This window comes from Calliphora vicina, chromosome 1 (genome assembly GCF_958450345.1).
Source record: "Calliphora vicina chromosome 1, idCalVici1.1, whole genome shotgun sequence".
NCBI classification, from domain to species: Eukaryota; Metazoa; Arthropoda; class Insecta; order Diptera; family Calliphoridae; genus Calliphora; species Calliphora vicina.
Genome location: NC_088780.1, coordinates 168,249,063 through 168,321,151, shown reverse-complemented (window position 1 = coordinate 168,321,151; position 72,089 = coordinate 168,249,063). Strand labels below are relative to the sequence as shown.

The 72,089-nt window shown below is 29.7% G+C and overlaps 1 protein-coding gene across 1 annotated transcript; it reads left to right on the top strand.

Moving 5' to 3' along the window:
- The first annotated feature begins 27,427 nt into the window (after positions 1–27,427).
- Dop1R2 (dopamine receptor 2) lies at positions 27,428–60,478 on the top strand. Its single transcript, XM_065504152.1, has 4 exons — positions 27,428–29,091; positions 38,576–38,684; positions 44,858–44,941; positions 59,588–60,478. Exons 1-4 carry the CDS (start codon positions 27,473–27,475, stop codon positions 60,476–60,478), a joined length of 2,703 nt encoding a protein of 900 aa, XP_065360224.1. The 5' UTR covers positions 27,428–27,472.
- Positions 60,479–72,089: the final 11,611 nt, after the last annotated feature.

Sequence of the window (72,089 nt, the reverse complement as noted above, 5' to 3'; positions counted from 1 at the left end):
TCAATGCCACAATAGCACCACCATACCATAGAATACAACATAGATAAATATATCATCATCTTACCTGTGTTGAGGACAACAGCAAGAATAAAATATTTTTGAAAAATTCCAAACATATTTCATGTTGGTGAATGTGAAAGTGGTTGTGGAGGTAAATGTGGTACTACTATTCCCAAATGTTGATGAGAGTTCTGTTAATAATAGCGATGATGACGGTGATAATGATGCTGTTGATTATAGATGATGATCACGTTATGTTATTGCTGTAGGGATAATATTGTCTACACAATATTCATACAAAATATTTTGTGTATAAATGTTTGTAGTTTGTGTTTTTGTAATTCCTTTGCATTAATTTACTATTTTAATTATGTCAACAAGCTTAATCTTGAGCTAAGATGGAATATATACAACAGCATTATCGCATCTAAATTACAACCAAGAACAACAGCAACAACAACAAAGTCGTAAACAACGGCAACAACGACCACAACTAGTTAAGGTGTAATAGAGTCATGTGAAGCATCTCATTACGGTTGATATTACAGAAATGGAATATTTAAATGAATGTATGTAACAATACCAACAAATATATACAATTTCGTATCGTCAACATCACTACAACAACAATGGCAACGACAACTAGTTAGTAAAGACAACAACAACATAAATAGTCATAAGATGGGTAATGACGACGTCTACGAAGGAGTTTTTTTATGATGATGATACTGCTGTTGCTGAGTTGTTTATGGGGTTTTAAATATTGCAAATAGGTTTACGTCCCACTAAACATTTTTTGCCGACAGTCTGTACAAGTTACCGATTTCATATCCGATGTCGGTACGCTAAAATTGTACCAAAATTCGTAAGAGTGTTTGACAAGAAATCGTAACTCTTTGTCTGGATTTTGTCAAACTTGTCAGACAGAATTCTGTACGAGTTCTGAGGTAATTTCTTAAGCAAATTCTAAAGTAATTTTAGACATATCTGATTGATATCCAACAATAGTCAGATAAAACTTCATATTCTTACGACATTTCTAATTGAATTTTGAAGAAACATCAGAAAATGGTCCAAATTAAATTCTGTTTTTTGCGTCATATGCGGGAAATTTAGCTTTACTTCTTTAATTTAACCAAAAAAGTGGCGCTAAACATTGTGGGGAAAGTGATTCATAGGTTTCAACGTGCGAGAGATAGTTTGTGCGCTTCAGACATGAAATACAACGATTGCTACTCAATTGCAAAACGTTAGCGAGCAGCAGGATTCATCCAAACACTTTCATACAAAAGCATGGAAAATGTAACATAAATTTTATTTTATTTCCAAAACACAACCCCCCCCCCAAATGGTTGACCTGGTTCCGTGCCCGCGCTAAGGTAATGCTCTGTATTTGGTGGGACCTAAAGGGTCCTTTTTATTATGAGTTGGTCAGACCATCACAGGGCCCTGTACCATCGCCTGATTCATTTAAAGCGAGCATTGGCCGAAAAACACCCAGAATATGCGGCCATACAAGACAAAACTCGGCCACATTATGTAATACATGTTAAAAAGTATTTAGAAAGAAGTGGTTGGGCAGTTCTGCCTCACCCGCCTTATAGTCCAGACCTTGCCCCGTCTGACTACTCTTTGTTTCGATCGATGCAGAACGCTCTCTCTGGGATACGCTTCACTTGGGAACAGAGTATCCAAAAATGGATTGATTCGTTCTTGGCCTCAAAAGTTGAGCAGTTCATTTGGTTCGGAATCCATATGTTGACAGAAAGATGGACAATAATTTTAATAAATTTATATTGTACCAGGGCACACTTAGAAAGGTGACTGCGATGAAACAGCTGATTATTTTTTTTATTCAGTTTGAATTGTCAATTCACTTGTGGTTGCTGTGGTGAAAAATACAACAAACCTAAAAGCAAAACCAACAACAGGCAACTTTGACAGTTCACCTATTTTTTAACAAAAACAAAGTACCTGTTGTTTTTGTATTGTTGTAGTGATGCAGTCTCCTTTCTAAGTGTGCCCTGTATTGTACAAATGTTTCAAAATTATAGCTGAAAATTTGAAAAAATTCCGAATTTTAAACTTATACACCCAATATATTCCAGAAAATTTCCATATAAAGTCTGATACAAAATTTGCTGGCTAATACGTCAAGGGTAAGAAGTCGTTAAATTTTCAGATACATTTTCAAGATTTAGTTCAGAAAACTCTGACATCAGATACATCGGCAAATAATGTTTACTGGGATGTGTGTTTCATAAATGTTTGTACGTGTGTGTATGAGAGAGTAAATGAGTTTTTTTTAATAATTATTGTGTTATTAAGGTGTATTTAATTTATGACAATTAAATTAAATACAAAAACAAACAAAAAACAAAAAACATAAATATTTAATAATACGTGTTCTTATTACACATACCAACATACAGCTTAATTAAGGATTCTTTATTGTTGTTGTTGCTGTTTTTTGTTGTTGTTTATTTGAAGGCAACATAATTTAACAACAACCACAACAGCATTGAGCTAAAAATGTGTTCATACAAATTCATAAACAATCAAGTTAATCTGTCATAATCTTTTTACGCCCAAAATGACATTTAAAAATTTATATAAAAAAGGGTTTTATTTTTACACGAAATGTCAAGTTAATTAAGGGAAATTTCATTTAAAATTTAAACAATTAGATGTTTAATTTATTCATGAATTCACGTTTATAAAATTGTGCTGAAAGTATCTTAAATATGTATTTAGTACGTATATTTCTCAGTTAAATCAGGCGGCTTCTAAACAAAGGCATTGATATCATTTTGTATTATGTCGCACAGTGCTTTGTTTTCATATAGGCAATGGACAAAAATAGAAGGAGTTATTGGAGACGAATAAAAATTAGTGGAATATTACCTTTTGGTAAGATTAAGAAAAAATATAATTCTTGAAAAAATCCGTGGAAGGACACGGGTACCTCCCATATATCCTGAACATATAATTTTGAATAAAATTCACAGTTATACTCCTAACATTTTAAAATTTGGTTATAGTCATTTTAATAAAGTTATTGTTGTTTGTGAACATTTTTATTACAATCGCAGCAAGGATTCGGATGTCTGCCATACATCCTTTTCCTTAAAAAACCTATAAACCTGTATAAAATTATTAATTTTCAGAAATTAGTTTTCTCTTATAATATTAGATGCAAAGTTATGAAAATTTTATCGGAAGGATATTCATAATTCCAAGACATCAAGATTTCAATATCCTGTATAACATCTAATTTTTTTTTTAAAAAATTCGTAAAAATCGTTTCTTATTTTGGAACCAATTTGGTTATAATCATTTTAATAAAGTTATTGTTGTTTGTGAAAATTTTTATTACAATGGCAGCAAGGATTCGGGTGGCTGCCATACATCCTTTTCCTTAAAAAACCTATGAACCTGAATAAAATTATTCATTTTCAGAAATTATTGTTCTCTTATAATATCAGATTAATTTAGTTATTAACATTTCAATTCTAGCAAGGATTTACATAACTGCCATATATCCTTTTTTAAAAAAAATACTGAAATATTTTATATATTTTCTAAATTCGGAAGGACGGATGGACGGACATTTTCAAATATTGATAGCCTTATGGTTCAGCTGTAATATTAGAAACTGGATGTTGGATTATACTTTAAGTGTTCATAATATCAGCAAAGCTCATATTAATATCTCAATCTAAGGATATGTAGGTTATATTCAATTATTGAGTTACTTACATTTACGGTAAAAATGTATTATTTATGGGTGCCATCAAAAACAAATTATTTTTAAAGTTCTAGTCAAAACGGACAAATAATGATTTCACAGTATAATAAATAAGAGATAGGCATTAGATAAAATTAAAGAAAAATTAAAATTGATTAACATGTTTTTTTTCAAAATTAAATCAAACTTTGGAATTTTTTGTTGATTTCAGCAAAAAAACATACAACATCAAGAACCAAATAAAGACCTATTAATACACTTTATGCCAATAAACTACTTTTGTTAAATAATGCAATATTTCTTAGTTATTTAAAAGAAAAAACGGTATTATTTTATAAAAAACCAAAAATCTGGAGCTATTTCCCCAAACCATCAAATTGAAAATTTACGAAATGGTAATTTATACATTTAAACAAAAACAAAATTTTAATAGTTTTCATACGAAAGGACAACTAATGATTACATTTTCTTATAGATAATACCTATGGCTATTCTATAGTAAAACATAATCAAAATAGATTAACACGTATTTTACTAATATTCCAACAAAGTTTTAGAATTTCAGGCTTACAATAAAAAAAATGTTAATTATTAAAAATTGCGCAGATTAAACTGTTAAACCTTTTTTGACAAAAACAGTAATTTTCCATAATTCCACATTCATATTCTTTCATTTGCAGCCAATCGCGAGTTTATATCTTTTAAAACGAACTTTTAACAATGATTTTAGTTAACCATAAAAAAAATATATTTTTCTCCATAAAATTTATGTTGAAAATGTACTAACTTTAGCGACCTCTAGTGACGACAAAAATAGATATTTATAAAAAAGTCTTTTTTACACGCATGAGTTATTTAGTTGTCTATTGAAAAATATAAATTTCATTAACATCAAAGACATGATCTTGTTTTTGATTTTTGTCCATTGAACAAAGCACTGTGTGTCGTCCCCTTTAAATTGTAATATTAGTCCCCTGTGACATTGTTTTACTAATAGAATACAAGATTTTTTAAATATACCGTAGAGAATGTTTTACAAAAGTACACACAGAAAACAGATTCGTGATAGCAACCGAATTTGTTGCCAATCGAATGATTCGGTTGTACACATAGAATTTTTCGGTTCTATCAACAGAAAGTCAGTTGATAAAGAAGAATTTCAGTTGAAGAAACCAAACTTTTGTTACTCCTTCTAAAATTTTGTAGCCACAACTGTAAAATTCGGTAACTAAGGCAGTAGAAAACTACTCTCAAAAAAGTTGTTTAAATATTATGTTATCTATAGGAAACTGAATCGAAATGTGTTCTTAGACAAACATTTTCTATAAAAAACTGGTCTATCAATTTTTTGTGAAATCAAGGATTAAACTCGAATTTGAACATCTTTAGTTTCAATGATAATCAGAATTGAATTTATTTTCTTTGCTAATTAATCTAGCAACATTGCTTGTACTGTTTTTAATGAGTAGCTGCTTAAGTGTCTGTGCATTTATGCAAATCAGCATCACATATATATTTTTTTTCCTCAATTTTTAATTTTTTTACAACATACTCGTACATGTGTATTAGAGTGACAGCCGAATTTTTTTTTTTAGATTTCAAAGAGTGCCGGGTGGAATATTGTGACACTAGGCCTAAATGTTAAGTGCTGAAAATTTGAGCCAAATCGGGCAACGATTTCTGGACGCGCATCGAGGTCAAAGTTCAGATATATGCAAAATTGTACTGTTAATATGGAATAAATAGGTGAAACTCGTTAGCTTTCTGCATTGTTTTCTAGAAATATGTAGATTTATTTATATTAATGAATATTACATTAAAAAAAAAGTTTTGGAAATTAACCCTGTATCTCCTTTGGTTCAAAATGACCCAAAAACTGTATTATCGCCAAAATTAGAGAAAAATGCAAATTTTTCAGTTTTTGAAAAAAATTTGCTACTAAATAAATACTTTTGCAATTGAATGCAAAAGAATCGAAATATGTACGTAATTATCGTTGTAATGAGATATAAATGACAAAATTTTATTAAAAAATGTTAAAGTTATTACAAATTCGCCAGACGATTACCGTGTTTCAGACCACTTGAACAAAAAATTTAGAAACAAAATTTAGATATTTCGAGAAAAATTAAAATAAAAGCTCATTTTTACTTAAAATATGTCCATATTTACTTGTATATGAGTTTTTGTCTTGTAGGATACCGTTAACCTATTCGCAGGTATGGCCAAAAAAAATAATTTTATTTAACGGCTGTTTCAAAACTCCATTTTCAAATTTTTAAAAATTTTGTTAAACAAATTTCAGTTTTTTTCGATCATCACATTGGGGTTTATTGAGATCAAAATAGGGAATAAAAATATGAAAAAATTATGTCAATACCTCTTACAGTTTTTCCGTACCTGCGATTGAAATTTTGCGTTTTTCAAGAAAAACTAATTTTTTGTCCATATTTAGGCGAATGAGTCCAATTTCCTTACTGTTATAAATTTTAAGTAAAACCTATTCATAATATTATAGTCCTTGTAATTTTAAATATGTTCTGAAAGTTTTACTAAAATCGGAAAACGATAACCTTTGAATCGTGAAGGTCAAATGCCAAATTTTTCAATATTTGGAATTTCTAATGAAAAGATAGCGAAATGTTACATATTTTTGGGCCGATTTTCATGAAACTTGAGGAAAATATAACATAAAGTCCAGAATTTAAAATAACAGCACAAAAATGGAAATTAACCCTTAGCAGCACTTGGGGTCCAAATTATTCTCAACTTTTAAAATCAAGAAAAACACAACCATTTTGACCCCAAGTCCTCTTAAAGGTTAAAATTCATTTTTGCACTGTTGTTGTAAATGCTAGACCCCAATATATATTTTCCTCAAGTTTCATGAAAATCGGCCCAAAAATATGTAACATTTCGCTATCTTTTCATTAGAAATTCCAAATATTGAAAAAATTGGCATTTGACCTTCACGATTCAAAGGTTATCGTTTTCCGATTTTAGTAAAACTTTCAGAACATATTTAAAATTACAAGGACTATAATATTATGAATAGGTTTTACTTAAAATTTATAACAGTAAGGAAATTGGACTCATTCGCCTAAATATGGACAAAAAATTAGTTTTTCTTGAAAAACGCAAAATTTCAATCGCAGGTACGGAAAAACTGTAAGAGGTATTGACATAATTTTTTCATATTTTTATTCCCTATTTTGATCTCAATAAACCCTAATGTGATGATCGAAAAAAGCTGAAATTTGTTTAACAAAATTTTTAAAAATTTGAAAATGGAGTTTTGAAACAGCCGTTAAAAAAAATTATTTTTTTTGGCCATACCTGCGAATAGGTTAACGGTATCCTACGAAGACAAAAACTCATATACAAGTAAATATGGACATATTTTAAGTAAAAATGAGCTTTTATTTTAATTTTTCTCGAAATATCTAAATTTTGTTTCTAAATTTTTTGTTCAAGTGGTCTGAAACACGGTAATGGTCTGGCGAATTTGTAATAACTTTAACATTTTTTAATAAAACTTTGTCATTTATATCTCATTACAACGATAATTACGTACATATTTCGATTCTTTTGCATTCAATTGCAAAAGTATTTATTTAGTAGCAAATTTTTTTCAAAAACTGAAAAATTTGCATTTTTCTCTAATTTTGGCGATAATACAGTTTTTGGGTCATTTTGAACCAAAGGAGATACAGGGTTAATTTCCAAAACTTTTTTTTAATGTAATATTCATTAATATAAATAAATCTACATATTTCTAGAAAACAATGCAGAAAGTTAACGAGTTTCACCTATTTATTCCATATTAACAGTAAAATTTTGCATATGTCTGAAATTTGACCTCGATGCGCGTCCAGAAATCGTTGCCCGATTTGGCTCAAATTTTCAGCACTTAACATTTAGGCCTAGTGTCACAATATTCCACCCGGCACTCTTCAAAATTTTAACAAAAATTTTTTTCCATACAACTGATTGTCACTCTAATGTGTATATATCAAAATACAGAACAATGAAAAACAAGTAAAAATATGGTCGGTCAATCTCGACCATAAATACTGAGTAAAAGAGCAAAAAAATGTTTCTTTTAAATTTCAATAATTTATTTGAGGGTGATTTTCGGAAGTGTCCATTAAAGTCATATTGGGATCGATCTTCATAAGATAAGGTGACATGACTTCTTTATATAAAAAAAAATTATTTTGAGGGAAATTTGTGTAGATACGTATACAAACTATGTAGGTCATTTATATGGGGTTAGGTGAAATAATGGACTGATTTCAGCCAGTTTCAATAGGCTTCGTTTTTGGGCCGAAAAAATAGATGTACCAAATTTTATCGAAATATCTTTAAGACTTGTACTTTTCGCATAAGGCCAGCCATCCGAACATCGTTTAATCGACTCATAAAGTGATTCTGAGTCGATCGGTATACTTTCAAGTTAGTGTTAGTGTATATTTTTGGGCGTCAGCGCAAACGCCTAATAACTTCCACACTATGGTGATGTAGGGTATAAATATGTAGACTTGTTTTTAATGCCATATCAAAATGCACAAGTAAAATGTCACGCACATTTCTAGGAACATTAATCAAAAAAAAAAAAAAACGTCCATTTACAATAATTAAACATACATACCTACATACTTACTAGAGAAAACATATATAACATTTTAAAAATAAAATTAAAATTTTATTGATAAAATTTAATCTCTTTATTGCAACATTTGCCTCATAAATAAAAATAAATTCCTACAGTTCGTGTGAGCAATAAAAAATAATAAAATTGTTAAATTCAAAAAGAAAATAAAAACAATTTGATCAATTTGATAACCGAAAACAATTGCATTGAAATCTACTTTGTAAATATTTATAAATTTATTTATGTATATTGGTTTGAATTGTTTGATTTTATATTTTTAAAATAAAACAATAATGGCTTTGGTTCTTTTATTAAACACTCTGATATGCTGGTGTTTTCAATTGTTTGTTATTTTAATTAAAAACCTAATAGATTTAAAATTTTCACAATATTTAAAGAGTACTTTCAATTATAGCTTATTTTTACATGTAAAACAAAAACCTAAATATACATTTACAATGGCCTCTAATAAATGTATATTTAGGTTTTTTTTTAAATTCTTGAATTTCACAATTTTTATTTTAACAAATTAACTTTAAAAATCTGCTAAATTAATTTATTGATATCAATTTGTCTCAATAAATTCTGGTTTTTCATTTGTATTAGAAATAAATAAAACATTTTGTAATGAAACCAATGATGTATTGGGTAGTTTTATAAACTGTCACTCAGATATGTTAATATGCCTCCAATAGACACACCCAGCCACACACAAAATTTAGCTAAAATAATGTAATTTTTTTTTTTCAAAATTCATTTTGTACAACATACACAATTGTTATATTGCAAACAGATATTTCAGCTGTGGAGACAAATTACATAAAGAAAACAGTCCATATCTCTCCAACCATCAAATGAAAAAGAAAATAGTAAAACATTTGTATGCTTGAGAAAAAAATATTACGCGTAAATAAAATGCTTCAGAATATCAGTTTATCAAATTGTTTATATTTTTTTTGGCCATACACTTCTGTGGGTAGTGATAGTTTGTCATGATGATTGTAGGATTTAAAATATTGTTACGTTTTAACCTTTTCAAAACGTTTAAAGGAAATAAACCGGATACTTTTGATTGCAAATAAAAGGCGTTTAGTAGTTTAACAATTGTAACAACTCTTTATTTATTTAAAATGTACAACAACAGAATTAAGTAGTCACTCAATGTTTTTTATACACGTTTATAAATTCGCAGAAATACAGACACACTTTATAATGTACACGAATTCACTTTTAAATACAGCACACTTTAAGGCACCCAGTTGATGTTTATTCGAATAGCGTCTCTGATAAACTCACTAACTACTGCAACCTCTGCCACTATTTATAACACTGTCATCTTCACTCAAGATTGCTCTTTAACTGTCAAAGCTCTTATATTCTAGAGCTTTCTAATACATACGCCATCTGTGCTGTACTTTAACTGAATATTCGAATTCGAATATACGGTCGCAGCAAACAGCGTTGCCATACTTACGATCAATGGTCAACTGAAAGCTTTTATTCAATGTTAATAATGCCCATAGATATGTTACAGTTTGCTATTACAGCACTGTTATTTGAAAGCATTATGCTACTTTTAAATCAGCCGTTAAAATCGTTATATTTGAATTCAAGTAAAATTTCGTAACAATATTGAAGATTAATCGATTTAATAGTGGAACAAGTGTTTGTTAATAACGTTCGTCTATTCGTCTTATATCCTATGAAGATTGAAACTGAACTGTAGCATTATCATTTAGTCGTTCTAGATCCACCACAAATATTTATGTATATTCATAGAACTATTTCTTACCAAATTAATTTTTTTTGGCAATGAAAGTATTTTGAGATGCCGATGCCTCAACACTCTAGAATTAGTTGTGGCATGTTTTAAAATCATCACGCGTTCACATTTTGTTTATGTTGTAAGTAAGTAAATGGCATGAATGTAAGTGACAAAGTAAGTGAGACAGTATGTATAAATAACACTTATATGGTGTCATTTTGTTTGTGTTACTTAAGACCCTCCATTTTTTGTTGCTAAGTTCCATTATATTTTTCTTATATTTTTGTTGTTGATTTAGTCAGAGTGATGAATGTATTTTTTTTTATTTTTACTACGTGACTTTGTTGTTTAGTTATTAGTCTGAAATTATCATAATGTCGCTGAATATCTGAGTACATAAGTGAATACGTTTGTAGATGTACTTATGTTGAAATGTAGGGTTTTATAACATTTTTCATAAATAGAGTAAAAACAAGTAAAAGAGCTATATTTGGATGTGCGGAATCTTCTATACCGTTTACCAAATTATACTTTTAAAAAAAAAAATTAAATATTTTTAGATAAACAAAATTAAAAAAAAAATTGTTTCCAAATTAGTTTTTAGTGAAAAAAATAAAATTGAGTTAAAAATATCTTTCCCGATTTTGACCCAACATATTATGGCCTTATATACGTCGCACAGTGGTATGAGAAAAAAAAGAGGGAAATAAATCTGTAACTTCTAAACGCTTAATCCGATTTGAATGAAATTTCACATGCGCAAAGAGGAAGTGTTGTCGAGGAACACAAACGAAGAAATAGGATAATTTTTAAAATTGAACATACCCGAGGTGTCCTACTTTGGGGACCCCTGGCCCCGCTCCTGGTGGGCCCATGAGGTCCAAATTCAAAACTTAAACTTCCTTCGACAACACTTCCTCTTTGTGCATGTGAAATTTCATTAAAATCGGACTAAGCGTTTAGAAGTTACAGATTTATTTCCCTCTTTTTTTTCTCATACCACTGTGCGTCGTTGCAAATGACTTTGAAATATCTATCATTAGATATCAATATTGTCTATATTTATGACTTAGTAAGCTAGATATAGATAAAAACAAGTAAGAGAGCTATATTCGGCTGTGCCGAATCTTATATGCCCTTCAACTAATTATTCTTTAAAATAAAAATTTTGAATATTTTTATGTAAACAAAATTTAATTTTTTTTTTAATTTATTAGCGAAAAAATGTAAGGAAAAAAATTGTTTTTTTTTGTAAATAGTTTTTTGTGAAAAGAAATTTGTACCAGAAAAAATTGTTGATGAAAAAAAATTCGGGTTAAAAAATAGTTTTCCCGATTTTGACCCATTGTAGGTCCGACTTATTGTGGCCTTATATACGCCCAAAGGTCTTTGAAATCTCTATTATTGGATATCTATATTGTCTATATTAATGACTTAGTAATCCAGATATAGATCAAAAATAAGTCAAAAATCGAAGTTGTCCTGGTATCTCAGCCATTTGTGGGCCGATTGTCTCGATTTTAAATAGCCGGAAGAATTCCCGATATATTGATGTATGAATTAATAATGTTTCAACATACAGACGAACATGGCTATTTCGACTCCACTATCTATAACAATCCAGAATATATGTATATAAATTTCAAACTGAATGACATATATATACCCTTGCAACTCATGATGAAGAGTATAGCAAGGGTTAAAATATATTTTTCCCAATTTTGATCCAGTGTAGTCCGAATTACTATGACTTTATATAAGTCGTTGGAAAGCTCTTTGAAATATCTATCATTAGATGTCCAAATTGTCTATATTAATGACAAAGATCAAAAATAGGTAATAAAATCGAGGTAGTCATGGTTTTTTGCGATTTTGAATAGCAACCCAACCGGGACTATAGCGGTTATAATGATGTATGTAAACTATTTTGGGGCTACGGAAAGTTGATTTCAACATACAGATGGACATGCTTTTATCGACTATGCTATCTATAACGATCCAGAATATATACATTAGGTGGGTCGAAAAATCGTATAACAGAAACGCAATCTACGGAAAATTCTAAGAAAGTTTCCTCAAGAAACCATAGGTCTAAAATCAAATCCTATCTTGCGCATTTCGTCTTTTATCCAATGATATTTCAGTATCTATTTTTTAACAGTTCTTTTATTGGATAAAAGACGAAATGCGCAAGATAGGATTTGATTTTAGACCTATGGTTTCTTGAGGAAACTTTCTTAGAATTTTCCGTAGATTGTGTTTCTGGATTTGATTTTAGGCCTATGGTTTCTTGAGGAAACTTTCTTAGAATTTTCAGTAGATTGCGTTTCTGCTATACGATTTTTTGATCGTCCATACAAATCGATCCAGCCTAATATATATACATATATACTTTATGGTTATCTCGCGAACCCCAAATGGTGCAATTCTGAATATTTAAGTAAAATCTTTGTAAGATTTGAGATATAGAGGCAAATCCCGGTATAACGAATCTCACTTTAACGAAAATCCGATTTAACGCACGATCAAATACATAACATTGATCACCTTATATAACGAACGTTTCAAAAATTGTATGCTCGATATAACGAATGATGAGAAAAAACAAACAAAATCAAACAAACGACCAAATTTTTAACATTGACGACCTTATATAGCGAATATTTCGAAAATTGTATGCTCAATATAACGAACAGAAAGTATAAAAAAGAAATAAGAAAATAAGTCGTTACAGTGCCGTTTTCAATGGTTACTTTCTTTAATAATAGGTGCTGTAATTTTCTCTATAGTGGTTTTAATTGCTTTTTTCCACAAAAGAAAACTGATTCGTTCACATAAACATGAAGTTAGGGAATCCAAAATCAAATTTCTTCCGCTTAGAATGCAAACGAAATTTTTCACTCGATATTGTGGAACAGGCTATAATTCACGTGAATTAAATATGGGAAACCGGTTTTTTTTAAAGATATACAAATTTTTACGATATTCATGCCTCCTAATGTCACACCGCTCATCCAACCTAGGGATCAAAACGACATACGTTTAGTAAAATACTAAAATAGAAAAAGTTGCCCAAAATTAAAAAAAAACATCTCTATTTTTTTAAATTTTTCAATTTAACGAATGGACCTGACAACATATCGTTCGTTATACCGGGATTTGTCTGTACTTTTATAGATACTGTTTTGATGAGAAAAAACATTAAATACTTCGATTCATTTGCTTAGATCATAAGTGATGAAATCTGGTAACAGTTCTAAAGTTCTACATAAAAACCAACTAACGCTAACTTCGAAATTCTGGCGAGTGATGGAAAACATGTGTACCAAATATTATCGAAATCAGAAGAGTAATAGTTCAAAAATGATTTTTTTTAATTCGAATTTTTTTTCGTCCCGAATTTCGTTCATTATTAACAGGAAACCCCTACAAAAATGTAATTGTACAGTGATGCATACGAAGATGACACAACTATGAAGATGAAATGAAGAATGAAATTAGAAAAATTCAAATGTTTGTTTATTATTTATTTCTTTCCTTTTTTCTCATTTCGATTCCTTCTACAACGTACTTTATCAATGGAATTTTAATAAACTAAAGAATAAATTTTTTCCTAAAAAAAAAATACTATAAATTATACGACAAAAGCAACGACATTAAAAAAACAATTGATAAAAATCATAAAAAAAATATTTTACAACATTTGCTCAGTGTTGTAGCCAGCCTGGCACAACTTACGCGGGAAATTAAAGAAAAATATTTTCTTTAACCGAAAAAGGAAAAAATAGAAAAACAGAAACTATGGCATAATAATAAAACAACAAATAAATAAGTATAAATAATAAAGACAAATAAACAAAAACATAAACAGTTAAATAAATTGTATAGAATTACAAATTTTGTAATTTTATACAAATATTATTACATTTTACTCGTATTATTATTATTTTGTTGGTTTTATGTGTTTTCGTATTATTGTTGGATATTTTGTTCACATTTTTATTGCTCTTAACAATTTTGTTTGTTAGAGTGTATTTTGGCGGGGGGGAAGTGGGGAGTGTGTCTGATGTTAGTTTTTGGCCAACCAAACAACCAGTCAGTCAGCCATCACAGTCAACCACTGGCTGGCTGGTATTGCGAGTAGGCGAGCGACGAGAATTTCTTTCACTGAAACTGAAGTCTTGAGCTTATAAAATATTTTCATTGTCGTTGTTTTTGTTGTTTTTGCTTTATGGTCGGAAATATTGTATATGACAACAAAATACCTTTTTATGATTGCTGTTGTAGTTGTGTTATTATTTTGCAAAAACAGAAAAAAACAACTTTCCAACATTGGCAACTATTTGACCCCTCTTGTTACCGGATGTAAGTGGAAACTGCCTTTGTTTCCTTTACGGAAGTTGCCTAATACTGAGTATTTGTATGTTTGTAGTATGTTTTTTCTTAACTTGTTAGATTTTTCTATTGTTCTTCTTCCTTCTCATTTAGTTTCTTTTTTTTTTGTCTTCGTTTTGTTAGTTAGCGACTATATTGTTGTGTTTGACTGTTTGCCCTTATTTCCTGGTATCCTTTAAATGTCTATATAAATTGTAGAAATTCCTTTCATTAAACTCCACTAGAGGAGTAGATTTGAAATGTCATTCTGTCCGTCTATTTTTGGCCCTTGCTGTCGTTTGTAATTAGTTTTGTGGTTTGGTTTGTTTATTTTGAATTTTGTTGACACTTGTTTTAAGTTCACTTTCACAGGTAATTGGCAAGCAAAAACTTTTAATTGAAACCTATAATTAGAGGCTAGATATTTTTAGAAAGTCATAACCTTAACACATAATACAGTGTGGCTGGTGAAGGCCGCAACCAAAATAAAATTGAATTGCAATTTCATGTCTGATGAGGATCATTTCGATCTGAACGGCAAGTTAAAAAAAACCTAGAAATACTGCATGAGAGGGAATTGCAGCCAATTCGAGTCACAGTGTGGTGTGCAGTTTATTTCATACTTCTATGAACTAAACGAAGAATAATTGTCGGTTTTAGGCCTTGAAAAACCACGGTTTCGATTAAAACCGAACACGAAACTCTAGTTGATATATCTTTATCTTATATATAAATAGGCCACACGTTTTTTTGTGGTACACTTTTAAGTATGTTATTGTCCACCAATTTTGATGAAACTTATATGGTTTAAAATGTTATTTTCTCTAAATGTGCACAATATAAATTTTTTTAAAAAATTCTTTCCATAAAAGTGGTAAAAAGCATTTTAAATTAGCTTGAAAAACAACAACAACAACATGTTTATGCACATCTAAATACATACACATGCATTTGTACACAAACGTGAAAAATATTTTTGCGTATAAACAAAAGTAACTGTATAATTTCGTTATTAGTGGTCGAATTTTGACCACCAGGCGATCCTAGTATATATAATTCTTCTGTACGTGTGTTAGTAACTGAACTCCTTAACGGTTGGGCCGATTTCGATGAAATTTGTTGTGTGTGTTTGAGTGGGTCCCTGGATGGTTTAGATTTACAATTGACCTATATAGGCACAATGGTCATGGCACCTCCCATACAAACTAAAAATTTATTATTCCATATCTGAAGTACAATTACAGCGGGAGTCTTCAAACTTTGTGTGAGCTATGGCAGAACAACGTTTGCCGGAACAGCTAGTAATATATATATCTTATCTTTTCCACTAGTCAAATTTATGGATTCAAAATCAACAACAAACAGAAAACATGCAGAAAATTTATTCGCCTAAAACAATTTACTGTTTAAAGTGTTTAGCTGTAAATGAACCACCGCATCCAATAATTATTCGCTTAAAATTGTATTCCATTTCATTGAAAGTGCTAATATGTCTGAATGTAATCGACCCAAAAACAAAACACCAATGAGATAAACACATGCGTGCGGTCATTTATTCATTCATTCATTCAGTCATCCACTCATAATGAAAACATTTAACAATGTCATTACAAACGAATAGAGGGTCATTTAAGGTTGTTCTTATTATTGTTCAACACACTAATTCACAAGCACACTTTGTTTGTCTCTTATTAGTTAACGTATACAACTAGTTCGTGTACACTGGGAAAAATCATAAACTAATTTTCTAGGAAACATGTTTATAATTACACCCACTGTATTTTTACAAGTTTTTTAACCATATTATAGTCATAGTAATTATTTATATGATTGTGGTAACAATAATATGGTTAAATTACGATTCATATGATTTTGTCAATCATATATATGGTTGCAATAAACAAGTATATGTTTGTGACAACCATTTTTATGATCACGGATTTACCACATTATATTGTTCTCGGCTTATGGAAATCATAATCTGAAAACAACATATTATGATTGAATGATTCATCATGAACATGATTGTCATTAATATATATTTATTTACTGCAACCATATATATGATTGCCAGTAATTAGTTTTTAGGTTAAATTTCAGTATGTTTATATTCTCTTATCTCAGAAGGAATTGATTTTACACAACACAAACGGCAACAAAACTGTCAACTTTCAGAATTCTAAAAAGACAGAGATTTTATTCAGTGTCGTTTTATGAAAAAAATATCAATACATTATCCTTTAAATTTGAAATCCATTATACTCTCGCTTAAATAATTTTCTCTATATGGCTGACCCCGATTATTGTATCTCAGTGTATGACTGCAATATTCACATTAATTTGTTCCTTTCTTGTATAAATATTTAATTGTTACCAAGCAGGAATTGGAAAAAATAATTTTCTAACCATTATTCGCAAAAAAAACTTAAGATATCAAATTGTATGTTTCGGACAAGCCTTAAATTCATTTGTGTTAAATTTATAAGAAAACAAAGTTTTGAAGATTATTGCGTGCTAAATAAACACTAAACGAAGCTAAAATAAAACAAAATCGCATAAAACAAGAGAGGAATGATAAATAAATAAATAACACTTGAAGTTCTTAAAATAGAAGAAGGAAAAGAATAAAAAGCAATGAATTTGCAAAAAGCACGCTCGAATAAAAGCACCACCTGGCTGACTGGCTGGCTTCTTAGTGAAGAATTAACTAAATTGCCGGTTACGTTTGTTTGTTTGTTCGTTTATTTGCTGTTTAGATTTTGTTTCGCAAAAATTGTTTCCCTTTACAATCCAGTTAGAAAGAAAAAATACAAACGTCAGTGATTCATTGTTTTTAAATCATTTGTTGGGTTTACTTTGTGGTAAATTGTTGGTGTTGATACGAGAATTTATTTACATAAAATCTTTTATTCAAATGTACGTAATCATTTGGGTGGTTCATACTTTTCTAAACTTTTTGTCTGATGTCATGAACGTCATTTTATAGTTCTATACGCCGATACTTAAGTACAATAACGAATCAAGCCAATATCGGATACTGTCTTCCAAAGTGAAGCGATCCCAGAGAGAGCGTTCTGCATTGATCGATACCAATAGTATTCGGGGCACGGTCTGGACTATAAAGCGGATGAGGCAAAACATCCCATTCTAGTTTTATAATAGTTCTTAACAATTAATGGAACATGTGGCCGAGCGTTGTCATGACCGCATATTCTGGACGTTTTTCGGCCAATGCTCGAGTCAAACGAATCAGTTGCGTTCGGTACAGGTTCCCTGTCATGGTCTGGCTAGATTTCAGCAGCTCATAAGAGATAGGACTCTTTTGCTTCCACCAAATACAGAGAATTACCTTAGCGCCATGGATTTTTGTCTTTGGTATCGATTCGGCTGGTTGGCCAGGCTTCACATACGATCTCTTACGCTTCGGGTTATCATAATGGATACATTTTTCATCGTAAGTAATGTTTCGTTTCAAAAATTACTTTCTGTTATAGCGTTCAAGCATCATTTTGAACATTCAAAATCGACTTTCAAGGTCTCTCAGCTTCAATTCGTATGGTACTCAATATCCATGGTTTAGCTGTTTGAGCAGCTCCCAATGATTTGGTAAGCTCTTGTTGAGTTCTACGACTATCTTCATGGTGTTATGCTCCCAATTATTGTGCTTCAAACTTTGTATTTTGTGTCAAGATCACCACTTCAATGGGTGTCCCGATAGACCAGTCGATAGTATCTGAGGGTTGCGGGTTCGATTCCTGCCAGAGACTCTGGGTGTATCTGCAGACAAGCAAAACGCATCGCAGATTAAAAAAACAACCTTGAGAATCGGTTGAATATGAATTATTCTTCTAAATGACTTTTGTTAGAGGTGCCAATATCTAGAAAACATGATAAAGTATTTATTTACCTTGAGATTTATTCCATACTTGTTTCATTAATTAGACACTTAAAGCAATAAAAATCGTTTGTGGTCATTGTCGAGATTACTTAACCAAATCTTTGATAATTCTAAACCAAGAATTGTTATTAGGGTTTGATGCTTCTGGCTTGGTAGATTTCTTATTGAAAAAGGGCTTTGAAAACTAACTAAACTTTTGATTTTATTTGCAAACAAACTACAACTTTTTTGATTTCATACAAACGAAGCCCACCTAATGTGTGATATATTTGTCTGTCTATCTAAATGTCTCAATTTCCGTATCCTTGTATTAGGTTACCCATAAATATTTGTTTTTTTTTTCATTCTTTTTTGTTCGTGTAGAAGCATTTAATTGTTTACACAAATGACAGTCGTGTCATCCATCGTCAAGACAAGCGGGTTATCGTTGCCATAAACACATAAAAACAAAAGTGAAGCAATTCATGTGATACGGTACCTTTACTCGTTCCGCCTTGGAGGTGCAAAGCAGACATTTTATTATGTCATGTTTTTGGAATCCCAACAAGCACACAAACACTTTGTCGACAAAGTAGATATTTTGTTTATTTTACATTTGGTTTTGTTGTTAAAAAAAAGCTTAAAAAAAAGCAAAAATATTAAAGGAGATAAATGGCACGGTGGCTTTTCTATCGACTAATAGTTACTAAGTTGTCAAACACACTTACATATATAAGTGTAGTGAATACATTTAAATAAAGTATGTGCAAGGAATAGTTTAAAAGAGAATTTAATATACCACGAATTCCACAAAAAACATTGATTGTTGCCATATTCGGCAAACACATACCCTTAATTAATTAAAATTGAGAAATATAAATTAATATTAATCATGATTTTACGAGTATGATGTTTATTTAAACTAATACTATCCAATAAACACCAAAATTTCAAGCACTTGAACAGTTTGTTAGAATTTTAATGTTATTCTGTTATAAACTTGAAAAATACTTGAAAAAATTAAACATTTTCAAACAAAAAACATATGGCTTGCATTTATGTTTCCTTTTTACTGGAGAAATCTATTAAAATAAAGTGTAATGCAACTGTAGTTTAATTGCTTGACTATAATTCAAGGCTTGAATTATACTTGCTCTACTTGAATTCCAGTAAAAATGCTTATTGGATAATTTAGGTTTTCTCAACATCAAGTTGTATTTTCTCATCTTCAATCTGCATTTTCTGAATACATTGGTGTGTTAATTCAAAATTGATTGAAAAAAGAATGAAGAAATTCGATCCTAATAAAATTGTCAATGTAACCAATTTGGAATAAAATTATAAAATATTGGACTTCTTTCATTGAGATTGTTTTTTTTCTCCAAAATTGTTGTTAATTTAAACATTTTTTTTTTTAAATTTTAACTTGAAAATAAATTTATTCAACTGTTTGATTAATCGACAATTATTAATCGAATATTTTTATTCTAAATTGTGAAATATTATTCATTCGAATAAAAAAATTATTTTTTTTCGCAAATATTCCAATATTTTTTATTCGACAACCATAATCTTTAGTATCAACCCAATTCTCTAAGCATTGAAAGCATTTATTATAAAGTTAACGTTTGCTTATTCCGTGTACACACTTTTGATAGTTTGTATAGCATTTCGTAACGTTGCGTGTCAATGATGAATGATAATGGTGCTGATAAACATTAATTTCTTGTCAAAATAAAGGAGAACATTTGTGTCTGATACTCGTACTCTTAAAAGCGATAATAGTAATTTGTGGATTGAACACTTTTTGTATCATTTTGTTGTTGGGCTTCTATTTATTATCAAGGATATATTATAAGCATCATAGTTATTTATCTAACCACAGTTTATCATAAAAAATGCCAGGGGTTGAAAAAAGGAAATACCCCAAAACCGAAAAGTTTTGTCATTCCGTTTTTAATTTCTACATTTTTAATTTTCTACACAATAAAGTATATATTTTGGATCGTTATAGCTAGCGGAGTCGATATCAACTTTCCTTAGCCCTTAAATAACATACATACATGATTCATATATCAATATATCCGCTATAGTCCTGGTTCGGTTGCTATTTACAGTCGAGAAAATCGGCCCACAAAGATATGGCTGAGATATAATTGTCGACATATTAAATCGGACCTACAATAAGATTCGGCACAGTCGAATATACATAGCTCTGTTACTTGTTATTTTACTAATGGTTAATAAACAAATTTTGTATGGAAATCCTTTTATAAAACCTTAATCTATATATATAAAAATGAAATTGTCCATGTATGTAATGGCATCACGTGAGAACGGCTGGAGCGATTTGGCTGATTTTTTTTTATTCGATTCGAAATTTTGAGGAGATGGTTTGTAAAGAAAAAAATCTAAAAATTCCGGGTAAAACTCGGAAACTTTTTTTTATTCCAGTCAACTGTAATAACAAAAGCTCCCTAAAGTATGCAGTACAAATTTAGATATTTTATTTGCTAATAAATAGGAACAGGCAGGTGTATGTGAGTTGGAGAAACTTGAAATACTAACATTAGTAAATAGCTACAGGGCGAAGCCGGGGCGGCCAACTAGTTAGATATAAATTTCATTATGAATAAGAGCTAGAAGAAAGTTGTAAATTTGTTAAGCCACATTTAGTATGTGAATTAACTGTTTACCTCTGGTCTGGTTCTTACTGTTGTGTGAGCTAACTTTGTGTCCAGTTCAGAGTATTACAGTCGTATTGCTAACAGTCAATGTAAACAGAGAAGAAACGTAAACAATAATCAAAATAATAATAACTGAAAGCTCTGTAGTTTTAAGGGATTTTATAAAACACTGTGTAAGAAGATCTTGTGGTGTTTAAATCGTTAAATGAATTCCAAGAAGAAAATATATAAAACTGTGTCATATTTAAGTAGCAGCAGCTATAAATGTTGTCATATATGTGTTTGCGAACAATTTGCTGCTGGTCATGCAAACATAATCTCATACAGAAAATAAATACCTACTCTCTGTATCGTCTAATGTTGCAGCATTTTTAACATTATTAGTGACAACCATATTGGCTGGATATCCATTCCCTTGCTGGCTGGGATTATTTCCTCTTTAAGCATTTCGAAATTGTGTTTGTCCAATGTTACGGTGATAAGTTATTTTGAAATGTGGGGGCGCCGAAAACATATTGGTAGCAGCACGTAACACACTCACCGCAACAGCATTAAGTCACAGACATTCACAATTCACACTTAATTGGAATTTTTATCCGTCACAGGATGTCATAAGTTCGTTGCAGTCGCTAATGCCAGGAAACCTGCAGATTAGAAAATACACCCACAATTTGTATCTTACAAAATCACAATAAGGTTACTTACTACAAATACAATTTACACCATTTTAAATACATATGTATGTACATGGATTTTATTTTCTATTTCTAAAGAATTTTTCCATTTGTCCGTTTAATTCTATTCTATGGAAACAGCAATGATGTGTGTGTACTAATCCATTTACTAAACATTTTCTAAAAAAAAATTATGGTTGTGGAGAGAAAACAGAACTATTAGAAAAAAGTTAATCTCGAAAGCTTAATGCAACTGTATTTATGGAATAAATAATAATAATGATGTTTAAAAAAAATTACATTTTTTAAAATCTTCATTTGATAAACCAATATGTACTTTCTATGTAACCTGAACATTACAAAAACAAAAATAGAATGAGAAGGGTAAATGTTAATCATATAAAGGAAATACATATGTGCATTTACAAATGAGAGGGAGAAAGTTTTAAGAAGAAAATATGACTAGTTTTATTTTATGCTTCATGAAACAAATGAATTAGAAAGTCGTGTATGCATGTATTTCAAGTATTTACAAGGATTTGAAAGGATAACCATGTATACATTAGGAAAGCCCAGAATATTTTCACAAACATAACTCTCAGATTACACTAGTTTACAAATCAAAAGTTTTTGTTTGCTCATGGAATGAAACTTATATTTTTGAGAAGAGCTAGAGCTAGGAGCTAATTGATAATTTTTTTGTTTCCCACCTTACGTAAAAATTTTGAGATATATGGGGTTTTATTTTTCTCTTTGGGGAATAAGAAATAAGAAAAGTCTGTAATTTTGACTTTTCTATTGTTGTTGCGAATTTATTACATAATTTTGAACTGATGGGTGTAAATATGTCCCTCAAAATTCACTTTTTACATTCTCATGTGAATTTTTTCCCGGAAAACCTCGGACACATGAGTGACGAACATAGAGAGCGTTTCCATCAAGATTTGAAGTTTTTCGAGAGGAATTTTCAAGGTTTTTGGGATCAGAATATGCTAGGAGACTACTGTTGGAGTGTCATGAGGGAGACAAATGAAAATAATTATAAAAAGAGGACTAAAACACTTCACTTTTAATTTGTTTGTCCTAATTTAATGTACATTTTTATATGTTTCGTTTTTAATAAATATCTTAAAAGTTTGACGTCCAGGATTTTTTTTAAATATTTTTTCCGAAGTCAGAAGACCTAAATACACAAATCTCCATATGTTTCGATTCATGAGAAAAAACCTTGTAAACTAGTGTTATTATTAGTGCAGACGCGGAAGATTTTTTTTTGAATGGCTGCAAAGAGAAATCTACTTCCAATTTTCAACAGAGTTTGTCCTTTTATTGTAGGAATAACGTGTGAAAATTGTCATGGTATTATCTGCAATTCATTTAAACACAATACCGAAAATTTTGTCAAAAATGTCTCAGAACTCTGGACCTATTAGAGCAATTTTACTGAATTTCAATACCAAACTCCTTAGGAGAATGATACACGTTTTTATGTAAATCTTTTTGATTTTGGTTGTGTATATAACTCAGACGATTTAGAATTTCATAAGGATCACCATCTAAATAGTTGGTGGTGGAGGGTATAAAAATTAAATATTGAAAATAAAAATGTCCGACCTCTAAACTTTTTGCGATTTTGCTAAAATTTTCTGCATTTCGGATAAGGACCATCCTAATGTATTTATACCTAAAAGAATATGCATAGAAATTTTGTATAAATACTCGTTCAAGAACAAGTGCATACATATCTTTATATGCATGTGTGGACAATGGTTAATAAAATCTGAATACATATAGATGTAGTTATGTACTTTTATGCAAACATACATACAGTAGAAAGCAAATACCCACCAAACATCGTATGATAAGTTAGAAAAAATCATAGCAAATTATGATACAGATAAAAATTGGAACATCTAAAATACAATTCTTCTTTATTTTTTTCCATGATTTTTTATCAAAATTAACTACCGTTACGTCGAAAATACCCGTTCAGCTCAACTACCGTTACCGTTGAGCCACCATTACCGATAGTAAATACTGTTACCTTTAAACACCATTACCGATATTCTATAAATAATTTCATTTAAAATATGTCAACTTATTTTTATTGGTTGTATGACTTAAAAATGCGGGATTTACAATAGACGTTAAAACTATTTAGAAAGAGGAGGTTGTTAAGTTTTGACTCACCCGCCTTATAGTACAGACCGTGCCCCGTCCGAATACTATTTTTTATTTGTTTCGATTAATCCAGAATCGTCTTTCTGGGATACGCTTCCCTTCAGAACAGAGTATCCGAAATTGGCTTGATTTGTTCTTGGCTTCAAAAGATGAGCAGTTCTTTTGGCAAATACTTTGAATAAATTTATGTTGTACAACTGTTTCAAAATAAAAGCTAAGACCCAATAATTTTTGTAAATTTTATTAATAATATAATAATGGTTAATCTTAGCGCTATCGACAACTGTAATTACCGTTACCGAAATAACCCAAATTAGTCTTACAGTTATCTTTTAACCGTTTCGAATTGGTTTCCAACCTTGGATGAAAAGTATAAAGAATCCAACTCTTTGAAATGTTGAAATATGCGCCTGATGGGTTTGTATGTGCAAAATGTATGTATGTTATCTATGTATTTGTAAATATCCTTAAGCCATGAATAAACGTTGCATTCATTTACTATATACTCAGATTGTTAATTTAAATAGCCTAAATATAGTTTATACCACATTCTCTTGAATAAACACATATGCTAGCGAGCATCTACAGTAAATTATAAAAGTATACGAACAAACATTATTAATTTTCTCTAGTTTTTTGGAAAAAAAAAGTATTTTTTTTTTATTTTTAAGTTATCTAAAAAATTTCAAAGATGATGTATTAGGAGTTTATGCTTTTTGAAAAGATAACTGTACACTAAATATCTTAAATGAAAATAAATTTAAAAATTCTTGATACGGAGGGGACCAGGTCCATTCAAATAACGTCTATTTTTTATGTAAAATTAAACTTTTGGGCAAAAATTCTCAAATCGCGTAGTCGATATCAAAATAAAGTAACCTATTTTAGATGGCCAAATTATTTTGTTCTTAATTATTTTGTAAAGGGTCACGATAACCTCGCTCCTGGTGTGGATATATTATAGCAAAAAAACTAAAAAATCCCATTTTTGGAATTTTTCAAAACTTTTTTGGGAATTACGCGATTCCTGATTATAAATTTCAAAATTTGTTTTTATTTTTCTATATCTAATAGAAAAGTCTATTTAACTGTAAAATTTCATTAAAAACGATTAATAAACAAAAAAATTATTTTAATTTGAAAAATTTGTATCTTTGCAAAAACTCAATAAAAAGCATTTTTTGTCATACACAGAGAAAACAGATTCGTGATAGCAACCTAATTTGTTGCCAATCGAATGATTCTGTCTTAGTGACCGAATTTTACAGTTGTGGCTACAATATTTTGGAAGGGGTAATTATATTTTGGTTGCCTCAACTGAAATTCTTCTTTATCAACTGAATTTCTATTGTTAGAATTGAAAACTTCTATGTGTGCAACCGAATCATTCGATTGACAACAAATTCGGTTGCTATCACGAATCTGTTTTCTCTGTGTACCTATACAACCACTTTATTCAAAAAACAATAATTAAATGTAAGGGTAAAACTGGTTATCATAAAATTGTTGAACCTTTTGTCTATTTCTAACAAAATAAATAAAAATAATACAGAAATTCCAACAAACAAGTTAGATATTAGCATTTTTATACTAACGGCAGCCATTCACCATACAAAACGTATGAACATACCCAGGTATGTTGCTGTTGATGTGCGTAAAGCAGTTCTGCTGTTGACATAGAGGTTACGTTACTTTTAGTGGAAATCATTTTCTTTTAAATACTTATTTAATTATAATATTTTTTTTTTTCAAAATATTCCTAATATGTATGTAAAATTTTACATATGACTGTATATATTTTAGTTTATATACAAATATGTAGATTTAGCATACTGCTAAGATAAATTTATATATGTTCATACATGTGTAGGTAAATTAATATTTATTTTTATGACCACATCTGTAGTAGATGCATATAAATCTACTCTAGAGAAATTTCTATATAATTTCTATACAAAATAGTTTCAACGCTTCTATGGTTCATAAACCTATACTATATTCATGTATAGTGTTTTGTTTTCTATTTATTTTAAGCAAAGAATTGCCACTTTTTAATTTAATTTTGCTTCCTCATGCCTCTAGTCGTTTGATTTGGCTGGCTGGTTGATGGGTGGTTCCGTTGCATTGTGTTTGTTAGCTCACAGTTGTTTTTCGGTGTGTGAATAACCATAAAATAATACATAAATGTTTACTTTACACGGCAAATTAAATTTATTATTTTATATGTGAAAATGTCATTTAATTTTTTCTTTTATACCCACACACACCAATTTAAGAATAAACGAAATATGAAAAATATTATGACGCAGTTAAAAATAATAATAACAAAAATATTTTTTATTAATACATTTAAAATGTGGCTTCAGCATAAACATAAACATCATATGTATATGTATGTATAAACCAAGGTTGGCTACCAATTCGAAACGGTTAAAAGGTAACGGTAACGCAACCGCTAATTTGGATTATCGCTAACAGCAGTTTATCAGTAATGGCATTTCCTATTATATCGGTAACGGTATTTTAATGATAACGGCAATATTATCTGAATTCCATTATTAATAAAAATGACAAAAAAATTATATTTGCAGATTTAATTAAACTTAATTATTGATATTAAAAAATTATATTTTATGATTTAAATTATTTATGGAATATCGGTAACGGTAACGCGGTAATGGTAACTGCAATTATTTTGATAACGTCATCTTAGCGGTAACGGTTCTTGACCTTATAATATTAACTCAAAATGGTTTAACTTATGTTTATACCAACTGTTACCTCTAATGTACCATTACCAAATTAACTGCATTTACCGTTACTAATAAAATATCGTTGCAGATATATTCCGAAATAAACGTTGAATTAAAATTGGAGAATCTGAATTTTTGAATTAACGGAAGGATCAGTTCCTTAATTTACAAAAGAAACCGATTGCAATAATGTTAATTATCTAAGATAAAATTCATATATTTATAGTTCAATTTAAAGCACAAAAATACATTATTGGCTAGATTTATTCCTTTGCTGGCAAATCACAAAAATAAAATAACTCACTCTAAAGACACAACCTTGGGGAAATGAAGAAAAATCCACCTCATCATTGACATCTTCATCGTTTTACAATAATGTCAGTGCAGACATTGAATTAATAATATTGCTTTACTGTTGTTTATAATGGAATACTTTTATGTGTTTTTTTATTTGTTATTTTTATCTTTGCAGATTTCATCTTCTTTAAAGCCTCTAATAAAATAAATTTAAACGTAGAATTGGGAATTAGTCTAATTCATTTAACGAAACAAACCACCACAGCAACAAGAATCTGAAGAGAAATGATTTCGATAAAATTTCATTGTAACATAATGTTTGATTTTATGGCTATATGCGACAGCGGCTGCCAATGGGGCTGCTAATGTGCTATTGCTACTTCCAGTCCCAATCGGAAGCGAAGAGCCAAAAATAAGACACAGAAACAACAACGACGATTTCCAGCTAAAGATAAATGCTAAATGATAATGAATAATGCAATCGGCCACATTGGAAACGTTACATCATCCAGCTTTATCAATACCAATAGATCTGTGCCATATTGGGAATATGCCGCCTTGCTACAACCACTGGCCGCGAACATACCAAGAGTACACAATATGGCAGCACAGCAAGTGCACAGAGAGCAGCAGCCACCACAGCTGCTGCTGCAAGAATCAAACTCACCCGCCTTTTCACGAAACGACAATCACAGCCATGCATCAGCATCGTCTGCGGCAGAGACCACCCAAACGCCTGCGTCACAATTCTATTCGAGCTTCAATATCTCAGATGATCTCTTTTACTACTTCAATGGGTTCCTGGAACGCGGAAACGCACCGGAAGCGACCTCGCCGACACCTATTGAGACTATCACCACACCCGCGGAAACCTTCAATGTCACGAGCATACCTCAAGAGCCGGACTTTAGTGAGTTCCTCAGCGCATTGCCTAATGATCGTGTCGGCCTGCTCTCCTTCCTGTTTCTCTTCTCCTTTGCCACTGTGTTCGGTAACTCGCTGGTCATATTGGCCGTCATAAGGGAACGTTATCTGCACACGGCCACGAATTATTTCATCACTAGTCTGGCGGTGGCCGATTGTCTGGTGGGCTTGGTTGTGATGCCTTTTTCAGCCCTTTACGAGGTGCTGGAGAATACGTGGTTCTTTGGAACGGATTGGTGTGATATTTGGCGCTCGTTGGATGTTCTATTCAGCACAGCTTCCATACTAAATCTCTGCGTAATATCGCTGGATCGATATTGGGCTATAACGGATCCCTTCTCATATCCCATGCGCATGACCGTGAAAAGAGCTGCTGCTCTCATCTGTGCGGTGTGGGTGTGTTCGAGTGCCATCAGCTTCCCTGCGATAGTGTGGTGGCGTGCAGCCCGTGATGGCGAGATGCCTGCATACAAGTGTACCTTTACGGAACACTTGGGATATCTGGTGTTCTCCTCCACAATATCCTTTTACCTGCCGTTACTCGTGATGGTATTTACGTATTGTCGTATCTATAGGGCGGCCGTAATACAAACTCGTTCACTGAAGATCGGTACGAAACAGGTACTCATGGCCTCCGGTGAACTACAGTTAACGTTACGTATCCATCGTGGCGGTACCACACGAGAACCCTCGACCAGCTCTCATCATCAGGCGCTGCACGGTTCGCTGGGTGGGGCGCCGAGTGGTGGATCCCAACATCACCCCCACTCGCATCACCATCACCGCACTTCGCACCACAATCACAGTGCCGCGGGGACTACCACCTCAACGCCGGAGGAGCCGGACGACGAACCTCTATCGGCCTTGCAAAACAACGGTCTGGCACGTCATCGTCACATGGGCGGCAAGAACTTTTCTTGGTCGCGTAAACTGGCCAAATTTGCCAAAGAAAAGAAAGCTGCCAAAACGCTGGGCATTGTCATGGGAGTCTTTATTGTTTGTTGGCTGCCATTTTTCGTGGTAAATCTACTGTCTGGCTTTTGTATGGAGTGTATAGAACACGAAGAAATTGTATCAGCGGTTGTCACCTGGTTGGGTTGGATTAACTCCGGCATGAATCCTGTAATTTATGCCTGCTGGAGCAGAGATTTCCGAAGGTAAGTCTAACTAAAAACTTTATTACACTTGACAATTTACTTTACTATTTGTTATGGTTTACACCGCTAATTTCATTTAAATATTCGTTGCTTTGTTTTATAACCATAATTGCGTTTTATGTATAAAACAGCCATTATCTTTGCGTTTCTTAGTAGCGTTCAGTTTTGTTTCAGTTTCTTTTTCCTTACTTATCGATTTTTATTGCTTTTTTTCTGGTCTATACGACTGTGAAGTTTTTTGTAAATATTTAGAAGCTTTTTTTTTGTTTGTTTTATTTCTGCTGCTACTTGCTTTAGGGCAAAATACTGTAGGCACAATTTAGATTATCACTATAAAAAGAAAAAAAATACTTTGTGGTTTCTTGGTGTGAAACCACAAAGAATTTTCTTTCTTTTTGCGGATAAGGAAGGCATGCCTTGCAGAAATATGGAATAGTACTTCAAATTAATCAAAGCAAATATGGAATATGAAATGTTTAATTTTATGTTTAATCAATATATAACAGATTTAGATCGGATAATTTATGATTCAGGTATTTATTTTAACTCTTCACCGTCTTGAGTAGGACAGCGCCTTATTTGTCGCTTGGAATACCATCCCCATTTATACACGTGTTGCGGGCTGGGAAACGTAGGTAAAGTGTTGAAGTTTAATACGGCTGTATTTTGAAACACTGGTATTTTATATTTTACTAAGGACGCATATCATTATTGTACTTAGTGGTATCATACTTGAATTTGCTGCAAATAGTAGACTCTTTAATATTCCTTGTTAAAATGTATCTATATTTGTTTGTTGTTGGCTTTTAGGTTTTTTTAGTTTCCAGTACAAAATATACATTTGATAATCTCAGCTATGAAAACTTTGTGGTTGTTTGTTTTGTTTCTTTTGAAATTTTATTTCAGTGTCTCGTTGTCCTTATTTTGGGTTTTCGTTACATTTGTTTTTTTTTGTTGGCCACCATTTGCATAATATTCTAATGCGTCTAATGGCATACTTTAGGGACTCTATATTAATGTTGCGGCAACGTCTAACAGTTAATTCTATAAAAATTACAAGCCCCAACAATTTTGTTGTTTTTATGTATTTTGTGGCTTTATGGATTCATTTGTTTTGCTTTGATTTAAGTAGTCGGAGTTAAAGTTGGTTACGGAGAACACCTTCCGAATGATTATAATAGTCATAGAATATATACTTCTGCTGCAAGTAGTTAGTATTGTTAGTGAATGTATAATTTCTACGTTTGCATATTTTTACTCGTGGGTTTTGAACAGCTAATTTTATTACCATGAATATGCTATTTAAATAAACACAAATATATACTTTACGCGTTGAAAAAAGTTTATACTACAAACTGCCAAAGTAGGTTAACATAAATTATATAATTTTGCAATTAAACAATGAGTTTATTTTTGGCAATCTTTTTCCAAAAAAAAAAACTTATTATTTATTATGAAAAAGTTTATTTAAACTATGTTGATTTCAAAAACTATAGACTCTAAATGATGAAAATCTGCGATCTCTCATAACTTAATTAAAAACTCAAACAACTCAGAAAGTGATAGAGCGAAAAGGAGAACAAAATAAATTTAAAATAAGAAGAAGTAATTCTGTTTAGATCTAATAGCACAGATCTAATAGTTCATGGTGCTTCCAGCAATGTTCCCATATCTGAGAAGCATATTAGGATAACCTATGAATGTCTAGCTATCTCTTCCAGAGTCACCTGACTCTCTAGGAATCTTATGGCCGCTTGGCTATCAGTAAATATCACTGATATTCCGCTATACTTTTTTAATAATTAAATTAATCATTTTTTTATTCGGAATTTATCGGAATTGCGGTTTGCTTCGGATTTGGACAAACTAAGATTTTTGAGCGAATATTAGACTCGTTTCGGGTTCGGTCTTAAAAACCAGTTTCGTCATAGTTCATTACACAAGATATTTTACATGTCTGATAATGTATATTCCATTGACCCTAGAATTGACTAATTGAGGGAATTTGTATCGTCTAGTGAACAGTACCAATTTCTTTTATATGGATTCACACATTACAATAACTTTAGCCTTTATATGGTCAAGCCCGACCATATAATATCAATAATTTATATTGGTGAGTGATTTTCGGAAGTGGGCCTTATATGGGAGCTATGACCAATAATGGACCACTCACCTTAAAATTATGTCGTGTGATTTATGTCTATATGAAAGTTTTGTGTGTATACCAACATTTTTAAGAGATTTATGTACGTTAAAGTGATTTTTGGAAGCAGGTCTAATATGTGAGCTATGACTAATTATGGACCGATCGTAACAAAATTTGGTGACATGTATTTCGTATATTTAAAACTTATTTGGAGCGAAACACATGGAGATACATATATAAATTAAACATTTATGACCGATACAGTCCAATTTCGGGAGGACATTTGTATGGGCGCTAGGTGAAATAATGGACCGATTTCAGCCAGTTTTGACAGACTTGTTCCTTGGCCGAAAAAATCGAAATATCTTCAAAATTGCGACCTGTACTCTGCGCATAAGATTTACATGCACAAGATTTATGCTGTTTTCTTTTCTGACACAAAATATTGAATATATATTTTGTACCATTTATTAAAGGTTACCCTACCCTCATGTGTTGCATTTTTAACGATCACGATAGAACAAAAATAATTACTTTTCTTTTATGTAGCTTCTAAATATTATAAAACTATACTTTTTACATAAAAAGTAGTGCATTTCTAACATTATAAAATTGACGGTGAAACATGTAGCATATATTCAGGGTTTTAGGGTAACATTATTAGAAAAGAACACGACCAAACTAAATTTTGTTCAGAAAAGAACACAAAGAAGGGTAAAAGGCAGAATAAATGCATTATTTATGCCAGAAAAGAAAACACCATTACATGGAAAAAGGGTAACGTTGCTAGTTATGTTACTAGTTGTACCCCGAATGATCACTAGTTCGGGACTGTCTCCTATTGAGCAGGTTCAATCGACTCAGAAAGTGGTTCTGAGTCCATCTGTACACTTTAAGGGTGTTAGACTAATGTTTTTGGGCGTTACAAACATCAGCACAAATGCATAACACCCTCCCCTACTATAGTGATGTAGGGTATTTTATGGGTTTTAGATCTTGTTGTGGAACTAATATAGCTTCTTCAGAACTTGTTTATTTTGTTTATCCTTGTAGACATTTACTTTTAAAGTAATTCAATATACGATTACTAAAAATTACACTCTTCTACAAAATGACACTTATTATCAGAACTTGAAAAGCCACCTAGTGGAGGTTGTAGGCCTAGGTGAGGACAACAATTATAGTTAGGTAAAGAATTATAGTTTTCATAAAACAGCTTTCATAAAATATATGTATAAGATCTATATTTTTATTTATTTAATTTCAATACAAAGAAGCCTTCGTGGCCAAAAAATACATGTATTGTTAAGAATATATCTATGTATGTAAGTAACATAAGTAAATATTTAAAATAGAAAATTAAATTAAAATTAAAAGTTAAAAGGCTCCCCAGCCATATAAATATTGCATAAAATTTAAAAATTAAAGGTTTCTATAGCCAAAGTTTAAACAATATAAATGGGTAATGACATAAAAATTAAGTATAGTTTAATTTTGATCTCTATTAAAGTAGTCCAAGAGTTTCTTCTTGTATGTAAGGTAAGAATACGAAAAAAGTTTGAGATCATTGGGAAGTATACTCCAAGTTCGGTGAATTCTTATCAAAAAGGAATGGTCAAAAATAGAAAGATGTCCTAGTGGAACATCTATCTGAATGTTGCGTATTGAATTAATAAAAGAAAACATATTCAAAAGTAATTGAGGTTGTCTATATCTCATGATTTTGTAGAAGTGAAGTAAAATACGTAGGTTAAGATAATCATAAAATTTACATTTTAAAAATATAGGAACAAGCGCCGAGACTCGATCATGTTCTTGTATATTTACATTAAAAACATAGCGTACAATTTTTCTGACAACTTTCTCAATAATATTCAAATTATAGGCCCAAGTCCCAGAAAAAACCTCAAGGCAGTAGTTAACTCGTGACATTATTAGTGAAAAGGCCAGTCGACTCCTGATGTGTCTTGGTGTATAAGCTTTTAAACGGTACAGATTTCTCAAGACCAGACAGCATGAGTTAGCTATGGAATTAATATGATCTGAAAATTTGAGTTTCGCGTCTAAAATAACACCAAGACATTTTAGAGAATCAGTAAAGCAAATTTCACGACCACTGATGAATAATCTGGGGGATGACAAATTCCTATTAGATGAATTAAATTGTATAGCTTTTGATTTGGTAGGATTAATCTCAAGCGAGTTCATATACATCCAAATAGATATAGAGTTGAGGTGATCATTTAAAGAATTTTCAAAATTGATTAGTCTAGAATCAGAAACATACAACAAGAATATGTCATCAGCAAAAACATAGGGCTGACAAATGCCATTATTCATAATTGAAATCCCATCATTCAAATAGATAAGAAATAATATAGGTCCAAGAACTGACCCTTGGGGTACCCCCGAAGTAACTAGACCAGTACTGGAGCAAGATTCATTTAAGGAAACGTATTGGAATCGATCAATGAGATATGAGTATATTAATTTGCATGCTGATTTCGAAAAATTGAAGTTCTCATGGAGCTTTTTTATAAGAATATTATGATTGATACGATCAAAAGCCTTAGTAAGATCTAAAGAAATCATTGTGCAATTTTCATGACTGTCAAGCTTTCTCCTAATAGATTCAGTAAGTGAGAGTAGTAAAGAAGTAGTATTAAGATTCCTTTGAAAAGCGTATTGATTTGGATTAAATAATGAAAACTGATTACAATAGGATAAAATCTGTACCTTGATTAAATTTTCTATAATTTTAGATATAGCCGGTAAAATAGTTATAGGTCTTAAATTATCGTAATCAAAATTGCCATTTTTAGAGATAGGTACAACTTTACCAATTTTCCAATTTGTGGGAAACTTACAGACAGTAAATATTGTATTTATGATATGTAAAAAACTAGAAGAAATAAGAGGGAAAATAATTTTTATAAATTTAATAGGAATGTTGTCATGTCCGGTAGCATTAGATTTAATGGAGTTTAAGGCTATAAGAATATCAGTTTCAGTAACTGGATCAAAAGAAAAAGATTCAATACTCTCAGAGAAGTTACCAAATTCAAATTCACCATAAATATTAGGCCTCATGTTATTAAGAAATTTGTTAGCTATTTCCTCTACATCCATATTATCAGCTTCAGGTTCCACACGACCAGTAATACCCAACCTACGTATCCTACTCCACATTTGATTATTATTAATCCCAGTAAACAAACGTTCACCATATTTCTGACGAGTCTTCCTAATTATAGATTTAGCCTTATTCCTAAGTCTACAGTAGCTCTTCCAATTTGCATCAGTTCTATTCCTAAGGTAAGCCCCATAAGCATGATCTCTTTCAGATCTGGCATGCGTAATATTTCTAGATTTCATCCAACTGAAGAGAGACGAGTTTGGTCTAACTGTGGATGTGGGGACAAAGTTATGAAGGCCATCAATTAAGTCAGTCAAAGTTGACAATTGGAAATCAACATCATTGGTACAAAAAATAGGGGATATGTCGAATTGCTCAAAATATTGGATTAGATCATTAAAGTTAACATGATTATAATTTTTAAATCGAACTACGTCATTACGTAAATGCATAGAAAATTTGATGGAAATTAAAATAAAACTGTGATATGATGAGAAAAACGGAAATTGCAATTGGGTTTTATTAATAACAGTAGAAGGTTGGCTAATTAGGAAAAAATCTAAGAGAGAGGTGGAATTATTAGATAAATGAACATGAGTTGGCAAACAGTTATGAGTAATGTGGAGGCCACATCTAGAGACTATTCCTCGAAAGTTATTTGATTTGACTGGGTTAAAAAGATTACAGTTGAAATCCCCCATAATGATAATATTAGAATATCTATCTAATAAGTCACTATGAAGGCTTTCAAATGAATGTATATCACCACTAGGCAAATAAACAACACCAACAATTGCAGAAACATCATTACCAAAAATCTCAACAAATAACGATTCACAAACACCATATTGTCTGCTCCTAAAAATTATTTTGTAGCGTAGTTTATTAGATAAATATAAGCAAACACCACCAGCTCTACTAGGAAGATTACTTCGACTTGTATTTCTTGGGCGATCATTTCTAACCAGATTGTAACCCGTAAGAGATAAAGATGATGAAAGAATGTCAGGTTTAAACCATGTTTCCGATACTCCAATTATATCAAGATAAGAATCAGTAAAGGTGTTTTTAAATTCATCAAGTTTAGTGCTTGAATTAGATGGACATAAACTTTGGGCATTAATATGGCCAATATTCAAACAATCCACAGAAGAGGATAAACAGTTATTTAAAATTGAATTGTCAGTGGCTATAGGACCGAGATTATAATTATGGGTCATCAAAAATCAAACAATATTTATACTTAAGGGGGAGCCTAATAATTACAACAACAAAATAATTATATAACATTTTCGATATGAGAAAAAATAACTTCATTATATAATAATAAGCTACTTGACAAAAATTAATAGTAGTATACTTAAAAAATTATTTCATATAAAAATAAAATAGAAGAAAATTTGATTGAAAGGTGCTTTAACATTATTCCAAAGTCATATACATAGATTGAAATTTATAGGAATTTATTTAACAAATTAGATGAGCATTTATAAATAATGATTTATTTCATTTTATCGCTAGATAAAATGATAAATCAATATTTAAATTAGTTAAAAAAAACCAAAAAAAAAATAAATTCCAGGCGATCACCCTAAGTAAGCATAAAATAAGCACTTATAAAAAATGTATAAGTGAAATCCACACTTACTATGGGCACTTACAAAAAATATTGATACTGCTATTAAGTTTTCAAATTGAAATTTATTTCTTTATAAATATAAGTTTAAATGAAAGAAAAACATTGTTAGGGTTATGTATTAATAGTTTGGAGAGTGTGTTCTAGACGGTGTCAAGGTAAAATTTTGATAGAAAATAAAGTGAACAAATTTTAGTAACTCATAAAGCGACACAGAATTATAGACAATAGACTCTGCCATTGTTAAAACACACTCAAAAATGTCTAGTGGGATAATGAAAAAGCACAAAATATATAGATCATATAAGTCTAAATAAATAAACTTGAAGAAAAATAAACATTGAGGATAAATTGGTTATGAATAAATATAAAAATTAGAATGTAAATTAGTTAGTAGATTAGTTAGAGGGCTATTTAAAATTTAATTTGAATAAGTCGATACATTCCTGAAAGCTGACAGTCTTCACATCTCCATTAATCATAGTAATTTTTGCCATTAGAACTTCTCGATTTATAATATTGTAACCATTTATCTTCTTGTCACTTTTTAACTTCCAGCATATTTTAAGTAATTTATTAGCAAGACTTGTATAATTGTCATTCAAGTAGACGCGGTTGTCATTTGTTCCACCAACAATATTAGAAACTTTAAGGGATTTGTGTTTAAAATATTCTGAGATAACCTTATCTCGTTTGACAATTTGACCAAATTTAACAAGAATCGCATTTCCATTTTTTATGTAAATAGCATTAAGAATATCACCAGGATCAATATCCACTTTGAGATGTTCACACAAGCTGTTAGTAATTTGTATAAGGTCATCTAAATTATTTGAAAGGCCAGTTATGACAATGTCAGCTCGATTAAAGCGGTGTTGAAGCATGTGGTTCTGCAGTTCAAGCTCGTAAAACTTTTTCTTATAAGCTGTATCATTAGAATTCACAAGGGTTTTACAGCTTGTAATCTCATCTTTAATTTCTTTAAGACTATTGGACAGTTCTGCACGAACTTCACTGATGACAGAATCAACTTTAGTTTTTATTTCAGATTGTTCACTTTTCATAATATTGATGGAGTTATTAAGTGTAGAATATTGCTTCCTTATTTCAGCCTTGAACGCATTATCAGAATTATCAGGTGGATTGTCCATACATCTTTTGCAAGTAAATGCCAAATTACGATTTTTATCTAGTGTAGAGAACAAAACCTTGGAAACGTTTTCACAGTCAGCATGGTACCAAATATCACACAATCTGCACAGCAGGCATCTTGTCCCAGAGGTATCCACATCACACACTCCACAAAGATATGCCATTTTATTGTATTTTTTAATGTATTTATGATATTTAACGTTGTGAAGAAAATATTAGAAAATGGTAGACACTAACGACAATAAAATTGCAATTTGTATCGTTTTTACTTGTTTGCTTTGTACTTTATTCGTAGGTCGTTGTTGGTAAAACAAAAAATAAATGTTGATATTCTATTTATTTTAATTGTTTTAAAAATAAAATAACTTTAACCAATTGAAGATGTGAATATAAAATGTTTTTAATGTATAATTTTTATATTTTTTGCAAAAAAAACAGATTAATTTTATAATTTTTATCAAGAGCACAAATTATGCACGTCTACCACAACATAGTGTTGCCAGACCAATTTCCTAGAAATTGTGTAAGTTTTTATAAATAGTTTGGCATTCTTTTTTATTTTTTTTCCTAATTTTTCAAATTCAACAATAGTTATTTTAATTTTTTTCTATGAAACCCTATTTTTTTGCATAGTATTTTATAGACAATTTTATGTAGACAAAAACGAGATATTAGTTGTTAAAATCGGTTTATACTTGCAAAAGTTATTTAACTTTAACTTTTATTAAAAAAAGGTATAAATTTGTATAAGCTTCCATATCAAAATAAGCATTGAAAAGCGATTAAAATCAAAAAAGTTGATAAATTTTGTTTTTCTTTTAGATATTCTTAACAAAAACAATACTCATAGCTAACAAGCACGTCATTTTAAAGCGTAATCAGTTTTCTTTTTAACACCGTTAAAAAATTTAAAGTCGGACAGAGACTGACTGAGTTACAGATCGATAAGTTCACGGACATAACTGAAAACGGTTTTTTCAGAATAACTTCTGAATTTGAGGGTGTTTTGGAAATTTTCCAATTTCTAATGTACTCAGCAAGCCCTATAACCTACGCTAGGTCGTTTTCCAAGTTTTTTTTACATCGTAGCACCGTGTTATTAAAGAGAAAGGAAATATTTAAAATTGTATGCTTTTGCCACTTTATACAGATTTCTTTTCATTTCGTATTTCTTGAAATCGTTTTATGAGCAATTTGTATATGTAAATACATTTTTTTTATTATCTTTAGCTGATATCCTGCTTTAACGAATATACTCTTGGCTACATAAGTATAAATTTACATTAACACTCAATATAAATTTTTTATTATATTTTCTTTTACATATTTTGTTTTTTTGTTGAAATATTAAGTATTACACAAAAATGTTCTTTATGCTGTAAGGTGGGTTTATTTGTTTTTATAATTGCAGAGCCTTTGTGCGTATATTGTGTGTATGTTGTCCACGTAAAATTCGTCGAAAATATCAACCAACGATGCGTTCAAAATCTCAGGTGAGTTTCATTTTGATTTTCCTTTTTGTTTCATCCATAAAAATGTTTACTTTGTGTTGATTCATTTGCCTGTATTCCCCCCGAAGCCATCTATAGGTATATTGCGTTTTAAAGAAAATTCGGGGGGAATTGGCGAGAATAAGACGAGTTGTTTTTTTGTATATGGGGGATTTCATGTCAAGTGAACCAACTTTTGAAATCGATGTCTTCCGATCGGGATGAAATTTGCACCAAGGTTAGCTCTATTGGATAGTAACTCAGACACAATTTTTCAACAACATCGGTCGAGAACTCTCTGAGTTATAGGGGGTAAAATTTTGACAATTTGGTCAAACAGGGGTTTTTTCTTATCCATGTAACTTATTACCTATTGTTCTTAGCAAAATGTGTTCCAAATAGTATAGATAGCTATTTCTTCGATCTTTCGAAAAAAAATATTTAAAAAAAAAAATAAAAAATTTTTAATATTTTTTTTCCGAAATCAAAAACTTTTTTGACTTTTTTTTAAAATACGCTTTTTTTTTTATTTTTTTTTTTTTCTTAAAATAAAGTTTAGATATTTTCCTTGAACACCTACTTGGTCGCTTAGTGGGATGCGAGTGGGATATCTATCAAAATAAATATTTTGTAACTCAAAACATAAAATTTTTGACTTTTTTTGCAAAATCAAAAACTTTGTTGACTTTTTTTTTTCAAAATGGACCCTTTTTTAATCTTTTTTTTTAGGTCAAACAAAAGCTTAGATATTATCCTTGAAGACCCTTTTGGTCGCTTAGTGGGATGCGAGTGGGATATCTATCAAAATAAATATTTTTTAACTCGAGACTTACAATTTTTGACTTTTTTTTTTGCAAATACGATTTTTTTTCCAAATGGGCCCTTTTTTTAAAATTTTTTTTGTAGTCAAAAGAAAGCTTAGGTCCATTCCTTTAAGATATTTTTAGTCCCTTAGTGGGATGCGAGTAGGATATCTATCAAAATAAATATTTTGTAACGCAAGACATACAATTTTTTAATTTTTTTTTGCAAAATCAAAATTTTTTTTCTAATATGGGCCCTTTTTTAATTTTTTTTTTTTGCTCAAAAGAAAGCCTAGGTCCATTCCTTTAAGATATTTTTAGTCCCTTAGTGGGATGCGAGTGGGATATCTATCAAAATAAATGTTTTAACACAAAAATTGTATGTCTTGAGTTACAAAACATTTATTTTGATATATATCCCACTCGCATCCCACTAAGCGATCAAAACCATCTTAAAGGAATAGGCCTAAGCTTTCTTTATAGCAAAAAAAAAAATTTCAAAAAGGGCCCATTTTAAAAAAAAGTCAAAAAAGTTTTTGATTTTGCCAAAAAATCAAAAATTGTATATCTTGAGTTACAAAATATTTATTTTGATAGATATCCCACTCGTATCCCACTAAGGGACCTAAAATATCTTAAAGGAATGGACCTAAGCTTTCTTTTGACTAAAAAAAAATTTTTAAAAAAGGGCCCATTTTGAAAAAAAATTCGAATTTGCAAAAAAAAAGTCAATAATTGAATGTCTTGAGTTACAACATTTTTATTTTAATAGATATCCTACTCACATCTTAATAAGTGACAAAATAGGTCTTAAAGGAAAAGACCTAAGCTTTCTTTTGAGCAAAAAAAATTTTTAAAAAAAAGTCCCATATTGGAAAAAAATTTCGATTTTGCAAAAAAAAATTAAAAAATTGTATGTCTTGCGTTACAAAATATTTATTTTGATAGATATCCCACTCGCATCCCACTAAGGGACTAAAAATATCTTAAAGGAATGGACCTAGGCTTTCTTTTGAGCAAAAAAAAAAAATTAAAAAAGGGCCCATATTGGAAAAAATTTTGATTTTGCAAAAAAAAATTAAAAAATTGTATGTCTTGCGTTACAAAATATTTATTTTGATAGATATCCTACTCGCATCCCACTAAGGGACTAAAAATATCTTAAAGGAATGGACCTAAGCTTTCTTTTGACTACAAAAAAAATTTTAAAAAAAGGGCCCATTTGGAAAAAAAATCGTATTTGCAAAAAAAAAAGTCAAAAATTGTAAGTCTTGAGTTAAAAAATATTTATTTTGATAGATATCCCACTCGCATCCCACTAAGCGACCAAAAGGGTCTTCAAGGATAATATCTAAGCTTTTGTTTGACCTAAAAAAAAAAGATTAAAAAAGGGTCCATTTTGAAAAAAAAAAAGTCAACAAAGTTTTTGATTTTGCAAAAAAAGTCAAAAATTTTATATTTTGAGTTACAAAATATTTATTTTGATAGATATCCCACTCGCATCCCACTAAGCGACCAAGTAGGTGTTCAAGGAAAATATCTAAACTTTATTTTAAGAAAAAAAAAAAAATAAAAAAAATAGCGTATTTTAAAAAAAAGTCAAAAAAGTTTTTGATTTCGGAAAAAAAATATTAAAAATTTTTTATTTTTTTTTTTAAATATTTTTTTTCGAAAGATCGAAGAAATAGCTATCTATACTATTTGGAACACATTTTGCTAAGAACAATAGGTAATAAGTTACATGGATAAGAAAAAACCCCTGTTTGACCAAATTGTCAAAATTTTACCCCCTATAACTCAGAGAGTTCTCGACCGATGTTGTTGAAAAATTGTGTCTGAGTTACTATCCAATAGAGCTAACCTTGGTGCAAATTTCATCCCGATCGGAAGACATCGATTTCAAAAGTTGGTTCACTTGACATGAAATCCCCCATATAAATAATTCTGTGTTTATTACCTAAAACCTTAACAACTTTATTTTCATAATTTACGTTAATTTTAAATAATTTCTAATGTAAATAAACAAATTCGCTTTTTTTGGTACCTAAGGCTCCTTTACGGTGTTATTTTGTTTATTACTTCTTTCATTCTTTCTCTGTTGGTTGGTTTTTGGCCAAATCTTTAAATTTTTTTATTTATCTTGTTTGGTACAAATGTAAATTTATTTTATTTAATTAAGAGCTTTCTTTTCGTGCTTTTCTTTTTCTTAATCTAGCATATTATTTATTTCTTTTTTAATTTTTACTTTATAAACATCCTCTTTTCTAAAACTGAGGTTAAAACGGGTTTTCTTTAAACAATTATGTTATTTGCGAGTAAAATTAATTTATAATTCTTAAGAAAAACCCTTAACGTGCAAGTGTTTCCCTGTAATTGTTTTTCTGCTGTCAAAACAAACTTGCAGAAGTTTGAGAAATCAAAATAAAAGAATAAAAGACAAACTTACCTTCATCAAATAAACATTTCTTAATGAATTTGCTACAAGTTTTTTTTTAAGAAAAATAGTATTTAAATAAAAATGTCTTCTGTTCTATTGTTGGAACTAACTATGTGCTATTTTCCTAACACCTACCTCCCTCTTACGCTACACAGTGGTATTAAGCACAAGAAGTGCATTTACAATTCAACATTTTATTGAACAGAAATTCTAATTGAAATAGAAAAACTTTAAAGAGCAATTAAAGTTTTGTAGAAGGTGAATTGAATCTGGTGTTAATAAAATAAATAATTTTGTTTTAATAAATTCAGGATGAAGTACTTTTTTCAATAAAAGTTGTTTATGCATCACAGTGGCATGAAGAAAACAGGGAATGAAATATTTTAACACGGTGACATCACAACACAAATATTGAGGCAAATAAGTCAGTTTAATACGACAGTAAAAATGTTAACTACTCTCTGTAAATTGGACCGATATGTAGGCTAATATCTACCTAGTCTTGGATTTTTGCTTATATCTCATCTAGTATCTGATATATTTATATCATATGTGGGTCCGCATAGTGGTTTAACAATTTTTTATTTTGAATATAATTCAGTAGCTCGTGAACGATTGCAGATATATTTATGAAATTTCACATAGTTGGAGTGGAGCCTAGTGGATAGCTCCCCAAATTAGCTCACATCGTTCCTACCAAATTTTAAAAAATTATGACCATAATTTTGTAAATCACGTCTCTTGAACTAAGATATTTCCAAGTCTTGTGTGTATGACTTAAAAATGCGGGATTTTTCAAATGTTTAGCTTTTATTTTGAAGCATTTATACAATATAATTTTACTCAAAGTATTGGCCGTTATTAGCTATGGCCTTTTCACATCTTTCTGGCAAAAGAACTGCTCATCTTTTGAGGCCAAGAACAAATCAAGCCGTATATTCTGTTCCAAAGTGATGCATATCCCAGAGGTTGCGTTCTGCATCGATCGAAACAAAAATGCAAAACTTCGCGATCGGTACAGGTTTCATGTGATGGTCTGGCCAGATTTCAGCAGCTCATAATATATAGGACCCTTTTCCCACCGCTAAACACAGAGCATTATCTTAGCGCCACAGATATTTAGCATTGGTGTCGATTCGCCTGGTTGGCTGGGCTTCACGTACGATCTCTTACACCCAATACTATCTAAATATAAAATTTCTTGCCATTCGGAAAATAATTTTTAATAAAATTTTCACAAATTTTGTAGGCTCGAGACGTAGCCTCATTACAACTACGAACCCATGTAAATACAAGTCAACTCTAAAACACCTCAGCACTAAATATGTGACATTTCATTAAGATAGCTTCAAAACCACTATGGCCCGAAGGATAGCACGGATAAACGGACATCATTATATCGACTTCTTTCATATCTATACAGAGAAAACAGATTCATAGTAGAAACCAAATTTGTTGCCAATCGAATGATTCTACCTTAGAAACCGAATTTTACAGTAGTGGCTATAACATTTTAGAAATGGTAACAAAAGTTTGATTGCTTCAACCGAAATTCGTCTTTATCAACTGATTTTCTGCTGAAAGAACCGAAAAATCCTATGTGTGCAACCGAATCATTCGATTCAGCAACAAAATCGGTTGCTACTACGAATCTGTTTTCTCTGTGTATACAATGACTAAATATAACTGAGTTTTACGTTTCGAAAAATCTTCCAAAGTCTTTTCAATTGTAGACTTAATTTTAAAGATTGTAAAACAAAGGTCTTATGATACTTAGTAGAAAAAGGTAGTAGCAAAAGGTCAAAGGCCATTATTAGTTCGAAAACTTTGAAGTACAGTTTCCAGATTCCATCAATTTGCAATAACTTCTAAAGAACAGTTATGAAATCAACAACGAAATCATTTGTACCAATTCCTTGAGTCCTTAATATAAGATATTTTCCTGCTCCGAATGAGTGTGTACGTGTGTGTTTGTGAGTACTGTAAGTGTGTGTGAATCTGTCTTTTTATGTCCTTATACTTGATGTCGTTATAATTATCGTTTGGAAAATTTGTTGATCCTTAAATTGTGTGGTACTTTGCAGAGATTCGCAACAAGACGATGTTACTCAACATGTTCTCTGCATGGCATCCAACATGTGCGACACAATTCATGCGAACAAACATACATTTAGTAATAATGAATGAAATTATTTCATCGTCACGACACGAAACATCTGCCGGCAGTGCATCATAACAACATACCACCATCCTCAGTAACATATCAAAACGACCAACAACAATTTGGCAATTAAAGCAAAAAAAAAAATAAAAATTACTGCAAGAAACTACAATATGATGTATACGTTTAATAATACATTGAACCTTTTTACTCGTAACTCTAGTGGCCTTTTTCTACACACGTCTCCTTCCAAGCCATATTGAACGTGGCACATAAAGAAAAAAAAGAAAAGCAAATTGAACTTTTGCTGCTCCACTATCATCACTCCAGGAGTGACTGTCTGGCCTCCATGCACGCGGAAAACAATTTGTGCAATTTTTTTCATTAAACATATTAAAATGAAATTTTCCATGAAAAATGCCAACATTTATAAATTCTCCTGCACACACAACCAAAGTAGAAAGATGCGGAAATAAAATGAAGTGAAGTGAGCAGCAAGTGAACGAGAGAGAACTAACTATTGAATGAGTGAGTGTGTGTTTTATGAGCCAGCATCCTCGTTCGACATTATGCAGTGATGGAAACGGAAAAAGAGGAAAACAGAAATAAGACGATTATAAAGTTTTTGTTGCTTCTGATTTTGATTTGGTTGAGCTGTTGTCTGTTATAGTTGTTTTATTTTGTTTGTCAAGCTACACATCTTCACTGTTGCCATCATTTATGTCTCCTCTTGGCGCTTGTGTGTGTTATTGGCCAAATGACAAAGATTTCCTTAATAACTCTTCATATTGTTCATCATCAGCATCATTGTCAACGTAATTGTCATCATCAACATCATCAGAACCAAAAGCAGCAGCAGCATCATCATCATCATCATCTGTTTGCTGTTTGCTCAAGTTGTTGAACAAATAAAGACAATGACTTCCTTAAACAAACAAACAATCAAACATATCAAAAAAGGAAAAGAAAATAATAATAATTTACACACATGCAGTTTGAAAAACTTCTTAGTGGCAAGAAGTGTAAGCAGGATGTAAGAGTCCTTATTTCACTGTCTTAAACAACAACAACAGTTACATCTTTTGCTTTGGTGTTGATGTTTGTCTTCCGTTTTGACGAATGTTTTCTCTTCTTTGGTCCGTAAGGTATGTAAATTTCTCTTCTCAGTAAAATTGCACCACTGTTTGTTTAAATGTTGTCCTGTACCACTTGGTTGTTTTCAGGAATCAAGCAATTTCACATTCAACAAATACTCTTTGTTGTTGGTATTATTAATTCATAATTGTACTTTATTGTTGTTGTTTGTGTCGTTAATAGTAAATATTTCCTTAATGCAAAAGTAGTTTTCAATTACATTCCCAATCACCAACCACCAAAAGTAACAATCGTTTGTTTTTTTATAAATAGATTTGTTTCTTGGCACTTTTTAAATCTTGTTCCTAGTTTAAATGTTTGTATTTGTCGTTTCACCGTTTCCTTTTAAACTGTATTCACCTGTTCAACCCCCACCCTCCCTTGTAGTTGATGTTTTTCCACTTCCACTTTATAAAGCAAGAAAAACTGTTGAAGTGTCTTTGGGAAAAAAATCGCAAAAAGTTTTAGTTATTAAATGTCAAATTTTTCTTCCTCTCTTGACAATTTCCACTTTGTTCTGTTTCTCTTTAATACAAAAAATACTACATACATATATACAACTAAATTATTTTTACTTTTTAGTTGTAAAACTTTTAACTTTCACTACGATCCTGTATAAATTTAAATCTGCATATTTGTGTGTATCTGTGTGTACGTGTATGTGTTTAAGCCCTAGTATGTATAGGTGTGTTTAATTTTTTTTTTATGACAATTTTATTGTCTTTTGTAAATATTAAAATAAATGACCCAGTTTTTGTTGTTATGTAAAATATTTTATTATTTAATTTTATTTTTATAATTTCTGTTGTTTTTATATTTTTTAAAAGCACTAAATGTTTTATATTAATAATGCAGACACTACTACTGCTATTGTAGTAATAATAGCTAAACTTTATTGTATTCTAAATATTTTATATTTGTTTTTATTATTTTGTCGTAAAGTTTATTGATTTTTTTGTTTTAGCAGATAGAAAACAAAAACATAAGACTCATATTAAACAAAAACAAGTAAGAGAGCTACATTCGGCTGTGCAGAATCTTATATACCCTTCACCAACTTATATTTTAAAATAAATTTATTTAAATATTTTTAGGTAAACAAAATTTAATTTTTTTTACAGAATTGTTTTTTAATTTTTTTTTTTTAAAAAAGTTTCTTCGATTTTTTTTTAATTTTAATTTTTTTTTTTTTTTTGGAATAAAAATTCGGGTTAAAAATATTTTTCCCGATTTTGCCTTATATACATCGTTGCAATGAACTTTGAAATATCTATCATTAGATATCCCGGTTTTATCCTTATATCTCAGCCATTTGTGGGCCGATTTTAAATAGCAACCGAGCCGGAATAATTCCCGATATATTGATGTATGAATCATGTATGTAAGTTATTTGTGGGCTATGGAAACATACAGACTGACAGACAGATATACGCGCAGACGGACATGGCTATCTATAACGATCCAGAATATATATATATGTACTTTGAGGGGTCGGTCGCAAATGAAAAATGTAGCCACTCATGGCGAAGGGTATAAAAAAAGGTTTTTCTTTAAATTCAGAAAAAATTTAAGGTAGCAGAAATATCTTTCTGTATAAGTCTAAGGCCCGTTTTCTCAATGTATCGACAAACTGCCTGTTACTAAATGTCGACATAAATTTATTAGGCCGATAAACTGTCCGTTAACAATTTTGGTTTTCTCAATATACCGACAAAAAACATTATTTTCAGATGGCAATACCTCTCAAAATAGATGTGAAAGTTGGAAAACCTGCTTTCAAGTGACAACATGTTTACATAAATCAGGTATTTAATGTGGCCATCGACAGCCGGAATCTTTAGAAAAATTCATTATCCTGCATGTCTGCCAGGTAGTTAGGCCTGGCATGATAAACTCTTTCAGTAATCACTTGGAAATTATGATAATTCCATCAAATTAATGATAATTCCTCTATTAAACTTTTTTTTATAAAATCTTTATAATTTCGTTTATAAAAACACAAACACATAAAAACTATGAACAGCAGTAAGCTGATTGAATTTATTTGTACGATAAATAAATAATTGGCAGATGAGGTCGGGTTAGCTTTGCGACAGAATAGAAGCAAATGAGACATTGAGAAAACCAAATTTCTTTAATCTGCAGTATTTCATTGGGAAAAAAGATGAGAAAACGGCCCTAACTATTTAATGCGTAATAAGAGGTGTTTTTTAAAGCTGCATTGCATATGTTAACGTTGTGTTATATTCCATATATAGACCCATTTTCCTGAAAAAATGCAAACAGTCTGCTATTAAGTCATATTGTCGTAATGTCCTAATATATTATGAGAGTTTAAAAACATTTTTGTTGTGTTTCAAACAAAAAAGTTCTAAACTAATAAGAATTTTTGAACTATATTTATTGTTTTGTCATAAAATAACCATTTTTTTGTTTTAACAATTTGATTAAACTATCATATGTATGCTAATATGACTAATAGCAGACCATTTGAATCCCCCAAATATAATATAAAATAATACGAAAGTACCTATTTTTTTAATGATCATTAAATTTCTCTATTGTGGGACTATGATTGATATTAATTCAAGATTAATTTTGCAAATTACTTTTGGATTTTGATATAAATTGAGGGATTTTTATAATCACCATCAAAAAAAATGGGGGATATATTGATTTTGTCATTCCGTTTGTAACACATCGAAATATTCCCATGATTTCACCTAGCCCCCATAAAAATTTCCCCACGGAATACTACTTGATCAGTCATAAATATGTTGATTATGCGGCAATTATGATACAATTTTGCACAAATGAGTTCTAAGTACTCAGAAATTGTTCTGTCAAGTATGGCGAAAATCAGGCAACACTTGTCTCTAGTCGCCATCAAATGTCATCCTTTGAAATCGCTTGAACATTGGACGAAAAGAAATTGGACATAAACAAATTGTTTATGAACATATTGATTGTGGGTATACAAGATTCGGCATAACCGAATGTAACACTTTTACTTGTTATTCTATTAATATAAAATTCATTTTTATATAAAACTTGTTAAAGATTACTTTTTTCGTCATGTTTGGAATCAATTGTCTTTAAAATTTGCCTAAAGATAGTGTCACACATTGCTAATATAGCGGCTACGTATTTTTCGTCAAATATTTGCCATATGTGACCCTACCTTAAGATTGGTGTTTTAATTTCAGTTTAAAACGATGCATTGTATTTACAATATGTTTGATTTAAAGTGCTTTAATTTGTCCATTAACCTTTTTTATAAAAATTTATTTTTTTAAGAAAAATAAGCTAAATCGAGTTTGTTTGTCCAAAAAAGTACCACTTTTCAAAAAGTACTTTTGAAAAAAAAGTTATATTTGATAAAAATTGTATCAGATTTATTTTTTTTATGGATATTGCATTAAATTTAATAATAATTATTAAATTTGGTAAATTTTATTTTAAGAAAAAATTTAACTTTTTTGGGAAATATTAAAAAAAAATATGTTTATTATCACTTAAATTGGAAGAATCCTTAAAAAGTGCTAATTTTCCAAAAAGTACTTTTCTATAAAAGAAATACTTTTTATAGAAATTTTGTCAAATTCATAAAAAGGTTTATAGAATATTTTTTGAATTTAGATAATAATTATGAAATTTTACCAATTTTGTTTTAAATCAGAATACTTTTAAAAAGTACTTTTATGGAAAAAGTACTTTTATATAAAATTGCTATACCTTTTCGCTCTTTCAATTTTTTGAAAACCCAAAAGTATGTAAGATCTCTTAATGGATTTAGATAATTGGTACGCAAAAAGAGGCATTAAATTTGTGAGCATGTGTGGGTAAACAATAAAATATCAGCAACAACAATAAGCAACTGATTGAAATATTTGTATTTTTACTCTCTATTGTTTACATTCGGGTTGTGTACATGTAAATTGACGAAAATCATCGTAATCTGAACAATATGAACGCCTACCAATGATTTAGATGAATTGTATTACTATTCTACACAGAGATAACAGTTTTGTTAATCAAATCATTCAGTCTTAATGATTGAATTTTTCTGTTGTGGCTGATAAATTTAAGTTGGGGTTTCAATAATTCAGATATGTCAATCGTATTTCTACTTTTTTTTGCTAGAACCGAAAAAAATCTGTGAATATAATTGAATCATTTGATTGGCTACAAATATAACATTTATTATTTGTAATGTTATGCGAAATGCATAACATAAATAAAGTAATTCATAAATAAATCGGATATTTCGAACCAGATATGAATTACTTTATTATTTGTATATATTTTTAAATTAAATCGTTTTTATTATTTGCAACTCTTAAGTACTTTTGATTTAAACAAATGTCGCCAGTTATCAAACTTTCTTTCTCCCATTTCCTTATTTATATTTAGTTAATATCATATTCAATAAAATTAAAAGAGATTCTATAAGTAATTTAATTCACAAATATATATAAAATACACACATAAAAACATATCACGATTGCTGAATTGAATCTTAATTTAAACATTTCGCAATCTACATGTTTGACCATTGTAAATTGAGCATTAATTTCAATTCAGTTTTTTTCACTTTTTTTTGTTCGTCAATTTGTAAGTGCCTGTAAAGAAGTATGACTGAATGTTGTTTTGTACAATTTTAAAGGTTAAAGACAAAAATGAACCCAGGATTTGGCATTTGACCAATGATGATTTAAAATACATGTGGAATTGTTATTAAATTGTTCATGTGTGTATGTCCAAATATCAATATTAACTACCCTGCAGTGTTAAAGTTAGCAACTCAAAATTTAGCTCTAGCTATAGTACTTAGACAGGTCTACTGCTACTGATCTATATAAAGTTGCGCAGAGGTTGTCATTTTGTTTCCTCGGTTTTTACAATTATACTTGCAAGTACATTAACTTCATTAATCTACAACAAAATTAAACTAAACTGAGTTGTAAGGGATTCTGAAAGGCACCAAATGACCTTTCATATGCATAAATGTAAATTGAACACTTCTCAGTGACCAGTGCGAATTCGCCAGTTGAAATATTTGTTAGTAAGTTGGTGGATAATCAATTTACAGCTTACACATCTGTCAAAGCGATACCAGTTCCTAAGGCTGCAGGGTAAATACACAGAGTGAGCAATTGTGTAATGCAAACACATACACGTAATACTGTAAGATATTTGTATATGTAAAATATCTCGATACTTATGTGAGTGTATTTGAGTGAATACGTTTTCGTCTGTCTTTTTCATTTGATAAATTATTGGCTGTGATTGAATTTTCAAAATGTTGCTCTCTTTTTCACATTTTTGTAGCAGCGTCATTTTTCTTATACTACATAAGTATTTAGTTTACCAGCACATGATTTGCCAAAATCGATTCAAGACGAAAGGAAAGAGTAAAACCAAAAAAAACGGAATGAACAAGAAATCCATCCATTTAATTTAATTTTTTTTTTTTTTGTAATGAATGATTATTGTTCTTTTACACAGCACTCCTATTATTCTATACCGATATCCTGGTCTGTTGGTAACAGTTTGGTGTGGTTTAAATGTTGGTTTGCAAGTTTGAACTTTTGTCTAAGATTGCAGATTGAATTTGAATTATTGGTTTGATGACCACAAGTTATTTGGCAATATTTTCACACGTTTCAGTTGAGTTCAATAATAAATGACTCTGACTAAGTGTAGTTGGCTTCTTCGTATCCTTTATCGTAATGTACTAGTATTTTTACAACTATTTGGAATGTACTTGTGCACTGTAATGAATACAGAGCTCTTAAGTAATGAGCTCTTTACCTCATACTTCTTAGGTATCACTTTAGAAATCCAATGTTGTAATAATGCATTGTTTATAGAGATTGATTTAGATCCTGGCATGTGTATTAAAAAAATATTCTTTGAAATTGTCTTAAATGATGAATTCAAAGTAGCAGCAAAATTAATTGGTAAATTTGTATGTTATCCGTATCAAATGGTTAATGAACTTCAATATTATGTGGTTTGGGTTTTTCTAAAATGTTCTAAAAACACAGTATTCAAGTATTTTACATAACACTGCACAATTTTAATGTATTGTGGTTCCAGTAGTACAAATATGGTCCAAATTTTAAATTCTATGGAGATGTTTTATCTAAAAAAATTTTAGATTTTTTTTAGAGGTTTCTTCACATAATTAATGATTATCAAAAAGGTGTTAGTCCAATATTATTAAGGTAAACTTAAAAAAAATTAAATTTACACAACCTTTAATCAGTTTATATATTACGTTTTAATCGGCTCAGTAGTTTCGGAGTTATAACAACAAATTGAAGAAAAAAAATATATTTTTTACGTGAAAATACCAATTTTTTTCGTTTTAAAAAAATCATGAAAAATCGAAAACTGCAGAAATTGTTTAGATTTATTGCTTTATCGCAAAGCCGCATATAATAGCAACAAAATGAGATATTGATCATAAAAATCTATTGAGTCTTTACGAATTTATTCACAATTAAGTTAATTCGCCCATTTTCACAAAATTTTAATCTTTTGTTAAATATACATAAAATTGAGTAGTTAATGTTCTTCTTTCGATTGATTGAATTCTGAAAACATTTTTCCCATGATATGTATAAATTTGCACATATATATTGCGTATCAATCGGCTCATTAGTTTCGGAGTTATAATAACAAATTGTAGCAAAAAAATATATTTTGTACTTGAAAATAGAAAACTTTTTTAAAAAAAAAATCATGAAAAATCGAAAACGGCAGAATTTTTTTAGATTTATTGCTTTATCGCAAAGCTACGTGTAATAGGAAGAAAATGAGATATCGATCATAAAAATCGATGGATTCTTTTCGAATTTCTTCACAATTAAGTTAATTCGCACGCTCATTTTCGCAAAATTTTAATTTTTTGTTTGATATATGTATGTACATACAATTGAGTAGTTGATATTCTTATTTTGAATTATTGAATTCTGAAAACAGTTTTCCCATGATATGTGTAAATTTTCACATATATATTCCGAATCAATCGGCTCAGTAGTTTCGGAGTTATAATAACAAATTGTAGCAAAAAAATATATTTTGTACGTGAAAAAAGCTAATTTTTTTGTTTTAAAAAATCATGAAAAATCGAAATCGGCAGAATTTAGATTTATTGCTTTATAGCAAAGCTACATGTAATAGGAACAAAATGAGATATCGATCATAAAAATCGATGGATTCTTTTCGAATTTATGCACAATTAAGTTAATTAGCCCATTTTCACAAAATTTTTGTCTTTTGTTAAATACACATAAAATTGAGTAATGTTCTTCTTTCAATTGATTGAATTCTGAAAACAGTTTTCCCATGATATGTATAAATTTTCACATATATATTGCGAATCAATCGGTTCAGTAGTTTCGGAGTTATAATAACAAATTGTAGCAAAAAAATATATTTTGTACGTGAAAAAATCGAAAATGTAAGAAATTGTTTAGATTTATTGCTTTATCGCAAAGCTACATATAATAGGAACAAAATAAGATATCGATCATAAAAATCGATGGATTCTTTTCGAATTTATGCTCAATTAAGTGAAGCGCTCATTTTCACAAAATTTTAGTTTTTTGTTAAACATTTAGTTAAAGTTCTTATTTTTAATTTGACTGCATTTCAATCTGCTCAGTAGTTTTGGAAGCCCTATAGAGGGCTATAAATTATAAACCAGAAACAAATTTGAAACTCTATGTTTTGGTCGACTACATTCAAAACTTGTTTCTTCTTTAATGCTTGTTTTACTATTCGCAATATTTTTAAAATTTCAAAAACTAGTAAAAATATTAAAAACTACCAAGCAAACCATTGTAGCAAAACAATATTGTAAATATTTATATTTTTTTTTTAAAAATTCAATGAATTTAAAGGTCTGCTTAAACGATGTCTGTTGATTTATCTTAATGCTTTTAGAATTCTTTTAATTGATTTGTAATTTAATTTAATATTTTTTTTTAGCTTTGCAGTAAATGAACACAATTAGCTTTTGTGCACGTTCTAAATAATTCCATTTATCTCTTTTAAATACATTACAATCCTCAATTTAAAATGCTTTTATTTAAGAAATAATATAAAATGAAAACAGAGATAAAATTACGTATTAAAACATACATACATAAATACATATTTACTTTTACAAATAATATATCAATATATAAATATACACCTTCTTAGCCTTTGGCCCATTCACCGAGCGAATCCGTTGCCTTTGGTCACTTAGATTTAAGCACCAGTTATTGAGTCTGATACACACACACACAAACATCTACACATCTATATCTACACCGACATCCACAGAAATACTCTATGCACGGTAAACACTGCTGAGCAACAATCCTGCAACACGGTAAATCATTACAACAATTTAAAACAAAATTACTTATTTAAAATTCTTTCGTGTTACTTTTTTTTCTATTTTACTTTGTTGCTATATTTATTGAATATTGAAAAAATGGTTTTTCTTTCTTTTTTTGTTTGGTCTAAATATAAATTTCACAGTCATGGACATTTTTAGTTGTATGTCAGGCATTTAATCCGTCAGTTCATCAATGTGTTTGTTTTGTTTTTTTATTATTATTTTGCTCACTCCCATTAATGCCTCTGTGTTTGTGTTTGTTCTATTTAAATGCAGCAGTTTTATATATAATATTCATCATACCTATACAAACATTTGTAGATACATTTATGCAATGTACTCGTATATATATATACATTAATAAGCGTTTATAAGTATATTTAAAGCCTTTGGCCTTTTCACTTCATCACTTTCTGGCATTCAACACCCACGTATTTTTAATTTGTTTTATATGTAGACTTATAGTTAGTTTATGCATTAGGGTGGCTTTTCTACCTTTTTTCGCGTTACATGACGTATGGTGCGGATTATTATACTTGGAAATTTTTAATATTTGAGTGAATCATAATCTATACAGAATTATCTTTCTAAGCTATAACAGTTAAAAACCTGTTGGAAAAATTTAAAGTTCTTAAAGATTGCCCCGACCCCGATTGTTCGAACAATCGTGTTATGGAATCCTAGTTAACATGTGTAGAGAAAAATTAAGAAAAAAAAATTAAATTGTGCGTTCTGACGTTTTTCGGCCAATGATCGCTTCAAACGAATCAGATGTGTTCGTTACAGGTTCCCTGTGATGGTTTGGCCAAATACTAAGCAATACCTAAGCGTCATGAATATTTGGATTTGGTGTCGATTCGGCTGGTTGGCCGGTCTTCACATACGATCTTTTACGCTTTGGGTTAACGTAATGAATCCTTTTTTCATCGCAAGTAATGATTCGGTGCAAAAATTATTTATTATAGACATGCAAAATCGTAAAATTCGTATACATAGTATCCAGTTTCCCTGCTCTTGAAATTGCTGCTTGTGCATGAAGTAATGCCTCCGATTCTTGGTCTCCAATTTTTTTTTTGCTCGGCCAGGGCGATCTTTGTCCTCAGTGTCAAAATTACCACTTCTAAAGCGAACAAATCATCTCTGGCAAGTTGTAACCGATGGAACACATTCGCCATAATTTTTGTTGAGCAAAAATTTATGTCTTATATCAAGTAACTCTATAATCCGAGCTGCACTCTTAAAACTTTTTAAAAAAAACCTCCCTAATATTTTGTAGTCATATCATACCCTGCAGTTTTAAAGGTAGCAATTGTCAACATTACATTATCTACAGAGTCCAGTGACTAGTTTACAAACGTGGAATTTTATGATATTTACAATATTGTAGATTTAAACTAAATTTTTGAACTTAAAAACCTTTAGTTTTATAATTTAAATTATTCTAAAATATCGGTAGCGGTATTATGGTGCTAAAAATTTACTTACTAGTTCCAAACACTGTAAGTTGGATATTTACTATATGTATGTTGATATCTGTGACATTATATACACATACATATGTATGTTGCTAGGTATCGGTTTCATGCATAAATGCTACTTGTTTAAAGCAGCATTTATTTTTAATTTTATTTAATGTTTTTTTTTTTGTTCTTTTATTATTTATAAATTAAAAAATATACATAAAATATACACATCCACACAAAATGCTTATTAATAAACATAAACACTGAACGAATGTGCTTAAATTACATTAGAGTTCAATTCTATTGTTCGAGAAAATAAAAAAAATAATACGAATTAAAATATGTGTACTACACATTAGGATGGCTAAAAATAAAGCAAAATTAAGTTTTATATCAAGAGAGAATATATGAGTATTATTAAAAAATTTATCCAAAATTTTAATTTTTTATTGTTCTTAGCTTATATCCCGCCAAACATTAGAATTTCTAAGTACATATTAGCTCTTCAACTGAATTTTAGAATATATTTGACGTACAAACAGTCATGTTCTTCAAGTGGCCTCTAATCCATAACATATACATAATTCATGTTACATAAATCAGGTCTTAGTTAAGGCAATCAGATTTTGAAAATGAAAATAGATGACATAAAGAAAAAAGTCAAAAATTTATTTGAAGTCAAGGTACGTGTTCTATGAGTTCTATGTATTGTTGAAACACCTTGTGTAAAATATAAGGATCATAGCTTTTGCAATTTAATTTAAAAGATTCGAAATGTATGAGTAACTGTCGTTCTAATACTGATATATAAAGGACAAAAATTGGTCATTTTATAGGCACGCCATTAACGGCCACTAGAACAAGAACTGTAGGAACAGAATTAACATATTCTGAGAAATATTAAAAAAGATATTTTTACTTAAAATATATCCATATTTACTTGTATTTGAGTTTCTGTCTTTGTACGATACCGTTAACCTATTCGCAGGTCTGACCCACAAAATTTAATTTTTTTTAACGTCAGTTTCAAAACTCCATTTCAAATTTTTAAAAATTTTGTTTAACAAATTTCAGAATTTTTTGATCATCTCATTGGGATTTATTAAGAATATAATAGGGAATAAAAATGTGAAAAAATTATGAAAATATCTCTTATAGTTTTTCCGTACCTGCGAATTAAATTTTGAAATTTTAGAGAAAAACCAATTATTTTGCAATTTTTAGGCCAATGAGCTCCATTTCCTTACTCTTATGAACTTTAAGCCAAACTTATTCAGAATATTATAGCCCAGATAATTCTAAATATACTCTGAAACATTCACTAAAATCGGAAAACGTTAATTTTTTTTATGGTTTTAGAAGTTTGGGGTCATTTTAACCCCAAGTGCTATATAGGGTTAATTTTAATTTTTCTGCTGTTTTTGTAAACACTAGGCTTTGTGTGGGGGTATTTTCATAATTTTTTCACATTTTTATTTCCTATTAAATTCTTAATAAATCCCAATGAGATGATCAAAAAATTCTGAAATTCGATATACAAAAATTTTTAAAAATTAGAAAATGGAGTTTTGAAACTGTCGTTAAAAAAATTGTATTTTTTTGTTCATACCTAAGAATAGGTTAACGGTATCCTACGAAGACAAAAACTCATATACAAGTATATATGAACATATTTGAAGTAAAAATGAGCTTTTATTTTAATATTTATCAAAATATGTTAATTTTGTTCCTACATTTCTTGTTCTAATGGCCTGGCGAAATTTTAATAACTTTAAAATTTTTTGACCAATTTCTGTCTTTTATGTCTCATTAGAACGACAATTACGTACACATTTCGATTTTTTTAAATTGAATTACAAAAGTAATTTTTTAATGGCAAAATTTTTACAAAAACTGAAAAAATTAATTTTTTTCCCCTTGTAAATGCATCTCAAAACTTCAGAGGGCTTGCGGCACGTCTTAACCCCAACCGATTTACCTAAAATGTTTTCATGATGATTTTTTTACTAATGTTCACCAAACTGGAGTGTGAGAATGACCAAAATCCAACTTTCGTTTATTAAGGGCCAACCTTATCTTAGTTGATCTGTCAACATGGTAGCTTCTAGATAAAATTTTTTTTTTTCGCGAAGTTTTTCCAAAATTATTAGAGTGCGTTCCTGGAACTCCAAACTGTTCATTGTAGTTGAAACCATAACTTAACTCGTACACCCAAGCCATTTTCAACCTCCGAAAATTCTAAATGAATAACACATGGGTTACGTCTGAGAAAAAAATGTTCAGTACAAAACATTTTACTTCCTTTTAAAGAAAAAATACTGAAACTGGTACCTGATGCCGGTTAGTTGTCATATTATTTTTGTCCTAAATTCCAAGCGTTTCATGAATCGTTTTTCATTGATCAATTGCAATTAATTTTGTTTATGTAGTGTGCTTTAAAACTCCAATCTTATCTATTTCAAGTTCAGAAACATTTTTTTCCTGACACATTCTGCCTCAAATTTAACAAAATAAATTTTACCAAAAAAGTTTTTAAAAAAATAACAAAGATCTAGCTAACTTACTTACATATATTTAATATTGACGCACTTTAAAATGCACAGCAATCAAATGAGAGAAAAGATTCTTATCTGAACAAAGTTTGAGCATATTGATGGACATTCCACATCTTGATATGTTTGAGCAAACAAGTAAGAGAGCTATATTCGGCTGTGTGGAAACACTTTACCAAATTATACTTTAAAATAATTTTTTTTTAAATATTTTAAAGTAAACAAAATTTAATTTTTTTTTTTTAAATTTTTATAAAAAAAAAATGATGGGAAAAGAATTTATTATAAAAAAAATTTTGATGAAAAAAAAATTCGTGTTAAAAAATATTTTTACCGATTTTGATCCATTGTAGGTCCAACTTACTATAGCCTTATATACTTCGTTGTAATGGACTTTGAAATATCTATAATTTTTTTGTCTAATTTTTTTTAAATAATAAATTTAAAAAATTAAAAAAAAATCAAAAATTTTTTTTTTAAATTTTCAAAAACAATTTTGAAAAAAAATTTTAATTTTGTTTACCTAAAAATATTTATAGTTTGCATTTTAAAGTATAATTCGGTGTAGGGTATATAAGATTCGGCACAGCCGAATATAGGTCTCTTACTTGTTTACATTAACGGTGATCTCTTTTGCGTATCAATCGGTTTGAAAAGCTATCTGAGTCTCCAAAAGCCCAATTAAAATAATCAAATTCGTCCAATCTATGAGATTTTATGAGGGTTTAGAGAGAATTCGATAATGTATTATTATTCGAACTTTCAAGTTTTTCTACATATATTCTCAAGAAACACACAAATTGTTTTACGTATTTTGAAAATATTACTCATACCACTTGTAGTCCGTTTTTTGTTTAAATTTGTAAATGGAAATAAAATTAGTTATACGCATACCACGATAACGATATATCCCGTATCGTTATCGTGGTATGTGTCAATAATTTTACACAACTTGTAACAACAGCCACCCATTGTGCAAATGTAAAACAAATTGAGTTCATTTAAATATTTAAAAAAAAGTGAAACAGGCAGCCAACACTTATTAAGCATTCAACAGCAATTAACCACAAATGTTACAAAATATTAATTATTCTAAATGGACTGTGACAAATGAAACAAATTATAAAATTGTTGTAGACTTTTTAATTTACCCCGTCAATTATGAATGTTATTTAAAAATACAATACAAATGGAATTTTCTAAAAACGACACACACGTACAAACATTAATAAACAATTACGTGCAAACAAGGCAATTTTTGAAAATCTAAACAACTAATTAATATTTATGTCTAGGAATTTGTTCAACAGCAGCTATTTAACCCCTAAATACATTAATATACAATATATGAAATACATATAGTCTGTCAGTCTGTCTGTCAGTCAGTCTGAAATGCGTGCACACACTCAATTTAATTTTTAAAATAGTCGTTAACCCATTAAATCATAATCATTTAAATAGTACAAAAGAGCGGATGAACACTCAAAAGCAATGCCACAAATAAACTGAAATTAAGAATCATTGTTAAGCACTTGTACAATAATAATAATAACAATAATAATGATTGTAGTAAATATTATTAAATTAAATTTATTTTATTTATACAACAAACCGACTTATTAATGGCTTATTTATGTTCGGTATTAATTTAATTTAATTATTTGCCTTGTGTACAAACATTTGCCGACTTCTCCACTTATTCTGTGTTTTTGATTTTTTTATACGTTTCTGCCGTAGTCGTGTGTACAGTTTTAATAATTTCTTTTTATTACATTTTCTTTTCCTTTTTCCATTTCCTGTCTGATTGTTTGCGACATTTCAACAATGATTGCGGCATGCTCTTGTTTTGTTATGGGGTCGTGTGCGTTGTTGTTTTACCGCAACTTAAGTGTCATGTGGCTGCTGCCATGGTTGCTGCCTCAACATCATTTGGTTATTCGTCGGTGAATCAATTTGATGGCAATCGTTCGATTATGTGACGGCAGCTTAGCAGTTGCAGCTCCTGCAGTGGGAGTAGCAACTGCGGTAGAAACAGTGTGGTGCATCATCATCACCACCACCATCCGCATCATCATCAGGAACAAATGCAGCTGCAACAGCAACAACAACAACAGCAGCAGCATCTATTTCAACGTGAACGTTCTTGCACACGATGTCAAAGTTTTCATCGTCATCATCATCGCCAAAGGAGAAGATCGTCGGGTGTTCATTACACTGCAGCCACTAATGTGATGTCGACCAAGGCCATTGTCACAGTGACTCCACCCGTTACTGCCGGTGGAGCATCACGTCTATCGACTGCAACCACTACATCCGTTTCACCAACATCATTAACTAGCCTATCGTTGGCATCTCCCTGCAATTTAAACAGTTCCAGCCACTTGAGTGGCGCAACAACACCACTGCATCCTGGTGCCAGTAAACATTGCACATTTGCCTTGACTCCCATCACCATTCCACCGCCACCCAACAAGGTGTCTTTCCTGTCAACCGCAAAATTTCATTCGAATTCACTCAATTCAAGCAGTGCAACAATCGCAAATACTCCGCCATCCAACAACGTTGTGGCCGCAGCAGCAATTTCTTCAATTATTACGCCTTCCACACCACCGACACCTGCAACTGTTGATGCAGATGATACTGCCATGGTCGGTTTAATGAATTCGCACAACCATCCGAAATTGCAAATGCGACCAAGTGTTACAAGTCAAATTACCACAGTTGAAGATGTTGATGAAATTTGTAAACTTCCCCTGGACGATGAATGCATTGATGCTGTCATACATCATCATCATCACTACTCCAGTCCATCGTCCAATTCATCTTTGTCGTTATCTTCGTCCGCTGCTATGACACGTGATAACATTGTTCCTTAAGGTTAGTTAAATACATATTTCATAATTTGTTTTCGTTTTCGATATTAAGTTAGGAATATGTTCGATTTGTTCATTATAATTTTACTCCAAAAATGTGTAGTCTTCCAAAGAATTTTAAAGTTAACTTAATTATTAGCAAAAATTTGTTTTAACACTTGTGTATAATTTTATTTCAATGAATTGTTATCTTATAATCTCAAATAATTCCAGTTTAATTAATTTTAAGTATTTGTTAAAACATTCTGTGATAAACAATGATCTCGATGCACAAGCCTCATTCTATAAAAATTGTGTGTTTGTGAATTTGTATGTGGCTTGAATTACACTGTGTGTAATTTTTTAAGTCATGGAAATGTAACCATATACGGACACCACTACGTGATAAAAGACCAACAAAAAATAACACTTGTCTCTCAGTTTTGCCCAAAGTCATGCACTTTTTTTATGGGCCCCCAAAGATTTGGGGCATCGGTGTAATTTTTGTGATAATTTTCTCAGGCTCTCCTAGGCAATCAAAAGTTTTAGGCGATTTTGATCACAATTTTTGTTCTTTGTGACAAGGGCTACAAATTTGCCTCAGAGAGTAACTAAAAATTTCGAACTGTTTGCAAGATATGAGCCTGAGAAAATGATCACAAATCTTTGGGAGTCCATACAAAAAGTGCATGTCTTTGGGCAAAACTAAGAGACACGGGTCTACTTTTTTTTTGTCTTTTATCACGTTGTGGTGTCCATATATGGATTTTTTCGTGTTGCACTGTGTTATACTCTGCTACAGAATAACACTTTTATATTTTTTTATTCATATGAGCTGGGGGAGAAAATACAAAAAAATGTGTTAATGAAAAGTTGAATAACTTTTACAATTTTCATCCGATTTGAATAATTAACCCTCCGTTACTCGTAACTGATCTGGTTGATACAAGCAAACATTTTTTTATTGTAAATTTTTTTAAACGCCCTAAATTTTAAGCTATTTTTTGATAAAATAATATTTTTACTGCAATTTTTTTTGTATTACCCTTTTAAATAAATTGCATTTAATATTGTTTTTATGTTTTCGAAATAAAAAGTGAAGAGATTATTTTTGAAACGCGCTTTTTTATTGATATCAATTTGATACCTTGCGACTAGTATCGATTGAAAATGATTGCGACTAACGCAGGGTTAAAACCATGTTTTGTTAAGAACTAAAATTCCTTTATACATTTTTATAAGATTTTATATCAAAATAAGCAATGAAAAGCAGCAGTTTTTCTTTTAGCTATTCTTAACAAAAACAATACCTATAACTTACAAATGTATCAAAAAATCCTCGTCATTTTAAAGCTAAATCAGTTTTCTTTCCAAACCCATTAAAACATTTAAAGTCCGACAAAAACTGACTGAGTTACAGGTCGATAAGTTGACGAACATCACTGAAAACAATTTTTTTTAGAATAACTTCTGAATTTGAGGGTGTTTCAGAAATTTTTAGACACAATTTGTAATGACCTATAATGTTTTCCAAAGTTTGTTTTTCATCGTAGCACCGTGTTATTATTAAAAAGTGTAAAAAAAATTAAAGGGCAAATAGATTTTCAAGATGATGCATCATTCTCATGTGCATTATTAATTTTATTATATCATGTCTGTATTAAAGTTCATTAAAATAATTTTCCGGAATCGTTACAATCACAGCCGCTCCATTACAATGTTGTTAGATAATTCATTATTGATTTTTATTTGTACACCCACATATCCACATTAGACTGGCCCTTAAAAAAATTGATTCCATTTAGAGGGGTATTTTTAAAAACAAACCACTAGACAATTTTAGTCAAATCGAATAAAGTAACCAACCTGTAGCGAAAACCTATTGGAAATTGTAAAATTAGTAGTTTTTTTAAGGGCAGATCTAATCCATATATTCATTCACAAACACGCATTTTTTACTTCTATTAATATTATATACATATGTATTTACTGAAGTTTAGTCAGCCTGAATAAATAATTGTTGTTATACACGTGTGGTAGCAGAATTTTATTATGACAGTAAAACAAAGAGTATGCTGCTATTGTTATAATTTATTGTATTTAATTATGTTTGTTTTTTTATGTATATTATAATTATATTGTATAATTTGTTATACATATTTATATTGTTAAATCTTGTAATAATCTGGTACCTGCTATTTATCACAAAAAAAAAACAATTAGAACAGAAAACAAAACATAATCATCACTGTTATGTGAATTAATATTAATCATTAAAACACATACTCTCATGGATACAACAATCTTACACAAACACACACACACACATAACAACATACATACATACATATACTCTTACAAAAAAAGTTCAAATTTCAACAGATTGTAAAATGTTCCTTTAATTCTTTTTTATATAAATAATAAATAATCTATAACTAAATGTATATTTAAAATCACTCAGACTTACACACACAAATACATCCATGTGTAAATATATATATTAGGGTGGACCTTGTTTTGCAATTTACGATACTCCCGAGGTCTAAAATTATTCTTTGTCTTCTAATATGCTGAAAATTGCTGCATCTATCCAAACAAATTGTTGTCGGTCCGGGCACGTCTATAAATCGTATGAGGCCTGTAAATCGTATGAGGCAAAACTTACCAACCACTTAATTTTTAATACTTTTTAACAGGTATTGCAACATGTGGTCGAATGTTATCATATTCTTGGGGTTTTTTGGCCAATGCTCGCTTCAAACGAATCAGTTGCGTTTGGTACAGGTTCCATGTGATGGTCTGGTCAGATTTGCTTTTGCTCCCACCAAATACAGAGAATTGACTTAGCGCCATGGATATTTGACTTTTGTCTGGATTCGGTTGGTTGGCCGGGCTTCACATACGATCTCTTACGCATCTCATTCAAATAAATGTATCCATTTTTCATCTAATTATAGCGCTCAAACATCATTTCAAAATCGTCAAAAAGTCTCTGTGCCGATGAAACCGATGGAACACATATACCATAAGATTTGGTGAGCAATCGGTGTGATTCAGATGCACTTTTTTCAAATTAAAGAAGTAAAGTAAAACTTCCCGCATATAACGCTTTGTTGGTACTAAATTCGACATTTTCGAAGCAAAAAAAAACTTTGTTGGTTACACAATAATGTTCGATAATTAAGTGAGAGTAAATGACAGATATGTAGCCTTCAAAATGACATATAAGTTATTGAAAACTAAAACCGCCATCTATTGTAAATCCCGCATTTTTAAGTCATTGCTAAAAAATTTTAAATGAAATTTGAAATATAATAACCAATAAATGTGAATTAAAAAAAACAAATTTGAACAGTTGTACCTAATATGGGTTAACCGATTTGAAATTAGTGGATTTCGAGGAAATTTTGTGTTAATTACAATCGAAAAAATTTATTTTAATTTTTACTTTAAAAAAAGAAATTTTGAAAATGTAAAAAAATATTTTATCAGCCTAACTATAAAAGAAATTGTAACGTTAGTTTTTGTTAAAGTCGACTTTATTTTAAAATAGAACTTTTGTTTTTTTCGTACCATAAGAAATTTTTTAAAATAGCTTTCAAAACTTTTTCCAACTCATATGCCCCATTCACAATTGGTGTCGTAGCGTTGTATCGTTGTATGTCGTAATTTTTTTTTATTAATGTTTTGTTTTTGTTTCAAAAAATTAGTTTGAAAAATATTTACATATGTCATACAATGCTACAACACTACGACATCAATTGTGAATTGGGCAATACATTAAAATAAATGAAAATATTTTTCAATGAATGTAAATAAAAAAAAGGAATTTCAAAAAATTAAAAAAAGCTTATTTTAAAATAATAAAAAAACATTTAAAATTTTTGAATACAGTGAGACCTCGATTTTCCGTAATGGTCGGGACCGGGTGCATTCTGGATATTCAATTTTCACGGTTAATTGAGTACCAATTTTGAGTAGTTTTTTAATACATATAGTTTGTGAATACTATGTCGCTTTTTTGTTTATTTTTGAGTGGAATATTTTAGCCTTTCATTCAATGTTAATCCAGAAAATGGAGTTCCTTTAAATCGTTCCTTCCCGAACCATTCATAAACTACAAAATCTACTTTTGGTTCTTCAGCAGTATTTAAAGTTGTTCGGTTTCGAAAGCCAATAACATAATCACTTTGTTTTTTATAATGTCTAACACTAACAATCCGCACTTCTCAAATTTCTAAATTAAACACGTGTAAATATGTGTAATGCCAGATAATGGAGGTAATTACGGTTAATCGATGTCTAAGAATTTTAATAGATACAAAAATATTTTCTTTTTCATTCACGGATAATTGATGTTGCCGGTTAATCGAATCACGGATAATCGAGGCCTCACTGTATTTCAAATTTGTTTTTATCATACGAAATTTAAAATAATAGTTAACTTTATGGACTTAAAATCGACTTTAAGTCTTTTGTGGTTAGGCTGTATATTTTTACCCTACTTCCTATTCTGATCTGAGCTTTATGAGAGTGACAAAGTTATAACAACATCTGCCAACTATTGTATGGAACTTGTTATAAAGTTCAGAATAGTAGGGGGGTTAGTTTGAATTTAATTCATGTGAAAATATTTCTACTTTGGACCAAAACAAGAAACTTCAAAATAAAATGTGCAACCTCTAAACACTATCCGATTTTGCTAAAATAGTCAGCATATGGAAAAATTAAACAAAAATTCAGAATTAGGACCACCCTATTAAATATATATTTGTATTAAATAACTATCATAAGGATTAAGTAACAGAAAATATACATATGTATACATACATATATGTATAAGTAGATTGTATTTAGTTGTACTCTTCGTATGTATGTACGTAAGTCGCATCATATTATGATAAATTTTGTATTATATATGTAATTTACATACATTTACACAATCATTTATTCATCTCTCCATATGTGTGTACATATGCATGTGTTGGTGTCTGTTTATGTGTGAGGAAAAAAGTTTAACTTTGGATCCTTGTAGGAGTCAAAAGTTATACGTAAGTTTAAGAGTAGTTTACTTGTATAGAATACACAGAGCCACCAACACATGCTAAACAGGGCAAACTGAAAAGTTCTCTCAAAACAATATAATATTTAACTTTAGGCTTCAATTTCAATAAATTTCTTCAATTTGATTTATACTTCTTTATCTTAAATGTTTTTGTAAGTTTTAGCTTCGGATTTTACGAATCCCAAATGTTGAAAAAAAATGAGCTAAGTCTAGCGGCTCTAATTTATGTCGGATGAAATCTGTAAGTTAAATCTTTTAAATTTCAAAGCATATTTCTTATTTTCATTTAATCATATTTTTCATACGATATTATTGTTGTATTGTAAATAAACGTAAATGCTAGATCTTAATTTATATCGATATTGGAGAAACTGCTCTGGAGAATCTATTCTTAAACATAAAGAGAAACTTCCATTTCTATGGAATCTGCTGCTTGAGATACATATACTGTATACAAGTGGCCCATTGACAATTTGACAATGTTTTAAACATGAAAACAAATTTTACAAATTGCAGTATATTTATTGTTTTATAAAGACTTTTCAGTTTGCCCTCATTAACATTAATTTGATTATACACATATATCATTATATTGTATTGTAATAGTAAATATTACTTAACAATACATACACACAATAACACATTTAGTATTAATAATTTATATTTATAGTAAGTCCTAGTCATACATACGAGTATATACATATACTAAAACACATGAATGCCTGCATCTGAATGTAATGGAATGAATGACTGTATGAACGAATGAGTGCGTGAGTGAGTGAGTGAGAGTGAGTTGGTTCAAAACAATTATTTCTAACGTACAAATATAAGTATAATATTAAATCATAGACATACTACATACCACATCAAAAAATTATATAAAATATTTTGTATTATAGTAACAAACCAAAAAACAAAAACAAGAAATAAATTATTATAATTTTAGTTTTCATATATCGAAGAAAATAAACCACAACAAATCATTCATTGTCTTTCATGCATTCAGTTTTAATTTTGTTACACATTATTTGATTAATTACAAACAAACAGACCGACAAATATATTCTAAGTCAGTGTATGTATGTATAAATGTGCAATAATAATAATAATAATTAAATTAATGTTAATAATAATAATAATACAATAATCTATTATTAAGATTTTAGTATACGCTTCTGTAAATTTTCAAAAAAGAAAAAATACATAATAAAAATCATTTAATTCATAAACAAAAAAATAATATTTTTTATTTATTAAACTTTAAATAAAAATTAATCTTTAATTAATTAAATAAAATATTTTTTTTAATTTTAAATTCAGTTAATTTTTTTAAAATCCAAATTAAACCAAAGCGATTTTCTAGAGGCTCATTTGAAAACCGCTTTTGTTTTTTCCTCCCAAGACTAATTCAAGTGAAGTACAAAACAAATAAAATGCTAAATAAATATGTAAATAAATTATATATTTGTTTAGTCTAATATTTTTGCTTGAATTACTCTTGTAAAAAACCCAAATTTTCTTAATTTAATTTGTAAATATAAATAAAAGAAACACAAATCAATTATCACTGTTAAAACACCAAAGAATTTTCAACTAAAAGTTACTTTAACTTTTAAATTTGTATGTTTTCTTTCTGTTATTAATTGTAAATTAAATTAAAGAAATAAAATACAAATTGTCATCTACATACATTTCTATGCTAAATTTTAAGTGTAACATACATTTAAAACCAACATGTCAGTGTAACAAATTGATTAAATTTACAAAATCAATTAAAGAAACAAACTTAACTAAAATTTATATTTGTAAAAAAAATACAACAATAAAAAAATGAAAGAAACACATCAATTAACATTTTGACTTTTAATTAAAGCAAAGGACAGCACAACAAAGGGTAAGTAAGTTTAATTTAATATCAATAATTAATTAAAAACATGCATATCGTCATCTTAAATGCAAACGTACGTAACTACACAAAAATTCAAAATCGAGTTTTTGATTGATTATGGTTCTTTCTATCAAACTGTGATCAACCATGACAACTTTATTAGAGAAATTCAAAAATTGCAAAGAATACTTTATTATTATTAGTTTTAAAATGTTTTTTGCTTCTCATGTAAAAAAAATAAAAGTTTAGTTACGTCCATTTGCATTTAAGGTGACGATATATTACTAACAATCATTTATCAAAAATCCAAGAAATGGCTCTTAATTTCATCATTTTCTGAATTTTTACTTATGCTCTATGCTTTGATTCAATTATAATAGTTTCATTCATTTAAAATTGAATTAAAAAACTAACTAATTTTTCATTTACATATTTATTAAGTTTAAATATTTTTAATTAGTGTGCATATTTCAATAAAAAAATAGTTGTTTGTACTTTATTAAATAAACCATAAAAACACCACAACATTAATTTAAAATCAAACAAAACACTCATAAAAACTAACTAATTTCACTAAATCGCACAAAAACGCATCCCCCTATTCATTCATTTAATTCAGTAGTAATGACGTCACCCACTTTTTTAATTTCCATTTTTAGCTAAAAATTCAAATTTCATGTGCAATACCAGGGTCGCAGAATATTTAGTAAGTTGCATTTTGTTAATCAAATTTTATTTTTACTAAAAATCAATACATACTTTTAGGCTGTAAATTTTATTAGAGTCAGGCTGTAGCTACAAATAACAATGAAACGCCCTGTAATATGTTTATGCATCCGCCTTAAAGTATGTGACGATTTTTGTTTGCGCAAAAAAATTTAATGCACCTCCTTGTTAAAAATTCTGTGCGTCTGGTGTTATACGAGGAATTTGAAATTGACTGAAAATTTAAATTAAAAAAGTGTGGTGTGACGTCACAGACAAATAAATAAGGGGGCGTTTTTGTTTGTTTTAGTTTTTATGCAGCCGTATGGCATCATATTAATGGAATGATTCAATCAATTTATACCCCATTTTAAGCATTTGTTTAATATTTAATAAACAAATAAAAACTAATTAGTTTATATTTAAAGCAATATTTATTTATGCAGTTTCTTTATTTTTTACATAAATAGTTAATGGTTTGAATAGCAAAAATTTCTTAATACTTACTGTGTTTAAATAATTACGATACAAACAATTTTTTTTTTAATTGAGTTTGATGATTTTTAATTAATTATAAATTGTATTATAAAAATATCTAATTTAATTAAAATGTAGAACATACATACATTTAAAACAATGTAAACAAATATCTTCATTACATTCGTTATTTTTATGATAATCCTAGAACTAGAAATCGTCTGCCTGATGTTTGATAGTTTTTCAAGATATCCTGAAATTAGAAACAAAAAATACAATTATTATGTAAACACATGACTGTTTTAAGGGTAAATGGATGATCAATAAGGTCATAGGTATTATAAAATATTATAAAATTTTGCACATAAGAATTTTGGTTGGCGCAAGACCATTATTTTTAATTTAAGAGGAAAGTCAACGAACATTATATAATAGAGTTTCCAAAAAAACCGACGAATTTGAAAAATTAGTTTTTGGTTTTGGAATAATTTATTAAATATTAAGATATTATGGAAACAAAATCTGTTGATAATATAAAAAATTATCAACCGATTCGACTTCGTGTTAATTTACCCCCATTAAAGGGTAAAAATATTTAAACAAATTTTTTAAGAATACGAAATAATTCGTTTCCCCAAACACCTGAAGTTGAAGGTTCCATCCTTAAAATAAAACTTTCTGAACACTAACTTAATCAATATGTTACAATAACATATTTTTATGATATAGGGATTATAAGGGAGTTGGGTCACTTATGGTCCGATCCTCACAAATGTTGGTAGAAAGATTTAGGCTCATATAGCACGCTTATATTCAAATTCATTACGATATTATTTATTATAAGACAATTATGAATGTTCAAGTCATTTTCTGTAGGGACAAATGTTGTACGATTTTCGCCATACTCTACAGTATAATTTTAGAGTACTTAGAATTAATTTGTGCTACATTTTATCTGGATTCATCAGGAATTAACATATTTACGATTACTCAAACAGTATTCCGGGGGACATTTGTAAAGAGGCTAGCTAAAATCATAGAACGATATTGCCCATTTTCAATACTAAAAATACTCAGGCAGTCGAATAGTAGAGATAAGAAAGAGAGAGCAGCTCACTTAAATACAGGCAATAGGTCCCTTTGTGTTACCTGAAAATAAAGATAGATAGAAATGAATAGAGAAAGGGACAGTCAGATGTAATGAAGAAGTATAACAAGTGTTGAGAAAGGTGGTCCGAAAAAGAAAAACAAACCTTATCAACAGAGTATTTGTGGAAAATTTCAGTCAGCTAGCTCCTATCGCACAGTGAGGGATTTGAAAGAAAGTGGAAATAAATATGTAACTTCTAAACGAATAGCCCGATTTTAATAAAATTTCCCATGGCTATAGAGGAGGTGTTGATAAGTTTTAGTTTTAAATTTGGGCTTATAACACCAAGGGGCCCGAGCAACAATGCCCCAAAGTGGGGCACCTCGGGTATATCAAAAATTAAAAATGATGCCAATTTTTTGTTTGCGGTCCGATTTGAAAGATATATATATAAATCTTTCAAATCGGACTAGCGGAAAAGAAAAGATATACATATTATATATCAACGTGTAGGAAATTATGTCCTCTTTTCAAAAATGTACAAAATTAAGAATTTAAAAAAATATAAGACTTTTTTTTAAAAATATGGGAATAAAAAGTTATAGCTGATTTTTTTGGAAAATTTAAATTTTTAAAATGAAATAAAAATATTGTTTATGAAACAAAAGGTTCTTTTTCCGATATTAAAATGGTTTTATATCAAACATCCTTAACATTTAATGTGGTGACTTATGGCACTTAGATGTATCTATTAATAGGTAAGAAACTTGTTACCATTTCCAGGTTCATGCAGTTGTTTAAGGGGTCGGCGAAATGAATAAAACTCATTTTCCCAAAACTTAGAAATGTGCGAAAAAGTACCTTTTGTTCTGCGGCTCCTCAAATATGAAAAAATTGGCGCATATTCATAAACGATCACCAAGTGTTGACTTTTTTAAGTACCTATTTAAGTTATTCACAATTGGTTACTTTCAGCACAATTAGTTAGCAATTAATCATGGGTGAAGTTGTAACTAAATGCCAACTACTAATACATTCAAAAAAACAGCTGATTGATTTCATTTTAATACATGTATACAAAAAGAAAATAATCTAGAGATGTGTTTTTTTTTTGTCAACAACATTCTATTGAAAAATTTAATTTTAAATGCCCTTATTTTAATTGATTTACATACAAACTATAACTATAAATTTTGTATGTACTTTTTAGAGAACAAAAATAGTTTTTTAATAGCTTTATAAGCCTTTTAATTAATTACAGTATATATCGATCAAAATATTATCGACATTTTGTTTTCTCTACATGTCAAACAGTAACTAAGCTAGTTATGAATTGTGAATAAGATCTACAACTATCTATGAACTCTTTTTTAGTTTCTGTTTTACTAGTTCCGACTTTAGTTATGATTTATGAATATGCGCCATTGTCAACAAGTATGTATATCAAATACTTCAGAGAATTCCCATGTTGCGATTACAATTTTCCAACATAACATCGGATGTTGTTCATGCTGAAGAACATTTAAATTGTCAACAAATTTGAATTTTAAGCTCTCCCTCTCTTTAAAATTTAGTTTAATTTGAATGAACAATTTACATTCCCAACAATGTTTTACTTAATTGTATAACGGTTTCAATCCGTTCATTTTTAATTTAATGAAGATTCGTTATTTAAGAAAAATTCATACTTATACATAAATATCTAATAATCCTTGTTTCCCCTTGTTATTTTTTCATAAAACCCAATAAAAGTTTTGCGTTGGAAATGTTATTTCATTCGTAGAAACATGTTTAAGACAAATACATACTCGAGGATACAACAGATGCCCTTGAGCTAAAAAGGAGAAGAATGTTTTTACAACTACAGATAGTTCATCACAACTGTTTAACGGTTAATGAACCATTACATAGATAGAAACGTATACATTCACATAACAAAGTCGTTATTTCAGAAGACTGCAACTGCAATTGAAGGATACATTTATGTGCTAATATATGTTTATGAAGATGTGTGTATAGAACAGAAAAACAAACATTACATTACATTCGATTCAAATCAAATAATGTTCATCACTAGAAAAGTAGAAGATATTTTTAACAAGGTTCCAAGAAATATACAATTTAATGAATGTTTTTTTAAATAACCCTATTGCAAATTATATATTCTATTTAACCCATTTTATATTAAAAAAAATAATAAATACAATATTATATCCATAAATTTAAACAAAATGTTGTCATGACTTAATTTAAACACAAAAAACTACTAAATAATAAAAGTTATTAACAATCGAGGTAAAACCACCCAGGCAACTAAAATGTTTAGGACCCTTCAGTTAACCGTATAAAAATACATTTAAATGCTCATTGTTGAAAGAAGACCAACCAACATTGTCCACACAATAAATAC

Coding starts and splice junctions, on each gene's coding strand:
- Dop1R2 (XM_065504152.1), top strand. CDS start 27,473: ATGATAATGAATAATGCAATCGGCCACATTGGAAACGTTACATCATCC. Junction 29,092..38,575: donor TGGAGCAGAGATTTCCGAAG/GTAAGTCTAACT, acceptor TTATAATTGCAG/AGCCTTTGTGCGTATATTGT. Junction 44,942..59,587: donor ATCATCATCATCTGTTTGCT/GTTTGCTCAAGT, acceptor ATGTGACGGCAG/CTTAGCAGTTGCAGCTCCTG.